The following is a 59,685-nucleotide window of genomic DNA, read 5'->3' as shown; positions in this document are numbered from 1 at the left end:
CCCTTTTGCCAACTTGTGTTTTCAAAACCGCCTTGTTGAGATAAATTATAGACTCCAATGAAATGTTTTTGTAAAAGAAAAGAACCACAGTCTTTCACCATGGGACTTCACTTCCTGTCGTGTCATTGCCGATCCTCCCTCCTCCCCCCCACCTCCCCTTGTCCCTGGCAGCCTTGGAATTGGCCACCAAGCAGACTGGAACCCTTTGAGTGCTGCAGGAGGGCGGGGGAACCGACAAAAGGCACCGTGTATGTCCATGTTTGTGAATTTTCTCCGTTTGATCAGCAGCCTGTAATTTAAATATATCCAAGTGTGCTGGGAACATTTGTGGCTTAATTACCAAATTTATTTAAAACACACACATACAAACAAAACTCTAAGCTGGAAAACATCATTTAGCTTGGCTGCAGAAGAGACATTTAATCAACTCCAGTTGCTTAAAGATGGTGTGAAAACCTCCCCTGTACTGAATCTTCCACTCACTGGAGGAACCTAAAGCTGGTCGCTTACCCATTTGGTGCCTTCATTCTCCATAAGCCATTACCACCTCAGCAAGGAGCTAGTGAGCCTGAAATGACCTTAAAAGAAGAGGAAGATAAAAACCAAAGTGTTTTGTTGAGTGGATGTTGCTGGCGGGGGGCAGGGTGGGTGGGTTGGAAGCACAATGTGGCTGATAGGAAGCCAGGCGGCCTGAAACACTTAGTGCCTCTCTGAGCCTTAATGTCCTCCTCCATGAAGTGGGTATGAGAACCTATCTCTCCTGTGGTGGTGAGGACTGATAGGGCAGCTACCCGTCTCCAGCCTCTATTCCCCAGTCTGTTCCAGGATCCCTATGTTCCAACGTATTAGGACTGGTCCCCTAGAATAGTGTGGAGCTTCTTGAAATCCAGGCTCTTGGCCGCCACCCGTGGAGTTTTCGGTATAACCGTTTTGGAGTCAAGCCCAGGATTCTGCATTTTCGCTAGCTTCCTGGACAACTCAGAGGCAGATGGTAACTACATTTTGAGAGTGGCAGCTCTGGGGCTCACGGGTGTCAGGAACAGTGGGAGGGGCAGGTGGTAGAGGGTTCTGGAACCTGCGTAAAGCCGACCTGAGGGAGAGACCCAGAGCCTCATGGCCAGGCTGGGTCCTCTCTTGCTGTTGTGCAAACCCTCCTCCACCATTATTTCTTTGGATTCTCACACAGACCACTGCCCAGGCCACAGCCAGCCCAAAGATCCTGGTCAGGATGGACTCTAGCATTGCTCCATTATAGACTAAACACTACTACCTTCCCTTCTTCCATGGGCCCCAGGAGATCTTTTTCCCAAGTCCTGGAAAGCCAAAGCATTTCGTTTGGTTGCTTTGGCTGGATAATAGGACCGGTCACCCTCTCCTCATCCATTCCACAGTACACGCCAAGCACTGTGCTCGGTTTTGGAGTGATCGTGACCAACAAGACAAACATTTTCTTCTTTTTCGTTCATTGATTCATTTGTGTTGCAAAGATTTATCGAGCACATATTGCATGCAGGCATTGGGCCAAGTGCCTGTATCAGTTATCCATTACTGCAAATAAAGCTGCATAACAAACAATCCCCAAACTGGATACCTACCTTAAAACAATAAGACTACAGAGCTTCTGGATGGTTTGATTGATAGTCTGAGTCTGACTCGGTCTTGGTAGGGCTTGCTCCTATGAAGATGGCCTTATCTCATGTCTGGTGGTCACCTGTGGTTGACCAGGGCAATGAGGATAATGGGACTAGTGGTCACTCACCACAAGCAGGCTAGCCTGGGCTTGTTCATATGACAGTGGTGGGATTCCATGAGCAGGAATGGGAACTGTGAGTCTCTTGAGACATAGACTCTTAAGTGGCATAAAGCACTTCTATTGCTAAATTAGGTCACATTCTATTGGCCAAAGTCAGTCATACGGCGAGTCAGATTCAAGATGGGTAAGGAAAGGGAGTCCACCACTTGGTGAGAGGAACTCTAAGTTGTTTTACAAGAGGCTTGTGTGTGCATGTGTGTCATTTATAAATAAAGCAGAGGAAGGAGAACCAGGTGAACTCTAGATGCCAGGTGTATTTAGGACGGGGTTGCTGTTTTTTGCAGCAAAGACTTCCCTGATAAGGTGACCCCTGAGCAGACACTTGAAGGAAGTGAGAGACCAAGTCCTGTGTTCATGTGCAGGAAGAGAGTTTCAAGGCAGAAGGAATAGCTCAGGGGCTGGGGTGGCTGGAGTCCCAGGAGCCATGGGGGCGTGGGAACCCATACAGTCAGAGACATAAATGGGGGCCAAACTGCAGGGCTGCTCTGGCTGTCATTAGGACTTAGGCTTTTACTGTGAGTGAAGTGGGAGCTTGTGGAGAATTCGGGGCCCGGGACAGACATGGTCTGAGTCAGGTTTTCGCTGCCCACAGGCTAGAGGAGTCACCAGACAGAGGTGTGATAAATAGCGGTCACTGTGAAGAGTGTCACGGCAGGTGTCATCATAGGTGACACAAGCGCGTGTCACAGGTTCAGATCAAGGGTATGGAAGAGTGTGGAAGTTTTAAAGAATGGCCACAGACCCTTGGCACTCCTCCCATGCAGAAGGGCAGCGTGTGCCTCTTCTGGTGAGTCTGTGGGCTTGTGCCCACTTTGGCTGATAGAACAGGGCAGGAGGGATGCTATGGAACTTTGAAGCTGGGTCACAGAAAATGAGACAGCTTCTGCTTGGTTCCCTGGAACTCTCAGAAGCCTGGGGCCATCCTGTGAGAAGTCTGACCACCCCCCGCCCCCAAGGCCTAGTGTTTGAATCATCCCAGTCCAGGCACCGAGCATTGAGGGAACAAGCCTCCAGAAGATTGTAACCTCAGCCATTGGAGTCTCTCCAGCTGAACCCTGGACATTACGAGGCAGAGACAAGCTGTCTCCACCAAGCCATTTACATCCCCACTAAATAATGGGAAGAAGAGTTAAATCAGATACCTTGCCATGGGGAAGGGTGTTCTAGGCAAAGAAAACAGCCCATCTGCTGGAGAGGGGAATGAAGGGGTCAGCAGGGCAGAAGAGGCCATGGTAGTGACTTACAGCAAAGTTCCCAAGTGTGGGTGCTCCCACCGGTGGTACTGGGATGCCTGGGGAGGCAAGTTCTTCCATCCTGGGTTTGCTGTCTCCAGGCCTCGCCCCCTGCTCTTCCATCTCCAGTATCCACCAGGCTCCTTCCGCCATCATCTGAATGGGTCTAGGACCTTGGAGCCTCTGCTTCTCTTCTTCCTGCAGGAATTTCGGTCCAGAATGAAAGTAGGAGAAGGAGGAAGCTTGACAGTCTGGGCTGTTTCCAGGGGGAACAGCCTGGGTTCTGATCCTTACAGATCACTGCAGACCCTGGACCACCCTGGACCCTGCTGCAGGGACATCTCAGCCTAGCCAGGAGCAGCCTAGCCTCTGCCCTGCTGGCCCCCAGCTGCGGGAGGTTCCTGGGAGCTGCTCCCAGCCTGGTGTGCTACTGCTTCTGGGGATGAGGCAGGAGGAAGAGTAGAACAGTCCATCCGTCCTCACGCTTATGCGATTATCCATGGGGACCTTGGGGTGGGGTTGGGGGTGGGGAGACGATTAGGATTAGGATTGCTTTTGGCAATCGAGATAGTTGCCATTTCTTGAGGGTTTACCTTGAGCTGGGTGATTTATGTCTGCATTGTCTCATCTTCACCTCTGGTCCTGAAGCATTGATACTAAAGCTTCTGTAACATGCAGAGAAAGATAGGGTCCCAATAAGTCTGATTTCAAAGCCCAAGCTTTTAAACTGCTGTGTTGATGTGCTATCATGCCCATGTTCCAGGCCTCTAGTCCTGGCCCATTGAAGAACCTGCAGGAAACCACTGTGATTACTCAGAGCCCCATGTGCCTTAGGAATCAGACCGAAGCTCAGGTACCTCAGACCTCCGGGGGGCTTCCATCTAGCGGAAGAGCCAGAGGAGCCTGGGGTGAAAGTAATCGGTGATGCCCATCAGTGCAACTCCACAAATACTTTCCTGAGCCCTCCTGTGTGCCAGGCACTGTTAGACAGTGGTAGGTGTGGGAGTGAAGCTACAAAGGTGAAAAAGGCATATTTTATGAACTTAACATCAATAAGGGGAATAAAAATACGGACACAAACCCTAGCACAAATCATTGTCACTGAATTGCATCTGACATCTTTCTGTTATCAATTGCAGAAATTCAACTCAAATGATCACATTTATTGACTCGTAGGATGGAAAATTCCAAGGATTGATCTGGCCAGCTTCAGGCAGGGCTGCACCTAGGTGCTCAGATGATAGTGCACCATCGCTTGGCCTCGCTTTTCCTCTGAACTGGTTTTATTTCCAGGAAGACTTTCTTCTTATGATAACCCCTGACAGCTCCAAGTTTACATCCTAGGTTTGGCAACTCCAGGGCGAGTGGATTTTCCTAAGAAATTCCTAAGAATTCCTTCTCCAGCGGAGGAGACTCTTATTGGCCTGGCGTGAGTCTCTTTGCTTTTGCCCGAGCCAATCGCTGTGAAGGTGGATGTGATACTGTGACTGGCTGAGACTGTGTGTTTCCCCTCTTGACTGGGAGTGGAGGTTAGGCAGTTCTCCTCTTAGAAGTTGAAAGGCTTTTCCTGGAAAAAGGGAACAGATGCTGGGCAGGCAACCCAAGCCTCAGAGCAGAATGATCCTTGGCATGCATCTTATTCAGTGGCTTCATTTTATAGATAGGAAAACCAAGGGGCGCCTGGGTGGCTCAGTCGGTTAAGCGTCTACCTTTGGCTCGGGTCATGATCCTGGAGTCCAGGGATTGAGCCCTGTGTTGGGCTCCCTGCTCAGCAGGGAGTCTGCTTCGCCCCCTCCCTCTGCCTCTCCCCCTGCTCCTACACACACAGTTTCCCTCTCAAATACATAATCTTTTTTTTTTTAAATGTATTATTTATTTATTCATGAGCGGGGGAGCAGAGACACAGGCAGAGGGAGAAGCAAGCTCCATGCAGGGAGCCCGACGTGGGACTCGATCCCAGAACTCCAGGATCATGCCCTGGGCTGAAGGCATCACTAAACTGCTAAGCCACCGGGGCTGCCCAATCTTTCTTTTCTCTTTTTAAGGAGAACTGAGAGAACCTTCACATCTATCTCAGCCGCTCAACAGGCCCTAAGCAATCCCCTCATGTCTTTGTGACTCCGTTTCCCTATCTCTCAAGTGGTTATAATGACATCCTGGTGTTGATCGGAAAGATTGGTTCATATAAATGTTTTAACCCGTTTAGAACAGTGAAATGTACCAGGTGCTCAAAAATGTTGTTCTTTCTCATCTTTTCTCGCATCCCCGGGATCCCTCAGACTCATTCATTCCCTTCTCTGTGTCTCTGAAACTCTGCATCCACCCCGTTGGCCTGGATCCAGCATTGTTATTTGTTTTTTGTCTCACGGGGCTCTGTTTCTTACACTCCAATGAGAGTTCTTCAAGAGCGGGGCCCAATTCTTGTGAATCTGCTTCCACTGCCCGGCACCGAGCAGAGGTAAGGACAGGTATGTAGAGGGAGGCAATCAACGACCAAAGTCAGTTTTGCAGACCAATTGTTCCATTTAGCTTAATGCCCCGTGACAAACCATCACAGCATTTAGCGACTTCATAAAACATTTGTTTTCTGCATGAATCTACAATTTGAGCAGAGCTTGGTGGGGACCGCTCTGTTGGGTGCTGTGCTGGAGCAGCTAGAAGGCCGGGAGCCGGGGACATCTGAAAGGCCCCCTTGCACACATCTGGCCCCTGGGTGCGGAAGACTGTAACAGTTGTGACAGACTGCAGGGCCTGGAGCAGCTGAGGCTCTTTGGGCATCTCTAGCTTTGCGTGGTCTCTCTGCATGGTCTCTTCAACAGGATGGTGCCAAGGAGGGGGGACTTGCACGTGTCAGCTCAGGGCCCCTTAGGGCTGTGCCCTGAGAGAGAGAGAGAGAGAGTACCAAGAGGAAGCTGTACCTCTTAAAAAAAAAAAAAACCCACACACAAAAACTTGATTTTAGAATAGTTTTAGATCTACAGAAAAATTGCTGAGACAATACAGTTCCCAGATACCCCACACCCACTTCCCCTATTAACTTATGTTCATGTGGTACATTTGTCGCAATTAATAAACCAATGTGGATACATTTATAACTTTATAACTAAAGCTCGCCTTTTATTCAGCTTTTCTTGGTTTTTACCTTATATCCTTTCTCCGTCCTAGGGTAGAACATGGCATCCAGGATACCATTATCACGTTAAATTGTCACGTGTCCTTCTTGTCCTTGGGCTGTGACAGCTTCTCCTACTTTCCTTGTTTCAATGACTTTGACTATTTCCAGGAGTGCCAGTGAGGGACTTTTGTAGAATGTCCCTCAGTTAGGATCTTTCTCGTGTTTTTCTCGTGATTGGGCTGGGGGGATGGGTTTTGAGGAGAAAGACTGCAGAGGTGAAGGGCCATTCTGAACATGTCATGTCAGGGCTACATACCATTAGCGTGACTGATCCCTGTTGATGTTGATCTTGGTCACTTGGCTGCAGTGGTGTTTGTTGGGTGTCCCCACCATAAAATTATTCTTCCTCCTCCTTTCCACACGATAGTTTTTGGAAGGAACTCTAGCTCTGTGCAGCCTGCCTCCTTGAGAGCACAGCATCTACATAAGTTTCTTGGAATTCTACATGACAAGTTTGTCTATTCTTCCCTATTTATTTATTTATGCAATCATTGATTTATATCAGTGTTGACTTGTGGTTATTTATTTTCTACTTTGGGTTATCATCCAATAGTATGTTATTTATTCTGTTATTTGTTTTTCCAGCTTTGGCCATTGGGGAGCTCTTCAGGATGGCTCCATGACCTTTTCATCCCCCAATTATTCAGTGTATGTGCGTGGGTGCGCGTGCACGTGTGCAAACACAAGCACTTCCTTACCTTCTGATGCTCTAAGATAATCCAGGTTTGTCACATTTATTTCATGCCCCAGTACCAGTAGCAGCCATTTCTCCAAGGAGCCCTGGTTCCTTTTATTGGAGAATGGTATTAGAGACCAGCATCTGGGTGCCAAGTGTGCTCATTGCTGCTGGGGTGTAATACCTTTCTGACATAGCCTTGGAAGTCATGGAGTCTAATTCTGTCATAATCATGGGGGATTATAATCTCAACATCGAGGGGGAGAGGATGTAGATTCCTCTACCTTCTTGGTAGAAGTTTGTCATTGTCACATTGTCAGAGCTTATAAGATGCAATCAACCGGTGTCATCGTCTTTGGAAAGTACCACCTGGCACATGAGTGATGCTCTTGCACACCCAAGGATTCTTATCTTACTTAAAACATCCTTCATCTCCATCTGGTTTCTATTTTGCTTCAAAGAACTTTTTCCATGGTTTGATTTTGCTTGAAGATGGTTTCAGATGATACAGGGACACACCCTACATAACACTGGGTTCCCTTGAGAGACGGCCATTGCCTTGTCATGTCTCTCCTAGTCCTTTCATTGGGGTCAAGGAGAAGGTCTCAGCTTGGTGCTGTAAACATCTTTAGTGCATTTATAATGCTTGCTCATTTCTTTTCTTTTATAACATTCTGGCTCTGAGCACTGTCATAGCACAGCCTTCTAGATGGAACTTAATCATATTGTTCTGTTTTTATTTTACTTGCTTGGGAGCTACTCTCTGCTGCAGAGACATTTACTGCTTAGTAGTATGCATGTGCCCCCGTATTTCCCAGTCCCCTTTCAGGTAGGCAGGGCTATGTGACTATTTGTGGTCAATGGGCTATGTGTGGAAGATTTGAAAGCCCACGAGGGACGCTCCAGCTCTGTCATTTCCTGTTGTAGGATGGCATGACTCCCTCTGCTGAGGCTCTCACTGGCTGAGTGGGGCCTTCTGTCAACCCACATCGTTTATACTGTGTTAAGCCCTTAAACTCTTGGGATCAACTATTATTGCTTCAGTGCCTAATCTTTCTTGACTAATATGACTTTTAAATAGGGTGAGTGAAACTGGATTTTTCATTTACATAAAGATGCAAAATTTACCCCCCCAAAAAATGAGTGCTTCAAAGAAAAATAGGTGAGTAATTTTCTAGGGGGTATTCAGACATGGTGAAAATCCTCAGTGGGAAGATGCAAATAAGTAGCATTTGGGCAAATACTGCCACTGTGTTTTTGTCTTGCTGTCAGCATGGGAACTCTGGTCTTTATTGGAATTGGCCAGAAAGTAAATTTCTGTTAATTCCCATTTGTTCCCTGTATGTCCTGTGGCTTAAATAACAGCCATCAAAACCTCTTCATTAAAGCCTATTAGTAAGAGATTACATGAAAAGATCTGAATTTTCGATTGAATTTTAGAGCCAAATAGCTTGCCTTTGCCTATAGTATTCTCTAGACATAACTCAAGCTTATAAACTTGGTGAGAGGGGGCTCTTCAAGGCTTTCTGCTCATGGGGTCCCATTTAAAGGCACCAGCAAATGACAACTGACTCTCAGTGAGAAAACACCCAAACACTGCAGCCAAGAGGGAAACGACGGAGTGTTATTCCAACTCAGTGCACCAAAAGCTGGGCATGTGTGTGCTGATTAGTGAGTAATTGGGCCTTGGCATGGTGATTTGCATGTTGGAAACTGCTAAAATATTCACGTACTTGATTGTGTCTCTTCCAATTAGATGTAATAAATGCAGATTTGGGTGACCATATGTTTTATTTTGATGTAATGGTTTTAACCTTTAAGGTGTGTGTGTGTGTGTGTGTGTGTGTGTGTGTGTGTGTGAGCGTAGCTCTCCAGTTCTCTATGGCTGGCCTAATTGGAGGTAAGCTGGTATTTCAAGATGCAAAGTGATTAACTTATTATTAGAAACTCCTTCTTGGTATTGAAAGAACAGGCAGTATTAGCTTTCTAGTGTGAATCATACTCTCTTTTCTTTTTAAAAGATTTTTATTTATTTATTCACGAGAGACACAGAGAGAGGGAGAGGCAGAGACACAGGCAGAAGGTGAAGCAGGCTCCTCACAGGGAGCCTGATGTGGGACTCAATTCCCGGACCCCAGGATCACACCCTGAGCCAAAGGCAGATGCTCAGCCGCTGAGCCACTCACGTGTCCCTAGTGTGAATTGTACTTCCTTCCTCCCTCCTTCCTTCCTCCCTCGTGCCCTCCTTCCTTCCCCTCCTCCTCTTTCCCTCCTTCCTTCTCTCTTTTTTCCTCCCTGTCTTGAGCAAATTGACTCATATCTCTAAGCCTTACTTCCCTCCTTTGTAAAATAGGGCTAATAAAAACATCTATGAGAATTTTTGAGGAATAAAGAAGATACCACATGTGAGGCATGTAGCACAGGGTTTGGCACATAGTGAGTGTTCAATAAGCGATCACTGTTACTCTTTTTATCAGCTGTTTGTCTTTTAGCAGGTTCTTTAGCCTTCTGAGCCTCAGTTTTGCCATCTGAAAAATGGTATTATTTTTATTAGCTGCTCAGTGAATGAATGAGTGAAAGAATGAATTCTGAGATGCATAGTGTATTAGCCAGGGTAGGATTTTTACAGTAAAAACTTCCCCCAAATATTGGCCTGAGACAGTAAATTTATTTCTCTCTCTCTCTCTCTCTCTCTCTCTCTCTCTCTCTCGTCTCACCTCAATGCAAACAGCTCTGCTCCACATACTCATTCAGGGACCCACAGTCCTTCCAGCTGAGGCTCCGCCCTCCCAAGTCTTCTTCCATCAGTCCATGGGTGGGAAAGATGCTGGCCGATCTCATGTGGGAGATCTTTATGGGTCAGACCTGGCAGTGGTCACTTCTGTTCTGGTTCCAGCAGCCTCTTGGTACAAACCTGGCTACCAGGAAAGCTAGGGGATGTCCTAGCTGTGCACCCAGCAACGACCATGACACCTCACTCTGGTTTGAGGTTCCCAGGAGCCACAATGTGAAGGTTGCCAACTGCTTCTAAGACCCACAAAATTATGCTGAGTGAGTCTGACTTGATGTCGTACCAGGAGGAAGAGGCAGGGGGAGGCTGGAAGAAGTCACAAAGGAAAGAAGTACACGTGGAACAACAGAGGAACACTGCATCCCTTTTATGGCTCTGGCTCCTGGACGTTGAAGCCACAGTGTCCCTCCCTCTGTCCTTGGCCATATCGCTCCTTTGGAATCCATTAGTGAGCTCCACCATTGTTTTTCTGATTTCATTAAAAATGCCACCAAGACACATGCTCTGCAGTATGCCACTTCAGTCCTAAGTGGGGCATTTTTGCTAGATGGATCGATTTTTTAAATGACAGCATCTGTCTGCTTGTACACATTTATTTATAATTCTTCCCTTGGCAATTAGAGCCAGGGAATTGGTGAGCGGTAACCAGCTGTTTGAATTAGCCGGGAAGGGAGGCAGTGATTTGATCTGTGAAGGAGTACCAAAGCCCTGGCCAGAAGCAACAAAAATGGAACAGATGCCCCCAAATACACAATCCCGGGGAGGGACTTGTAAATCACGTACGCTGCCCGCCCAGAGGCAGCAGCCTTGCTGGGTGAGTCGAAGAAGCCCGTGATGGTGGGTGGCGGTGTCGGGCCCTCTGGGGGACTCTGGGATGCGTGTGGGAGGATGGCAGGGTAGCTGAAGGGACGGCCCCTGGTGAGCTGGATCCCCTGATGAGTGTGCATTGCACTCAGGGTGAAACCCAAAATCTTTCCCGTGGTCCACAAGGCCCTACAGATGGGAGCCCTGTTAGTCCTCTGCCCTCCCTCCGTCCTGCTCTCCTGCCTCCAGTCACCTCAGCTCCTTGCGGCTCCTTGCTGCTCCTGGAACATGCTGGGGGCTCCTCTCCTCAGAGCCTCTGAGGCTCCAGCTTCCCCTGCCTGGAGCTCTCCCTCTCTGGGCTTCTCTCCACTGGCCTCTCTCACCTTCTCACAACCTGTGCTCTCATGTTGCTGCTCAGAACCTACCACAGATGCCCCCGATGTTCAATGGCCCAACTTGGGATTCTTCAGCTTTACGGGGTGTAAACGCAATATGTATTTGGTAGAAACCATACTTGGAATTTTCAGTGTGGATCTTTTCCCTGGGCTGGTGGATGCACGGTCCACATCCTCGTATAGGGCAGGGGCAACCAGCCACGCCATTGCCAGGGTCGACCCCCGGCACTCACAATCGTCCTGTCCCCATACCACCATTCTGTTTGCCGCTTTCAGGACAGTATTCGATTACATGAGCTGTTCGACGCTTATTTATTTATTTATTAAAATTTTATTTATTTATTCATGAGAGACAGAGAGAGAGGCAGAGACACAGGCAGAGGGAGAAGCAGGCTCCATGCAGGGAGCCCGATGGGAGACTTGATCCTGGTACTCCGGGATCACTCCCTGAGCCAAAGGCAGATGCTCAACTGCTGGGCCACCCAGGTGTCCCTCGACACTTATTTATAAACTAGGCTTCACGTTGGATGCTTCTGCACAACTGCAGGCTAATGTAAGTGTTCTGAGGACATTTAAGTTGGCTGGGCTAAGCTGTGATGTTTCGCAGGTCAGCTTAAGTTAGGTGCTCATGACAGCAAGGACCTTGCCTGTCTTGTTTACTGCTGAACTGTGCTTGGCACACAGTAGGTGCTCCGTAGAGATCTGCTGACTCCATGAAGGGGTATTTCATTTGGTGGGGAGGGCACATTGCCCCCTCTTAACCCTCCCTTCTCTGCAGTTTGGAGGGAGAGGGGCCACAGAAAGCGCAGGTCACTTAAGGTGGCTCCTTGAGGACAGCAGCCCTGTATTCTTGATCTCCGTAGCTTCCCAGGGTATTGCCAGAGCCTGGCACATAGTAGGTGTTCAATAAATCATTGCAGGGTAAAGAGATGACTGAATGGCCCAAGTGGACAGTCAGCAATGCTCGAGGCAAAAAAGAAGGCTTCATCCAGATGCCCTCTTTTCTTTCCTTGCCCAACACCAGTGAGTCTGACCAGCAGCACCTCCAAAATACGCCTCGCATGCAAGCTCCAGTCTCCAGTTCCTTCCCGAGTAAGGTGGCCTGAGCCGAGCACCTCTCCCACCGGGGCATCCGCGTCCGCTGCAACTCACCCCTCCTACAGTTTGTTCTCCCACAGCAGCCAGGGTGATCTACAACTGTCAATCATGTGGTTGTCTTGCTTACCACCCTTCAAGAGAGCTTCTCCCAACCCCGGACTCCCCCCTGCGGCCACCCTGGTCCTGAGAGCAGCTCTGGCTCCTCCCCCTCCTGCTTGGCCACACCGGCCTCCTTGCTGCCTTTGAACATCCCTTGGCGCCTTGCCCTTGCTATGTATTCCCTCTTCCTGGAATGCCTTCTCTCCAAACGGTTCCAAGCTGGCTCCTTTATCCTGTAGGTGTCAGCTCAAACGTCACCTCCTCCGGGAGGCCTCCCCTGACCACCCCATCTCATCCAGTAACCCGGGCCCTGCCCCTGTCCCAGAGAGAGGAGCCGCTGCAGGAGGAGAGGCCCCAATTCCAGGTGGGGCCGCCCGCTCCCCTCCCTGGCCCCTCCCATCTGCTTTTGTGCACGAAGCAGCATCCCATTTTGATACATGACTTTATCTTTTTTGTTGTTTCTCCTTTCTCCAGTTCCCCCCTTTCCCTTCTCATCAAAGCAAGCAGCTGCTGCCTCAGGGGAGAAATATAGCAGAAGGGGAGGAAGAAATAGCTCATAAGTCTTTTTTGGCTTTTCTTGTCTTTTAGGAGAACTTAGAAGCTGCAGGGGATTTGAGGCGCCATGAAACATCTTGGAGCAAGAGTGTGGGGAGAACGGGACCCCCTCCACAGACTGCAGAGAGACTGCACTTGGCTGGGGGTTGGGGTGCGGGAAGGGGAGTGCTGTTAGGCCTGAGCGTTATCAAGTGCTGGACTCTACTGCCCTGCATCTCCCTCTGTCCCTGGGGAGATGGTGAGGCGCTGGAGAAGAGGCTGCCTCTAAGACCAGAGACCCCAACTTGGGCCCCCTTGGTTTGATCCATGCTTTTTTTTTTTTTTTTTTTTTAAGTTGCCAAGGTTTGAGGTTGTATATTTCAAATTTCTCTTGAAAATTCAGATTCAGATTTGTAGTTTGTCTTGAAGACGACATGGGGCCAGCACTGGGTCTGTGCTCCCACGAGGCTGCCCCTGGGGGCCTGGCAAGAACTGGCTGCTTCCCCACAGCACCCCCTCCTTGCTGCTGGGTCACAGCCAGTTGGCTTGGGTCCTTCTCCTGACTAGCCCAGCCCCTGTGGGCATCTGAGATCTTGAGCTCCAAGCTCCGGATGAAGGTGCCAGAGGCAGCCTCGTGCAGTTCCTAGGGTCCCCAGCACGTTATGAGCGCTTCTGCTTCTGAAGGGGTCATGTGGACAGGAAGGCGGGCACCTCAGGGGTAACCCATGGGGACAGATCCCCCACACCCTGCCCAGACTGACTGACATCTTGGCCTGAGACCCAGGCCCGACCCCGGAAAGGAGCAGGCAATCCAGGGAGGCCTGAATTTGCTTTGGTGCTGACCAGGCACAGCAAAACAGAGTCAGAGAGAGTCAGTGGGTTAAGAAACATGTTTTAACAACTGATAAATTTCCTGAGCAACCCAATTTGTGGGTGAAAGGAAAGGCTGGTGCCACACATTACTCATTCTTCAAGGTCCAGTCGGTCCCCGCCAGAAACAAAAATACCATTCTTAGGACGGTTTTCACATAGGACAGGCACAGTTGGGGGGTCCTTTATATTCTCAAACTCCTGCAGACATCGGAATCATCTGGTGTTCAAAGCTCTTAGAACACAGATGGCCTGGCCCAGCCTCACAGTTTCTAACTCAGCAGGTCTCGAGTGGGGCCCTAGAATTTGTCTTTCTAGCAAGTTCCCAGGTAATGTTTATGCTGCTGGTCAGGGGAGCAGTCTTTGAGAAGCACCCATTTAGAGAATGGTATTAGTTCTCACAATCTTATTAGGTAGGATCTATCATTTCCTTATTTTTTTCTTTAAAGATTTTATTTATTTATTTATGAGAGACATAGAGAGAGAGGCAGAGACACAGGCAGAGGGAGAAGCAGGCTCCATGCAGGGAGCTCGACGTGGGACTCGATCCTGGGACCCCAAAATCACACCCTGAGCTGAAGGCAGACGCTCAACCACTGAGCCACCCAGGCGTCCCTATCATTTCCTTTTAAAGAAGAAGAAGAAAAGAAAGGTTCATTTTCTTTCCTATGAAGCCCAACCCCCTCCCCCCTACTTGCATCGCTGACCTTGGGGAGGTGACATGTCTGAGGGGAAAAGGGTGGGTGGGGCGGAGCGGGGATCGCCTACATCTGGCTCTTCTCCTGTCTTAGGTGGTGAGAATAACAGAACAGCAGTCCCTCCCCTTATCTGCGGTTTTGCCTTCTGTGGGTGTCACCTGCAGTCGAACCACTGTCCAGGAGCAGAAGATCCGCCTCCTGCCCTTTCGTCAGAGGATCACCAGTAGTAGTCTAATGCAGCCTCACAGACACCCACGTCCCTTTATCTCATCACGTGGGCATTTGAACATCTCACATCATCACAAGAAGACAAAGGGTAGAATGGGACACTGAGAGTTTGAGAGAGAGCGAGAGACCACAGTCACACAACTTACAGTACAGTGGATGGTTAGGATTGTTCTATTTTATTATTAGTGATCATCACTAATCGCTTACTGTGTCTACTTTATAAGTCAGACTTTATTACAGGTGTGTGTGTACAGGAAAAAAGGTAGTATATGCAGGGTTGGGTGTTACCTGGGGTTTCTGGCATCTGCAGGGGTCTGGGACGTAACACCCCCGGGGAAGTGGGGGACCTACTGTAATACTTCACAACTGTGCAGCGGTCACCATGCATTATCCGAAGCTCGGGGCATCTGTCACTGCTCCAGCCTCACAGTGGCTCCCTGCAGCCTCCTCGTCACCCTCACTTTACCGATGATGGAATTGGATCCACTCTGTCCAGTCAGCGGGCTGGGGATGAAAGGTGCAGCTCACCTGGGAGGCCTTACTGGGCGGGGTCTGGAAGCCATGACATCACTTCTGCTCACTTTCACTGGCTGGGCTCAGTTAAGTGATCACACCTAACTGCAAGGGAAGCTGGGAGATGTAGTTTCTCTGTGAGCTCAGGGGAAACCGGAGATGGGATTTGCTGATTTGGAGGCAAACCCTGCCGAGACCCTTTCCTGCATGAATACCACTGAAGCCCCAGAAGGGGATGTTATGAACAAAGTCAGGCAGCAGCTGGACTGGGGTTCAATCCCAGGCCTCCTGGCTCCTAAGCACAATGGTGCCTGGCTTCCTGTGGAAAGGCAAGGAAGGCAAAGAACAGTGAGGTGAATATTGCCAATCAGGAACAGGAAGCCACATTCGAGGGACTGTGGCCAGAGGTGAGACCTGGAGCCCAAAGATGGGGTTTTAAGGCCTTCACAGCCATTTTTCACTGCGTGGCATTGTGCAACTCTGAGCCTCAGTTTATTGTAATAGGATGATGCCTATCTTTTTTTTTTTTTTAAGATTTTATTTATTTTGAGAGAGAGAGAGTGGACGTGAGCAGGGGGAGGAGCAGAGGGGGAGGGAAAGGAGGAAAGAATCTCAAGCAGACTCCCTACTTCGCACAGAGCCCAACATGGGGCTCGATCCCATCACCCCAAGATCACGACCTGAGCTGAAACCAAGAGTCGCCCACTTAACCGACTGAACCACTCAGGCGCCCCAGGATGATACCTATCTTGCCAGGGTCTCTGCGAGATTAAAATGGGATTACACAGCCAGCCCGGGCAGCCCTCTACGTGTTCATTCAATTGGAATCAAAATCTGCATCGGGAGTTCTTGCCCAGGACTGCACATCGGTCACCTGGGGAGCTTTTAAAAAGGCCCATTTCTGGGTCCCTACCCTAGGAGGTTCTGATTCACGTGTATGGGGGTAAGGTCAGAGTGTACGTACTTTCTGAAAATCTCAGGTCGTTTTCATTTCGATAACTTTTATGGTTATCGATTGTCAGTGAGAATGGACCAGCTAAGATCTCTTCCTTACTTAAGGAGGGAAGGGATCCAGGGTCTAACTGGGAGGAGGCCTTTAGGGTTGGACTGGGGTTGACCTCGACACCCTTCTAGGGGGGCCTCGCACCAGCCGAGCAGGTAGGTGGGCCTGGAGCAGGAAAGGTCTGATGTATTTGGTTCGTATCTCGGCGGAGGAGCGGCACAGAAAGGTGCTGGTGGAACGAGGGCCTGCTCCCGACCTGGAGTTTTCTCTCCATCATCTGCTCTGCTGAGACCGGCAGGTGCCAGAACTTACCAGTGGCCCTGGTCCATCCTTCCGTGTAGAACAGTACAGTGTCATAATTTCTGGGCTATTATCAAGTAGAATAACTTTCGGCCAGCGAAGGTGACGTGCGGCAGTTGGCATTTAAACGAGTCGTTTTGCAGGACCGGTAAGTGCCACTTCGGGGCTATTACTCTCGGTGAGAGGGGAATGGCTGCAAGCTTGTGACTTTGGTTATTCATTGGGCGTTTCCCTCCAGATGAGGGGAGAGGTTGGGGCCTGCAGATTATTTCTTCAAAAGAAGATTTACTGTGTACCTGGTGCATTGTACCTTACCTATTGCTTCATGTGGTGCTTTACAAATGTTAACACGATTAAGTCCCCACTACAACCCTACAAGGTTGATACTATTACTGTCTCCATTTTACAAATGGGAAAACCGAGGCACAAAGCCCTAAGTAAATTGCTCAGGGTCCCTCAGCTAGTGATTGACAGAGCTGGGGTTCAGCGGATGCCGGGTGGCCTGGCTCCCGTGTCTGTGCTCCTAACTGCTGTCCTGCACTTGGGGTGACCAGCTGTTTTGGTTTTCCTGGGACTAAGGTCTGTCCCAGGATGGATGCAGGACTTTGATGACTGAGATGATCCTGGGCAAACTGGGACAGTTGGTCATCCTGGGTGGGATGCTCCTCGAAGTGTCACTGAAGATGGAAGATGGTTGATGATGAACCCGGAAGCCTCCCACTCACCAAAGTCCCTGTAATCAGTATGTGTAGGCTTTTCCCAACCCTGGCGATAAAATGTGCAAGGTCCATTTTGGAGGATAAAGAGGACAAATGTGACCCTTGCGTTCTTGGAGCTGACATGCCCCTGGGGGGAGACTGACAATAGGAAATTAGACAAAGAATATACTGGATCCCTTTAGATTGTGACCATGCTTTAAAGGGAATGAGATGACAGAAGTCTTCAGTTAGGGAGGGCATCCCTGGGCAAGCAGCATTTGAAGCCACAAGATATGGATATCAGGGGAAAAATGGTCCCAGAAGAGGGATAGCAAGTGCAAAGGCCCTGGGGTAGGAACAGGTTTAACTTAGTGAAAGAGTAGCAAGAGCTTGAGGAAAGGTAGAGGATGAGCAGGAGGTGAACAGGAGATGAACGTGGGATGTGGCTGTGACAAGGAATCTGGATGATCTATTAAGAACAAGGCAGCCACTGGAGGATGTCAAACAGAGGAGTAACCGGGTTGGAGTTGCACTCTGCGGTATTGGGTCTGGCTGCTGTGTGGACAAAGGGCAGTGAGGGGTTGCAGGAGAAACAGGGAGGCTCCTTGGGACACTCATTGTCCCAGTCCAGGCAGAGGTGAAGATGGTGTAGACTAGCACAGGACCAGTTGTTGGGATGAAGTGGGTAGATTTGGGAAATATTTTAGGCATAGAGTGATGGAACCTGCCAAGGCTAAGAAGTGGTGTTGGAGCAGGAAGGTGAGCACAGGCCCCCCCACCGTTGGCGGGGCAGGGCCAAGAGCACAGAGATCCACATACCATGTGTCTAATATTTCCAAGTCAAGCTAACACTACTATTAAATGAAATGTGTTCAGCCCTCCTGTCCTGGGAAATCTCTCTTTGTAGGGACTCAGAAGGCAAGGTTTGCATTAGGGCTTCTGTGACTCCCCAGGATTCTGTGGCAGAATGTGGTGGCCAGGAGAGACTGGGGCAGTGTCCCCTTAGGTGTGAAGCTTGGGGAAAGCTGTCCCAGCTTAGGGAAAGGACAAAATCAGGGCTGACATCTGGGTTTTGGTTTGAGCATATTTGAGCCCAAAGCCATTCTCCATTGTGAAGCTTATTTTTTTTTAAGATTTTATTATTTATTCCTGAGAAACATACAGAGAGAGGCAGATACATAGACAGAGGGAGAAACAGGCTCCCTGCAGGGAGCCCGATGCGGGACTCCATCCCAGGACCCCGGGATATGACCTGAGCCAAAGGCAGATGCTCAACCACTGAGCCACCCAGGCGTCCCAGTTCTGTTTTGTTTTTTTTTCCCAATGTTACCCTCCCCCAAGGCTGAGTTCCTGGTCTCTGTCTTTTCTCCCTCAAAACTCTGCTTTTGCAGGTTTAATGCAGACAGGTCTCTGCCACTGGCTCTGTGACCCCAGCCAGTCCCTTGCCCTCTTGGGGCCTCGGCATACACAGCTGTGTACTGGGACCACTGATACTTTCTCCCTCCCTCCCTGCCACTTAGTGAATGAAGGATACATGCGAAGTGTGTGTGGCAGAGGCGGCTGTACTTTCACCAAAATCCCTGTGCTTTTCCCCCTGGGCACATGGCCTGCATTTCTCGCTTGCTGTGGCTCGTGGAGTGTGACCGCTCGTGACGTCATCATTTCCAAACCAGCCAATTACAGCCTCTCCCGTGAGATCCTTGTGACTCTGCCCCTTGTCTGCTGGCTGCATGGAAAGCTCCAGTGGATGGCTCTGATACCTTAGAACAAAGACTGGCCAACTACAGCCCGTGAGCTACATCCTGCCTGCTGCCTGTTTTTTTTTTTTTTTTCTGCTGCCTGTTTTTATCAGTAAAGTTTTATTGGCACATGGCCATGGCAATTCATTTCTGTATCTTTTATAGCTGCGCATCCGTGCTGTAACGGCAGAGTTAAGCAATTGTGGCAGACTGTATGACGCATAAAGCCAAAAAAATGTACTCTTGTGCTTTTACAAGGAAATTTGCTGACCCTTGCTCTAGATGATGGCCAAGCCATGATGCACAAAGACCTGGCAGCCCTAAGTGACCGCATAGAAAGTGGCTGCATGGCTGCCAAGAACCTCCACGCGGGATGCTCCATGAGCAAGAATAAAAGCGGATTGCGTAAGCCTCTACTATGTTGTGGTTTCTTTGTTATAGCAGCTGGTGTTGCCTATCCTGACTCACGCCATGTCTGCTACATTGTAAGCAAACAAAGAATGATCACTTCCTCCCATTCTCCATATTCTTACACTCTCCATAAACAATTGCGTTTGGAACAATGCAGAAAAATGGACTGAGCTTGATCCAGGCTTTCTCTCACCCTCAAGTCTTTTTTTTTTTTCTTTCTTTTAAACCTACATAGATTGTATTTTAGCCCTCAAGTCTTTGTGCAAGCTGCTCCTAACTATTCTGCCAAGAACATTTGTTCTGTGTTTCTTCACCCTACTGTCTCCTACTAATCTTTCAGGCCTCTGAACTGCTTCCAGGCAAACTTCCCTCCTTCCTTTGCCCTCCAAGACGGGGTTGGGTGCCCCTGTAAAGGGCTCCTAAATAACCTTCAAAAGACAGTATAGTAGAGTGGCAAAGAGCTGAAATCGGGCTAGGCCACTTGATGTCAAGTCCTGGCCTGCCACCTACAAGTCGTAAGACTTTGGGCAAGTGGCTCCACCTGTAGTGTCTCAATGTTCTCATCTGTAAAATGGGAATATCGTCTGTCTATCTATCTGGTAAGGTGGTTGTGGGATATAAGAGAATTAAAGAGCTTAGAATAACATCTGCTGTCTAGGAAGGGCTGAAGGAATGTTAGATGATATTAGGACCACCATTTTCATTTCTGTTCCTACCCCAGCATGGGTCCCACATTCCCCACTGATAACATTTCCCAGGGGGCTGTGGGATACTTGATGCATGGTGGACTCTTGATAAATGTGGTTGGGTAAATGAGTGAAGTGGTGGCTGGTGCTCAGTCCTCGGGGGCTTGGGAGGGCAGGCTCTCCAGACTAAGCTGCCCAGGGCTGTGCCTTAGAGAGAATTAGGGGCATAGATAAAGTCGTGTCTTTTGAGCAAGGGCAGTGTCTGCTCAGAAGAGATAGCTGTAAGCCAAGGAGCCCAATTGTATCAGCCACTCCAGCTAGCTTAAGTAGGAGAGGAATAAAAATTGACTCAACAGATCACAACATTACCAGAGGACTGTCATAACATGTGGAAGCTATACATGCAAGGAAAAAAACTTAAATTATACCCCTAGGCTTCTCTGGGAAAGACCCTATCTCAGCCATCCCCGGCCAGGGGCATCTCAGTTAGGTGTGGTTTCCATCATGACCTCTGCAGCAGATGTTCCAAAAGCAGGATGCTCTCCTCTCCTGTTGAGACAGATGGCACTGGAGAACATGCAGAGTCTGGTAGAGGGAGCCTCTTTTTTTTTTTTTTTTCTAAGATTTTATATATTTTATTTTGAGAGAGATAGAGCTTGTGAGTGGGAGGAGGGGCAGAAGGAGAGGGTGAAAAAGAATCTCCAGCAGACTCCATGCTGAGTGGGGAGCCCGATGTAGGGCTTGATCCCAAGACCCTGACATCATGTTCTGAGCCGAAATCAAGAGTCAGGTGCTAAACTGAGCCACCCATGTGCCCCATGGAGAGGAAGCCTCTTAATTCCAGCCCCTATCCCATAGAACCCTGGGGACCAGACCCTTCTACTTGTCTAATAGCATTGTGAGTAATAGTTATGCCAACTAACGTTACTGAATCCCTCACAGGGCACTGAGTGCTGGGTGGGCCGTGTGTTTTACAGCATCATCTCCCATCATTTTCACAACAATCCTGGGAGGTATGTGCTGTTATGAATTTCATTGTACATACATTGTACATATGTTCATGTACATATGAAGGGATGAAGGCTCAGAGAGGTTAAGTAACTTATCTGAGGCCACACAGCACAATTGAGAATTCAAATTCAAGTCAACTCCAAAGCTCAGATTCTTTTTTTTTGCCAATGTAATATTTTTGATAATATGTTTTTTATCTTGCTATGTGACTTTTAAAAAACTGAAGCATAGTTGACGCACAATGTCATGTTAGTTTCAGGTGTATAGCACAGTGATTTGACAAATACATTATACAAGTGTAGCTACCACCTGTCACCATGTGACACTATTACAATACCATTGACTATATTCTCTGTGCTGTAACTTTCATCCTCATGACTTATTCATTCCATAAGGAGCAGCCTATATATCCCATTCTTAGTAATATTCCATTTTGTGTAAATATATATATATATATATATATATATATATATATATATAACATTTTCTTTACCCATTTGTCTATTGATAGACACTTGGGTCATTTCCATAATGTGTTGATAGCCCAACTATCAACATTCTTAACTACCACATCATGCTGCTGTCTCTACTCTCTTGGGAATCTACTTGGTGATTCAGACCATGGAGGCAGGGAGGGCATTTGTACATTTGTGAAAACCAATACTCCCCCTGAGAAGGGCATTTGACCGGGCAGATGTCAAGGTTGTGCATTCCAGCTGAAGTGGTGGTAGGCAGAGGGTTCCCTGGCATGGGGGACAATGAGCTCCAGGGACCAAAGAGTGGGAAATGGAACTAAATCTGTGTCAACAAGGCTGATGACATTAATGCTTTGGGGTTCTTCCTCCTTTCACTTCACCATACCCCTTATCTTCCTTCATTATCATTGTCACAACCACCACCACTACCTTATTATCACCATCCCTGTTCACCACACTCCACCATTATCAACATCAACCCACTGTCCTTGTTATATTATGACCATGATGATGATCATCACCCAAGGTCCTACCACCAGCATCATACACCGCTGTCACCAAACTACTGCCACCATCACCAAACCCTTAGTGTTACCATGTCTGCCATCGTTGCAAAATCATCATCACCACCACTACTGTCACTGTTATCAATCCTATCAGTACTGTCATCATCACCCCTATTCTGTGAGCTTGTTCACCATCATCTCTTACCGTAGTCCACCACTGCCATTACTACCCAACTGTCCTTGTCACTGCAAGCACCACCACCATCATCACCATCATCACCATCACCACCATCATCACCACCACCACCACCACCACTACCATCACCATCATCACCGCCACCACAGTGTCTTCACTGCCACCATCACCAATATTCTTGTCACCACCACCACTTGTAATTCAGTACAAGTCACAGATATCTTATGAGTCTTTCCTGTATTATAAGCTTGTGTTAAATGCCAGGATATGAACATGATTAAGAAGAGGACTGTGATTCATGTTCACCATCGTTACTAACATCATCAGTTATTAGTGGAAACTCACTAATGCCATATTAATTGCTACCCCTGCCTAAATAGTTGCTTTGAGCAGAATAGCATCTTGCAAACTTGTGAGCTCATCCAATACAAACTGTGTCCCAGAATCTGCTCCCGCTTTTCCTCCCATCATCCCCTAGCCTGATCTCTCCACAGATTTCCTGTTGGCTCTGCCTGGGGGAAACCAGAGGGCATCTTCTCCCCCTTTCATCTTATCTAGGCTTCTTCATGCCTGTCTGACCAACTTAGTGGACTTCAATGTTTCCCAGGCCCAATATAATTATTATTCCCATTATTATCACATATTAGGAGGGTTTTATAAATCTTAATTACATGTCACTTGGCTGAAAGCAGACGATAGAAGAAATCTGCTTCCCATTACCAAGCTTTACAAGGCCTCTGGAAGGCTGTTGTCTTTTGGGGACTGTATGGGGATTCTGAGGAAAACAATCTTAACCTCCGAATCAGGTCACAGAGAGTTAAGAGGTGCCAAAATGACCGGGTTTGCCCTACATGACCAGTCAGAAGGAAGCTGATTTCAATTTCTCTCAAGAGCCTGTGCTTGGTGGGTTGGATATGCTTGGTGGGCTCTTCCTGGCTCTCTGCACCCTGTCCCTTTCTGCTCTGACATGGCTTCAAGGAGCCCTACAGTGGCCAAGGGCTGAGAGAGGTCTCTACCCCTGGACCTGTACCCCTGTTGTACTTGGAGGCAGTCTACTTCCTCCTTGCTATGTGATCGTGGGCAACTTCCTTGAATTTTGGGAGCCTTGGTTTCCCTGACTATAAAATAGAGGTAGTAACTCCTCTTCTGCGTGTAGCTCTTCTTGTACTGAGGATACATGAGTTCCCCCCACCAAAGCCAGCACAGAGTTGTTCCTCCATAGTCATGGTCAGGACCAGCACTGATGGGGATGCTACTAATGATAAAAATAAGGACTGGAGGGACTTCTAGCTGGCTCAGTGGTTGAGCATCTGCCTTTGGCTCAGGTTGTGATCCTGGGTCCTGATACGGAGTCCCACATGGGGCTCCCCGCGGGGAGCTTGCATCTGCCTCTGCCTATGTGTCTGACTCTCTCTCTCTGTGTCTCTCATGAATAAATAAATAAAATCTCAAAAAAAAAAAAAAAAGACTGGACTCAGGGGCTGAGGGTTTGGTAGCCCACATCCATCCTGACACACCTTGAGTGAGTGACACATTGTCACTTCCCTGTTCCTGTGCTGTCAGGCAGCCATGCTCCCTGAAGGGGGCTTGACAGAGGCAGTGGAGAGATTTGGGTGCAGCCAATCGTGGCTCTGCTACGTTCTAGCTGTGTGACCTCTTGCAAGTCTCTTAGTCTCTCTGTGCCTCAGAGGTTGTCAAGTAGGGGGGTAACGCGGTGACCGCCTCACATAGCTGCGGGCTTGGCGCGAGGTCGGCGTGCAGCATATGTTTCCTGTTGCGCCATCCACAAATCAATCAATTGAACAAGTGTATTGGGGTTCCAGTAGATTCAGGCATGTTTGATGTGTACCAGTAACACCAGTAGGAGTGTCATCCATTCCACGAGCCTGAAGACAGAGAAACTTCTAGAGAGCAACCCCCCCAGGGGTGGCAGAGAAGCAGGCCTGGTTTCTGACAGAGGCAAAGGAGGCCCCCAGGACACAGGATATAAGGAAGCCCCTGCCCTCAGGTGCCGGCTCTGCACTTCCATGAGCCTGAGAGTGAGCACCTCCTTAAATCCTGCATCCTGAGCACTTTGCTTGTGTCCCCTCTGTCCCAACTCTGGGACTGAGCCAGACTTGTCCAGCTGCTCCATTGGGCAGAGCAGGGCCTGCAGGCCAAGCAGCTTATATGATAAGAGCAATAGAGAGCCAACAGGAGTAAAAAGAGACATTACTACAGGGATGTGGGGAACATTTGTCTTGTGGTTTCTTTTAGACACCTTTGGGAAGTCGTCTGTCTTCGTGGCAGAATGGAAGCCAGGAGTGCCATTAGGAGTGCACCACCCATCAGGTCAGAGGGAGGGAGTGGGCCTGGCGTGGGCCCGGCTCTGGTGGCGTGAGTGGTAGCCCTGGGGTCTTTGTAGTGCTATCCTGGCAGGGTCATTCCCAGCTTTGTGGCCTCCCGCTCTGATTCTCTGGCTCTTCTGAAGCTTTGGTGAAGATAAGCTGGAGGATGCCTCTATCACCTAAACGAGCCTGTTTGTCGGGAACAGAGAACCCCACCTGGCACAGGGGTTGCAGAAGCCCTTCACGGAAGACAGGGGCTGGATAGGCCAAAAGCCGGAGAATGGAAAAGCCTCAGCACGCTCTTTCTCTCTACCTCTCACCAATGCTTCTCTTTATCCCTGTGCACAGATAACGTTTTCTCAGATTTTTTGTTCATGTGGGTCAGGTTTATGAGAAGCTCTAGCTCTCATAGAAATAGACCCCATGTCTCTTGGCCCAGCACCCAAATTCTTGCAAGAAATACATCTGATTGGCACAGTCAGGTGTCCAGGGAGTAGAGTTACATTGAACAAACATTCCTGCCGAGTCCCCTCCCTTTGGCAGTTCCTGGGACGGGGAATTTGTTATGAGTTAGTTAGATATCCCCAGGGATCTACTGCATTCAAGAAGATTCTATGGCTGAAACCAGAAAGGCCACTCTGGTCTTTTTGAGGGGGCCCCACCCCGTGGGCGCCTGTCTTGGTCCAGGGCTGAAGACAGCTCTAAGTCAAAACAGAAAGAGCTGTTTTGTCCTGGCACACGCTGACCTCAAGTAGCTCTGATATAACAGTGAATTTTAAAAACCTAGTTTTCCTCCTCTACGTCTCTGTCCCCACCACAGAGCACACAGTAGTGACATCTGGAGGTGTGGGCTGCAGGGGGCTTTGGTGCCTGGTGAGTTGGTTGCCACTCCCGGCGGGCTCAGATGGATTTGTGAGTACATGTGGGTACCCTCTGGGGAATCTCATAAATACTGCTGGTGGATAAATGGGACTCTTGAGGCCGAAAGTTCTGGTAAGAGCAGGTAAATCTGAGTCACCACTAATCAGGCAAGTAGGCCCGAGGAGCTGCAGATTTGCAGGGTCCCATGCTCAGCACCTGCCACGTGCCAGTGGCACGCAAGGGACATGCCCCGCCTCCCAAGCACCAGCGCCCAGTGCAGGCCAGCCTTAGAGCATCCAGGGGTCTAAACATATGCAAAATTGAAAATGAGAAGAAAGCCTTTGGGTCGGTTTTACAGAAGCAAAGTGAAATGTAATGTTTCATAGAATCTAGACTTTTCTGAAACAGAAAATCCCATGCTTTTATGAATAAAAGGTTTAACTCACGGGAAGCGCAAAACACACCCACGTGGGGATGGCCCGTCCATATGCAAAGTCCATGCATGTGTGAAAAGACACGCAGGCCTCTCCCTTCCATCTGGGGTCCTGGCCGCCGGGAATGTGCAATGCTTCCTCACAGCAGCTGCCCACAGCCTTCTGTCCTGTTCTCCACTGCCAGCACCTTGTCTTCTGTCTCTGGGTCCCCAGAGACAACAGACGCCTTCTCCTGCCTCTGAATGTTTAACTATGTGGAGTCTTTGCCTTTTTCCAGCTCTTGTTCAACTGGAACATCTTGATCCTTCTTCCAGACCCCTCAAGCCTCCATTCGGCGGCAGGCACAGGATGTGGGTTGCCTGCCCAACATCCACTTTGCCTTCTGATATCAGAACTCAAATATATATCTATATCTGACGGAGAGAGTCACCAAATGCCTTCCCCAACGCCCTTGCAGGGATGTAAGCACGTGCTTAGCGAGTGTGACCACGGCCATGGTGACTTCCCCAGCAGAGTGGTTGAGATGGTGTGGTGGTGTCTGGCCAGGATCTGAATTCCCAAACATCTTCCTCCTCCTCAAGCAAATGGTTTTGGGATGGTTTGGAATCGACAACCTGCTTCCCAATGTGGCTTCTGCATAACTTCCTTGCTATGGGATCTCAAGCTGATCCTTAGTTCCTTCATCTTGACGCGGGAACATTAATAATGCTGTCTTCTGGGGCACCTGGGTGGCTCAGTCAGTTAAGCATCTGCCTTTGGCTCAGCTCGTGATCTCAGGGTCCTGGGATCGAGCTCTGCACTGGGGATCCCTGCTCAGCAGGGAGTCTGCTTCTCCCTCTCCCTCTGCCTCTCCCCACTACTTGTGCTCTGTCTCACATAAATCAGTAAAATCTTAAAAAAAAAAAAATGCTGCCTTCTCAGGCTCTTGGCAGGACTGGACCTGAGTGTAAACTCCATGAGGGTAGGATGAATATTCCATTCATCACCATGCACCCACACTACGCTGTGGGTACACAGTAGGTGTTTAACAGTTGTGCATTGAGTGGATGGGTGTGCAGGTCTCAGCAGAGTGACTGGTTCAAGAAATCTTCGCTGAAAAGCTAAATGAATACCCAAACAGCACCCAGGCCACAGGTTCCAGTGGGAGGCATGGGGAGGGAAGGGTTAAGTGATGGGTCTCTACAACCCCCGCACCGCTCCCCATCAGAGCAGATCAGCTTTTATCAGATTTATGCAAGGGATTCGTTCCTGAAGTTATGCATTATTCAAGACTAAATTTCCCAGAGGGATAAATGTAAAGCAAGATCTGCATTATTTCAAAATCTGAGCATACGGCGAGTCTTTATTAATATTTTTAAATCGCCTGATTTCCAAGTCACATAATACAAATTTGCATCAAGTGTGACATCCTGTTTCAGAGTGCTGGATGAAGTTTGGTGGGCAGAAAGTTTTCTGAGGGTTAAAAAGTTCAGACCCTCCTCCTGGCCTCCCACATTTGTGGCAAGAGGTCTGTAAGGCGAGAGGTGAGGTTTGGCCATAATCATTTGGTATTAAAAGTAGTTAAAATGCCAACGTGGAGGGATGATTCACTTTTACCAAAAATCACTGTTGATTCAAATTTAGCTGTATGGAGCCGTGTGAATTATTGAAAAATTAATCGCTGTCTTTTTTCTCACTGCTTTAGGCTCATCAGAAGGGAATAAAGGAACTTTTCTCCCATTCTCCCGGGACCTTGCTACAAGTGCAGGAGGGCAGCATGCAGGGTGCTGGCTGAAAATGCAGACTCCCGGGTTCTACACACCAGTTTTGAGGTGGGCCCAGGACTCTGCATTTTTAACAGGAGCTTCAGGACGCTCTGGGGCAGTGGTAAGTAAGGATGCTGGAGATTTGAGGCTCCTTTGAGAGGAATTTAGCTGGCTCATGGACGAGAGGGGTGAGGAGAGGTGAAGGGGGCTGGTGTTGGAGGAGAAGGGGCATTTTGGTCTCGGGGATTAGGTGGGGGGAGATGTTGAAGGTGGTGGAGGGGTGGCTATGAACCCCCTTGCAGTGGATCCCCCAAGTGGCAGGTCCTGGGTGGGAGTGGCTCCGTGAAGACTCTGAAGGCTGGACTCAACCCTGCAGCCTTAGGATGTTGTCTCCAGTGCCCCAAACAGGCTTGCATCAATGGAGGGGAACCTGAAAAGTGCCCGTCACCCATCCAAAACGGCAGATGGACACTGGACGGGGGCGCTGTGCATGATGCTGATGATGTTAATAAGAAATATTCATTAGTGCCAGGCACTGGTCTCACTGTGTTACATACACAAAGTCATAGGTCTTGTTACCCTTCCTTTTACAGATGAGGACACTGCGGCACAGAGAGGTTTAGCAACGCAAAGTCACACCGCCTGTGAAAGGCAGAGCCAGTATCTACATTTGAGCAATAAGCTATAGTCTATTCTTGGTCCCCTTGCTCTTCAGCCACAAGTAGTAAGTGTGAGGATGTGATCACACCAACTGGAGACTGCATCTTTCTTTCCAATCATTCAGGCCCAAACCCTGAGACGCTTGTAAGATCCACAGAAAGGAGATGTGTCCTGAAATTGAGCACCATCGAACTTACTCACCTACATTAATAATGGAGATAAGACTTGATTTAGAAATGTAAAGAAGTGGGACCTATCTTGCACGTTCAGGAGTTTACAGAGCAACTTACACCTATGGCCCCAATTAGAATGTCAAATTCCCTTGCTTGCTTTTTCGATATGCCTTCTTTCTTAATTTGGTTTTTTTGAGCAGATCCGACGCTGTATTTACGTAGTTCAGAAATAAAGATAATATAAGAAAGATGTATAAAAAAGCATCAATCCCTTTACTCACCCATTGTAGTCTCTGTCTTCCCTTAGGTGACATTTATCCCCTTTATTTTTTTCCATCCATTCTTTATGCAAATACAAGCATCGTGTATGTGTGTGTGTGTGTGTGTGTGTGTGTGTGTGTGTGTGTACTTGTAGGCCTCTTCCTTGATTACACAAAAGGTAGCAAACTGTACATGCTGTTTGATATCTTTGGTTTTCCCCTTACCGGTATATTCAGGAGCCCTTCCCATATCTGTACACAGAGAGTTTCCTCTTTATGATAGATATTATTTTACAGCTATACAGTGGAGAGCATACTAGAATCCACCATACTGGCTCTGAAGAATGGATTCTTTTTTTTTTTCTTTAATGACTTTATTTATTTATTTGTCAGGGAGTGTGCACACACGAACAGGAGGAGGGGCAGAGTCCGATGCGGGGCTCCATCCCAGGACCCTGGGATCATGACCTGAACTGAAGGCAGAGACTCAACTGACTGAGCCACCCAGGTGTCCTGGAGAATGGATTCTTTTTTTTTTTTTAAGCTTTTATTTATTTATTTATTCATGAGAGAAACAGAGAGAGAGAGAGAGAGAGAGAGAGAGAGAGAGGCAGAGACACAGGCAGAGGGAGAAGCAGGCTCCATGCAGGGAGCCTGACGCGGGACTCGATCCCGGGACTCCAGGATCACACGCTGGGCCAAAGGCAGGCGTTCAACCGCTGAGCCACCCAGGGATCCCTCTGGAGAATGGATTCTTAAACTGACAAAAATTTTGTGAGCCACTTGGCCACATGCAGGTAGCTTGACATTGGCCATGGTGGAAGTATTTGCACAACAGAAATGGGCAAGCTCTGCAAGCTAGGGCTTTCCTCCTCGGACAGCTGGCTGTTGAACATTTACGGCACCATACCCACTGTGTGGCTACTCCGGGGTTTAGCTGACTAGTCTTTTCTTTCTTTTTCTTTTTTAAAGATTTTTATTTTTATTCATCAGAGAGAGAGAGAGGCAGAGACACAGGCAGAGGGAGAAGCAGGCTCCATGCAGGGAGCCTGACATGGGACTTGATCCCGGGTCTCCAGGATTATGCCCTGGGCTGAAGGTGGCGCTGAACCACTGAGCTATCCGGGATGCCCCGACTAGTCTTTTCTACACAAAGCTTTGGGGTGTTTCAGATCTTCTGCATCTCATAAATGGTGCTTTGGTGAATGCCCGTCATCTGTCATGAGAGGGAGAGAAAGGGGACACCGTGGCAGCCACAAGGATGGCCGAGCTCCTGCCCTTACCGCTCAGTGTGGCCAAGAAGCAGGCCGCACCAGCATGTGCAGGGACTTCCTGGAAATGCCCATTCTCAGGCCCCCCACCAGAACTACCGAGGCAGGCAGGGTCTGCATTTTAACGTGCCTCTGCGACCCACATGCACCAAAACCCTCGAGAAGTTTCCCCCGGGTGTCTTTTCCGTCCTGCAGTCCAAGGTGGGGCCAAGAACCCCCAGAAGCATCACCCACTTCTTCTCCCATTGCAAACGTGGGATGCGTTTGTTGCTCTTTGTGTAAGGACATAGCTGTCGGGTCTGGAAAGACCCTCTTAGGGCACAGTAGTGGAAAAGAAGCATTTGCCCCACTGCTTCTGTAGGACTGGACTGTGTGACCCAGTCTGGACTCCCCCTGGAGAGGGGAGGGGTAGGGGGCGGTGGGGGATGGTCCTTAACGAGCAGGAAAGCCCAGGTTACCTCTCAACCATGCCAGTCCCAGGACCAGGGCTTTCAGGAGTGAGAACTGAGAGAGGATGGAGAGGGCCGGCTGTGAATGTGCATGTGTGGATGGGAGGAGGGAGGAGAAAGGGGGGACGTCGAGCGCCCCCTGCTGGCTGACCTGGGTGGTGACTGGCACGGGGTGCCCAGGCTGGGTGGGAGCAAGAGAGGACAGGATAGTGACCTTGCAGGTGGGCTGCAGATTGGCCGGGAAGAGACCGATCTCACGCACGCACATGCACGCACGCATGCACACACGTGTGCACAGCCTGCTATAAGTGAGCGATTCCTGAAGCTGAGGCCGCACCAGGTGGCTCCCCGGAGCAGGAGCACCCAGGGGGAGAAAGCAGAGCCAGAACCCAGGCTGTCCCGAACAGCGTGCCCACCTCCACCTGGCCAGGACGCAGGGGGTGCACTGTCTGCAGTAACAGTGGGGAACTGAACACTCACTGGGAACTTTCCTCCAGGAGCTGCCCTTGCTATGTCTGACTGAATCCTCACCGTAACCCTCCTGTCTGAGGTGTAGATTATATGCTCAGCAAATGTTAGCTGGATGAATCAACCAGCCCTTGGAATTGGATCTTATTGTTAGCTCTGACTTCATCTCCTGGCACTCTCCCCCTTTATTATGTTCCATGCTGCTCCCAACCACTTCAGGCACTCCTGCCTCAGGACCTTTGCATGTCTGTTTCCTCTGCCTGAATGCTCTTCACCCAACATCCAAGCGGCTGTTTCTCACCTCATCCTCAGGCCTGTATTCCAATGGTCCCTTCTTCATGGGGTCTTCCCCAAACACCCTAAAACTGTCATACCCTCTCCCTCCTTTCCCTATCTAATTTTTCCCAAATCTCTATTCACATTTTCTATATACTGCTTCCTGACCATGTTGGTTGTCTGCATTGTCCACTAGGATATATTTCCCTGGGTTCCTGTGAGCACCTGGCTCAGCCTAGGTGCTCAGTAAATAGTTATTCATTGTATGAAAGAACGAATGAGTTCTCTTTTTACAGAGGAGACGACAGAGGCTCTGAGGAGTGAGCTGATCACTGTCCGGGGTCATATGGCAAATAAGTGGCGGAGGTGGGATTCAAGTCCAGGCTGACTCTAAAGCCTGGGATGTACGTCCTAACCCCACACCCCCACCCGGGGAAGTGTTGAACCAGTCTTTTTAGGTCAGTTGCCTTCAAGGTGTAGGAAAGGAAAAAAAAAAAAATCCTTTTCCCTCTACCCATCTTAGTTTCCTGGATGGAGCCCCTGCATTAGACCCATAAAAGCCTGATTGAGAAGAAAAAGACAACCAGGAGTTCATGAATACTTGCCGCTCTGGGTAATTCGGAGGGTGGTTAGTTAGAGCTGGGGCGCGCCTCGCCTCCTAACATAGACAAGTAGCAGGACGAAGGAAGAGAGGACTTCGAGTTTCCAGGGCAGCAGATTGTGGGAAGGTCACTACAGGGAAGGTAGGGGCTAATTAGTGAGGTTTGCCGTTGATTCGCTGGACTGATAAGAGTCTAGAGTTGCCTCCAGTGATGAACTTGTGTCCTTTCTAGGGGTGGGGTAGGGGAGGCACCTTTATAAATTTATGTTCCCTTTCAGGTGCGTGGGGGGCAGGCAGAGAGCTTTTCGCCTCCTTCCTGGTTTTCTTCAATTGCATTTCGCTCGGAATCATCCTTAAGCCGGAGTGGAATATTTTGAGGTGGCCTATCTGGCTACTGTTCAGAGGCAGAGGGTTTCGGGGGGCTGAATCTTGCAGCCCACACACAAGGGAAAGCAAAGAAGCTCCTGCCATCCCGGCCGCAGCTCCCGGTAAGCCGCAAGTAATGGGAACAAACATGCACGGGGATGGAGGCCAGTCTGGGACATCATGGTTGTTGTTTTGCTTCAAGGGACATCATGGGTTCTTTTTCAGCCTGTTCGTGGGGACCTCTGCGTGGACAAGCGCCCTGTCTGATAGCCCCTCCCCACGGGGGACCCTGGGTGCTGTGCAGCCCAGCCCCAGGAGTGAGCTAGAGCCTTCGTCCACGCCAGGGCACCCAGGTAGTTCAGTGCTCCGGCGTGCCCAGGAGCTGACACAATCAGGGAGTGAATTAACTTCTGCTTTTCTGGCTGTATTTTAAAGGCATTTTTTAAAATGCCTTTTTTTTTTTCTCCTTTGGAGGCTATGCACTCTTCAGAAATTAAATTTAGACTGTGATTTTATTACCCTTTTTATTTAATTTATCCTAACGGTTGCATTCAAGCTGTGAGCCAGCTGTTGACTTTGAAAAAACATTGTTCAATTTGAAGGGAGCATTTTAAAACTTAATGTAATGGCTGTAAGTAATCACTACAGCAATTACGTTCCCCGGCGCGGTGCACCGCAAGAGGCACGGTCGGGGATTTGGAAGAGTGCTCAGGTGGGCAGAGGGCTGGCTTGGGCAGGAGGTGGGCATGCAGACTTGAGGGGGAAGGGGACGTGGGGGCGGGGACACAGAGGCCTGCTGCCGGCCACACAAGCCTGTCTCTCCTCCCGGGGCCAGCTTGGGGACCAGTTTGTCAGAATTCCAGGCTCCTGGGTCAGCTTGGCTTCTGGGCTCCTGCTGTGTCCCCGGCCAGCCATTTAATCCCATCTGAGAGGCTTGGCTCTGCCTCCAGCTCCTCGCTGCAACAGGTTCCCAGGTCGGACACCATTCAGGGTCTTAAGCTGGACATGCCTTTATGTTGGTCCCCCTCTGCCTTTGGATTTATCCATCTATTCACTTAATCGCTGTGGTACATTGCAAGAAAAGCAGCCACAAAATCTTCCTATCCCTTCATGTGGTCGCTTTGTACTGGGCTTCTCCCCGTAAGGAGTGAAGTCTAGTTCTCTGAGTCTTGGATCTGAGCTTGGTTCCACAATACCTGCAGAGCCGGCTGGCATGTTGACATTAGTCTTCTCTTGCAGCCCCGAGACCCCTCTGTGAAAAAGGCCAGACCAGCCTCCTGGGTGATGAGATACCCAGTAGAACACTGGCCCAGCTGGTGGGCCCAGAAGCAGCCTGCTGGCACGCAAGGGGCCACCTTAGACCCTCCTGCTCCAGTGAGCAGCCCAGCAAACCTACCCGGTCATGAGCTAAAGCAAGTGATGGTTGTTTTGGACCACTATATTTTGGGATGGTTTTCTGTGCCGTAAGAGTAAAGCTAAAACAACACCGCTCAGCAAGTATTTAATGGTGCCTAACCCATGCCAGGCATTGCACATGGCTGTGGGGATGCAGAGCCCCCTTGAGCATGGCTTTTTTTTTTTTAATGTATTTTTTTATTTGAGAGAGAGAGAGAAAGAGACAGGGAGACAGAGACAGGGAGAATGAGCGAGGAGGGGAGGGGCAGAGGGAGGAGAAGCAGACTCCCTACTGAGCAGGGAGCACAATGGTGGGGCTCGATTCCAGGGCTCTGGGATCATGACCTGAGCCAAAGGCAGACACTTAACCAACTGAGCCACCCAGGCGCCCTGATCATGGCTTCTGATTGGCAGGTCACCTCTTGCCTGGGGTGGGCCATTCTACTGTGTTGTCCTGCCCTGTTCTGCAGACTGCATGGTCCCAGAGTCCCAGACTCAGCTCTGAGCCCCTCCCAGCAACACCCTGAGATGGACAGTGGGCGCTGTTGGTAAAGCTTAGTGGTTGATGGCATCAGGCCAATGGAGGAGGGGGTCAAATCCTACCTCTCTATTTCTCACCATTCATCATCATAAACGTAGATGGTAGGTGAGACTGTCTGGATTCCGGTCCCCTCTCTGTCATCTTGAGCCAATGGACACAACCTCACTAAGCTCTGACTTTCCTATCTGTAAAATGGGGGTGAGACTAGCCCATTCACAGGGCTGTTGTGAGGGTCACCTGCCATGTAATAAATACTCAGAGAGATGAGTGTCATCACTTCCTGAGTGTCAGTTTCTCTGTCTATGAAATCGACTGATGTCACGCCACCTATGGCTTGCAACCAATTCAGGATGTTGTAAGGATGAGAAGTGATAAATGTGTTTGAGGGACTTACCGCTGGGCCTGGTGCTTGAAACATGCCCCGTACTCGGTAAATACTAGTTTTGCTATGAGAGTTGTCATTGACCAATCAGGGTGGGTTCTTGGAGAATGCTCTGGGCTGAAGCTAACTTTCTGCCCCCTAGCACTGAGCACTTGGGATGCTTCAGGCAGTCTGTCCCCCATTTCCTCCACACGTATGTCTTTGCTTCAGTGTCCATATGGCCATACCAACTTACTGCGTATGCAGTTCATGAATTTCTCTTCTCTAGCCTCATTTTCCTTGCAGTGAAAATGGATAGTTCCAGAATGGCAACTAGTTTCATTTTATATTTTTTAAAAAATATTTATTTATTTAAGGAGAGAGAGAGAGAGAGAATGGGTAGGGTGAGGCAGAGAGAGAGAGAGAGAATCTCAAGCAGACTCTGAGTTGAGTGTGGAGCCCAAGCAGGTCTCAACCTCATGACCCTGAGATCATGACCTGAGCCAAAACCAAGAGGCAGATGCTTAACCAACTGAACCACCCAAGCGCCTTTCAAAAAGGCAACTAGTTTTAAATTATGCACTGCCTCTGATCAATTGGTAATGTCTGTCCAAGGTCAGGAATGAAGATCTGGCCACACAGAGCTCAGGCTCAGTGGGAGGAAGTGTCATGATTCATTGGTGATGTCTGCAGTGGACGTGAGAGGGAAGGATGGAGTGCATTTGCTGCCCCAGACTGCTGGGCTCTCGGGGGTCTCCTGGGGATGCTAAGATTCTGTCTCCATGTAGATTTCTTTTCTTTTTTTTTTTAAGATTTTATTTATTTATTCACGAGAGACACAGAGAGGCAGAGACAAAGGCAGAGGGAGAAGCGGGCTCCCTCTGAGGAGCCCTCCCTCTGAGGTATGCAGAACTGGATACCAGGACCCCAGGATCATGCCCGGAGCCGAAGGCAGATGCTCAGTTGCTGAGCCACCCAGGCGCCCTGCATGTAGATTTCTGACCTGACAAGACTGTATATCAACTTTAGTGTTGTGGGTGCTTCAGAGTGGAGCTTACATTATTCATCTTCATATTCTCAGGACCTAGAAAGGAGTCTCAATCCTCAAATGGCTCAGAGGAAAGAGCACAGACTGTGATGAGATAGACCTGGATTTGTATCCTGGAGTGGCTGTTTCCCAGCTTTGGGACTATGCAGTGGCAACCACAAGTGCTGTTGGGCCAAACATTCTGGATCTCCCATTTTTGTGGAATGGGGTAGGATGGTCAAGTAGGATCATGGGACTAGCTCAGACTAATGGGTTGTGAGCAGAAGTGAGACCCTTGAGAGATCCCTCTTTCCTTGTGCTATGACAACCAATAAAAATGTTCCAGGTGAGGGACACCTGGGTGTCTCACTGGTTGAGTGTCTGCCTTCAGCTCAGGTCGCGATCCCGGGGTCCTGGGATCCAGTCCCGCATCAGGCTTCCTGCGTGGAGTCTGCATCTCCCTCTGCCTGTGTCTCTGCCTCTCTCTCTCTGTCTTTCATGAATAAATAAATAAAATCTTCCATCAACCATTGACCCCAGCATGAAGCTTGGGCCCCCTGGGAAACAGACTCTGAGATGGATATTTACATGCATGAAGTTTACCAGGATCTCAGGATCCACTCTCAAAGGGGAGTGGAAAGATGCAGGAGAGGGCAGAGGAGATGTCAGACTCCTGAGCTAAGAAGCTGGGTTAGTCCGTCAGAGAGGTCCCAAGCTGGGGCACAGGTCTGAGCCTTTATACGCCCACATTAGCCACTCTTGGGGTGGCAGTTAGCCCCAGAGAGGAGATGTGAGCCAGGGTGAGATGGAGCTCTGCAGCTCTGAGCCATTCCTGGAGCGGGATCCCAGCCGAGGGCTGAACGTAGTGCTCCCAGCTGCCGGGGACTAGCAGTGGCAAGCGCTGGTGATTGAGCGTTCAGGAATGTTATGAGCTAGTTTTTAAATATTAAGTTATAATTAAATGTGTTTTATTTAAAAAAAAAGGTAAGGAGCACCTGGGTGGCTTAGTGGTTGAGCGTCTGTCTGCCTTCGGCTCAGGGCATGATCCCGGGGTCCTGGGATCGAGTCTTGCATTGGGTTCCCTCCATGGAGCCTGCTTCTCCCTCTGCCTGTGTCTCTGCCTCTGTCTGTGTCTCTCATGAATAAATAAATAAAATCTTAAACAAAACAAAACCAAAGGTAATAAGGGCACCTGAATGGCTCAGTAGGTTAAGTGTCTGACTCTCCCTTGAAGCTCAGGTCAAGACCCTCGGGTCATGGGACCCAGCCCTGGGGCCAGCTCTGTGCTCACTCGGGAGTCTGCTTGAGGATTCTCTCCCCCTTTTGCTGTCCCTCCCCATACTCATGCTCTTGCGCTCTCTCTATCAAATAAATAAATAAATAAATAAAATCTTAAAAAAAAAAAACCGCGGTAATATGCTAGTCACATTGCTTCTGAATTGTTTTACTACATTTTACCTAAATCTTTTTCTAAAAAGATTTTTACTTTTATTTTAATATTTAATTAAATAATTTTTAATATTTTATTTAATTACAATTAATATAGATTATATAATTGCATATTTATATGTAAATATATTAAATTTATATATGCACATATTAAATATATTATTTATTTATATATTTAAATATATATTATATGTAAACATATTAAAATTATATAAAAATATAATTATATAATTATATATAAATATATACTATAATTTTAAATAAATTAAATATTTATTATTATTTATATATTTTATTTATTGAGAGAGAGCATGAGCAGGGGAAAGGGCAGAGGGAGAGGGAGAAGCAGACTTCCCACCAAGCAGGGAGCCTGATGTAGGGCTCAATCCCAGGACTCTTTGTATTACATATTTGTGCATATATGTATATGTATGTGTGTCCATAAATACATATATATATATATATATATATATATATGTACACACACACACACATTCATTTCTTCCCTCAGAGCACCAAGTTAAAAAATTTACTAGCCCATCATGGGGAATAGGTCCTCCTTCATCTTTTATGGGGCTATCCTGGTGATAGAGTACAGTGTCCATGAAAGAAGACATGGAGGAGTCACTGCCAACCCTTGATGAACATGTAGCTTGAGCAAGAGTTAATCTTCTGCTCTCTGTCATTTTATACCACTGAGATTTTTTGGGAGTGTTTGTTACTATAGCATAACCTAGCCTATACTGACTGAAACACGTGGACAAAGGCACTTAATTCTCTGGGCTATGGTTTCTTCATCATAAAACCTCCCTGTAGGTTTCAGAGAGAACCAGAGATGATGTCTCTATGTTTCCTTTTGGCACCCAGTAGGCACTCAAAAATAGAAACTCTTTTTATTGATAATAGTGTTTTAATAATAAGTGATTTATGCATTAATTTATCTGATTGAAAATGCTCTTGAGCCGATTCATACAAGTCAGCTTTGTATAGTTGGAGATGAGGACACAGCCCTCTGTCTCTGTTCTCTCCGCTCACCTACATGTCCAGCTCTAAATCCCAATCTAGGGGACTGAACCCAAAGTTTCCCATCCCAGCTGGGAAGGGCAGCCCTGTGGGGGTCCTGAAGTGTTAACTGCCAGTTATTGTTGCTGCAGCTGCTATGTCCCCAGGTCTCCTGAGTGGAGTCAGATGCCACCTCGAGAAGCAGTGGCATAGGAGGGCCATAAAAATTAATGTCCTGAGAAATAGCCCAGAGGCAGCAGCCTCCAGCAGAAATAGCAATTTTAATACAAAATAAAAACAAGGCCTGGCTAGGCCTTACATAGGCTCGAGGAGCTGAGCCCCAAAAGGGGGCCACTCCGACCAAAGCCTGCAAGGGGCAGCCTAGCTCCCCGGGTAATTCTACTGTGAGGCCAAGATTGAGGATTTACAATTCTGACACCAGTTCCATGGGGTGAGGTTTTTTTTTTTTTTTTTTTTTTTCTCACACCAAGCAATTCTCTGACGCACCAGCTGTTCATCCTACGATTCAGGTCAATCTTGATACCATCTACCCAGAGATGGCATCAGACCCCACAGGTTAAGGGCTCAGTCCCACCACTTCAAACACCAATTGCAAGTGCAGTCTGTCACCTGTGTTTCTGACTGGCTATACATCAGATGTTCCCATCAACCCATCCTTGGGTTTGGCTAATTTGCTAAAACAGCTCATGGAACTCAGAGAAACATTTTACTTACTAGATCACCAGGTTATTGTAAGAGGATGTAACTCAGGAACAGCCAGATGGAAGAAATGCATAGGGTATGGTATGGGGATAGGGCACAGAGCTTCCAAGCCCTATCTGGGCCTCCATCTCCTTGCATCTCCACATGTTCAGAAGCTCTCCTCTGGGTTCTTATGGAGGCTTCATCACATAGGGTGGTTGATTAAATTGTGACCATTGGTGATTAATTCAATCTCCAGCCCCTTTTCCCCTCCTTGGGGCACAAGGGTGGGTAGCATTGATAGTCCCTCTAATCACAGGGCTGGTTTCCCTGGCAAGCAGCCCCCATCCTTAGGTGCTTTCCAAAAGTCACCTCATGAACAAGGAGTCAGGTGTGGTGGAAGGGAGTTTGCTATGAATATCAAGACACCTTTATTGCTCCTACCACTTGGGGGACTCCACAGGTGTTAGGAGCTCTGTGCCAGAAACAGGGACAAAGACCAAAGACCTATTTCTTCTTTTAAATCACAAAATCATGGGACTCCTATTCAAAGCATTTTGGGTGGTACAAGCACTTGGCCTTTGAAATATGTTGACCTGTCTGACAGGAATAACACGTGTGTCTCATGAGGTGGTTGCGAGGAGGAAAAACAATGCACTTAGTAAGGCCAGTCAGAAGGAGACTGGTTAAATAAATTACGATTATCCATGGCTGTTTAAAATTATGAGACAGATTTACAGACATTGTTATGGCATCTCCTCCCATAAATATTAAGTGTAAAAAGCAGGATGATGAATGTCTTTATGGTGTGTGTCCATTTGAAGGGGGGAGGGGACGTTGGAAGGGTCTATTCATGTCAGCTTGCATATACATGACTCTTTCTAGAAGGGGCATCCCTAAAATTGTTACGGTGGTCACCTGTGGGGACTACAAATGGGGACAGCATGGCTGAGTTAGGTGGAAAAATTATATTTTAGCTATATGCCCTCTGATACTGCTTCAATTCATTATCACTAATATCTCTTTTGTGTACCTGTCTTGTTAATTGCAAGGAAAGAACATTCCTAGGCGGATCTGGATGCCCATCAGGTTTTGGAACCATTGCCACCATCCATGGCACCAGCCCAGCCAAGTGCAATGTCAGTATTGACTCTGTGAAGATCCCAGGTTCCCTAAAGGTTATTTATGAAGTCATGGGTCTGGGTTCCCTAAGAGGACTCTGAAACCCTGGGCAGGAATAATGTGGGGAAATAGCAGAGATCCAGTCCTTTTAAGAGATCAAAAGGAACCAGAGATTGTTCTAGGCTCGTTCTGCGTGGAATGATGTTGGGAGACACAAAAGAGATCTAAATTGTCCTGCTGCTGTTCTGCCTTGTTTCTGATTCTGTTAATTATCAGTCCTCTCCGTAGTTATTATTGGGCCCCTTTGAACTTGACCTTCCAGACCTTGGAGTTGCCTAGATGCCATCCCAGGTGGGTTACTGGGTGGCTGGTGTCTGCTATTTCTGGGTATTTGGGTGCCCTGATCTGCAGGCCTCCTGGGATGGGGCTGGGGGCTGAGTTGGAATTGCTGGAGTTCCCAGGACTTAGGGAGTTATGTCTCTGGGACACTTTCTGGGCCAGGCTCTCTTTTCCCGGATTCCTTTGTCCCAACCTCGAGCGTAGTCCTCCGTCTCTCCCTCCTGATCCTACCCGAGGCTGTTTATCCCCCTCTCCCCAGAAAGACCCTTTTGCATTCTTCAAAGGGGTTACATCTGAGAACTTCCAAATTGCCTCACTTGAAACAATGTCATGGTCATCCAGAAGAAATGGGGCAGAGAGGATTCATTGGATTGGCAACCAGGCCCCAGGACACTGGGCGAAAGGATGCCCTCAATGAGTAAGGAAGCATTCTGGGGGAAAGTGAGACTCTCTGAGTTTTGTCTCGTTATACTGGTAGCTGTCCATGGACTGTATGGTGGATTTGCCGGTCTTGTCGACGGTACCTGGTACAGTTGGTGTCCTCAAGGCACAGCTGACCCCATTCCCTCAAATGGAAAACCTGAGTAAAGGTCACTTATAGGGCTGTGAGTGCAAATGTACAACACAGCATCTGGCTGAGAGGAGGTGAGTGCTACCTACAACTGGATTTGGGTTTTAGTAGGAGAGGGCATGTCTTTGAACTGCACCTGTCATTGGGACTTCCATCCAGGCATGCACACTTCTTCCCTTCTCCCAGCAACCCACTGGGAGCAGGTGTCTGTGCTGAGGTGGGCACTACTGGGGTTGGAGAAATGAAGGCTGGGCTCATGGGGGAGGTTGTAGGGAGAACATCCCTTGTTGAAGATGGTCTGCACCAGGGTAGGCAATGGGGGCTTGGACACATTGTTGGGTAATTGAAACCCTCATGGGCCCATTGTGGCACCAATGTCTAGAGATTCAGCTGGTTGGATCACTGGAGGCTTGAAAGACAGAGACAGTGGACCAACCCTTTGGATCTGGAGGTCATTACAGCACAACTCAATCTGGTCCCCTCCACCTTCCCTTGTGTCTTCTTCTGGCTACTGATCCCGGCCAACTTCCTTTGGGTGTGTGATTCAAGGTCTGATTGATCTCATGGAAACTCTATAAGAATTTAGGGTGGCATATGGAAAGCCCTGGAAAGGAGTCAATGTAACCTTGAGCTAGTCTTGGTCCTTTCCTGGGCAGAGTGGGTAGAATGAACCAAAAGACAGTTGTTTTCTCCTTTCTGGTTCCTTCAAGCTCCATAATATTTGGGTACCTTCAGGACCCATGATGTGAATAAATTCCTACATGGGGACACCAGCATCCCAACTTATCCTCTTAACTGTGTAAGACCTGACCTAGAAGGATGAATGTGGAAGAGCTCAGGGATAAACCACCTTTCAGATGGACCCTATTGTTTCCCCCAAAGTTTCTGGAGCAGATGTGTTACATGCTTCCCCCCACTGTCTCCTTTAGCAGCCACCAGGAGAGTGAAGCCTCAGTACCACCCAGCAGGAACCAGCTCATTTACATGTCTCAGAAACAATGTTTGTGAATTTAATTAATCACAGTTTACATGCTAATAACCCTCAAAATATTTTTATGGGTAAATAATGGTTATTCCCTGCTGTGGGGGGAATCCATTGATTCCAGCATTCCTATTTCATTTCCCATTGTGTGATTAGAGAGTGAGGTGGGTGCCTACCGTCATGATAGGAGGAGAGAGAAGTGATTTCCATATCATGGATGAGGCCTGGAGAAGGTTGGCTCCTTGCCAGTAGATGCTTGATGTCAACATGGGGCAGCTGTGGAGCCAGTCCCCAGTGTTGCCACTTTTACTTCTAAGCCTCCTGGTATAGCATCATTATTATAATTCTACTACATTAATCTTTATTATCACTACCGCCACCACCACTACCATTATCACTTCTTAAAACCAGTTTTACCACCACCATCACCATCATCACCTCCATCACCAAAACCATCACCATCATCATCTCCACCACCAATGCTACCATCACCATCACCATCATCACCATCACCACCACTGTCACCAATACGACCACTAGTATCACTACCACCATCACTATCATCACCGTTATCACCACCATCACCAAAACCATCACTATCATCACCACCATCACCACCTCCATCAGCATTACCACCATCACCACCATCGCTACCATTACCACAACCACCACCACCAATCGCCACCACTGACACCATAACTATCATCACCACCACCACCACCATTATCACCATCACCATCATCTCCACCATCACTGCCACTATCACTTCCATCGCCATCACTTCTATCATCTCCATCATCCCTATTATCATCATCACCACCACTATCACCATCACAGCCTGCAACACCACTGTCCCTATCACCATCACCACTGCCTCAACTGTACCATCTCAATCTTAAGTATTGTTTTGTATCTTGGAGATGCTACTTCATCCCATCCAGAAACCCAGCATCCTCTTTGGGCCTTCCCAACCCTCTTTCTCTTTCCCTACATCCTCACCCTTCCACATCTAACCAATCACTAAATTCCATTGATTCTGCCTCTTGCACATCTCTTCAAGTTATGTCATCATCCTTCCATATATATATATGTATTTTTTCCATATATATAATCTCATAATTTCTCAGTTAATCTCCTGAAAAACCTATTTCTATCCAATGTGATGCTAGAATGTCTTCCTAATATGGAAATCTGACTTCTGTTGATTAAAACTTTTTCTTGGGACACCTGGGTGGCTCAGCAGTTGAGCCCCTGCCTTCGGCCCAGGGCGTGATCCTGCAGTCCTGGGATTGAGTCCCACATCAGGCTCCCTGCATGGAGCTTCTCCCTCTGCCTGTGTCTCTGCCTCTCTCTCTCTCTCTCTGTGTCTCTCATGAATAAATAAATAAAATCTTTAAAAAATTCCAGCTTCTTAAAAAAAACCTTTTTCTTATGGTTTCTTCCTCATCATCAGTATTCCAACTTGACTACTACATAAACTATTATATAGAGAATATTCTATGGACCTCATGTTGGCTTAAATATTCTTTATTTTAATGTTACTCTGTTGTTTACAAATAAAACCAGGTATCAACTTATTCTACGTGTGACTCTAATCCACCATATGTTGTAGGATGCATAGTTATTTTATGTAGCATTAGAGGGAAAAAGTGCTGTCAGTTGTGCTTGTAAGAGGCTATAGATTTTGAGATGGATCCCAATTTCAGTCAAAAAGTGACAAAAATTATGTTTTAGAATCAATGACAAAAGAAATTCATAAACAGCTTTAAGACTAATGTAAACTAGAAGCTATGTACAAATAAAAGTGATAAAATTCAAATTAGTGTTATTTCCTTAACATGATAGATGATGTTGTCTTGGTGAAGCTAATCTGTCACTTACTAAAAATGAATTGCTGTTCTAGCACAGGTTTTTTTGAGTTCTACTGCCTTTATTACTTTGGGTGGTGTGGAGACTCAATCCTCCTACCTCTTTTTTTCTAAGAACCTTCATTGTCATAGCAAGCCACCCACCCATTGGCCTTTATCATGTGTCTGTGGCACAGACACATCATTTGTGTATCAGCTCTACCTCTTTTCTTTCCCCCTTGTCTCCAATTAAAACATTCTTACTAGACCCCAAAGTGATCCCAGACAAAAACATCACATAGTCACTGACATTCCATGCTGGTTGTCAGGGAGATGATCTAGAACGTGCTGGTATTTTGTGAACACACCAAAGGTTTTATTTATTTATTTATTTATTTTTTATTTATGATAGTCACACACAGAGAGAGAGAGGCAGAGACACAGGCAGAGGGAGAAGCAGGCTCCATGCACCAGGAGCCCGACGTGGGATTCGATCCAGGGTCTCCCGGATCGCGCCCTGGGCCAAAGGCAGGCGCCAAACTGCTGCACCACCCAGGGATCCCACACCAAAGTTTTTAAAGTTCTTACTAAGCATTCATAAATCCCTATGTGTATATTGGCAAATTCTCGGGGATCCTTTAATGACAATTTTAGACACTCGTCATCAAGATAAAGCTTCCATTTCTAGGATCTAGCCCTGCCTTATTTCCAGCTCTGTCCTGTTCTCCTCTGCCTCCTTAACTTGCTCCTTGCTTGTCCTGAACGTCATGCACTCTTCTGTTCCTGGGTCTTCACGTATGCTGTTCCCTTTGTCTGAAGGCTTTCTTTCCCCTTGTCTGCAAGAAAGTTGTTCTACACTCTTGATGCCCTTCAGTGAAGGCTTATCAGACCTCTCAGTGGGGGAAATCTGGTTTCTCCACATTAGAACAGTAGTTATGCATCATTTTACAATTGCTTGAGAATGTGGACTTCATCCATATTTGCAATGCTTAGTACAGAGATGGGTACAGGACTACGGACTAAGTATATTGAATGAAGAACTTTCATTTTTCCTTTATTATGAAAATTATGTTTGTACCCAAACTCCTGCCCCTTCCCCTCTGCTACTTCTGCTGCCATGGCCACTCCTCCTCTTCGTCCCCCCGCCCCCCGCCCCCCCTCCTCTCTCTTCTCCCTGCCCCCTTTCTGTCCTCCCCTTGCCTCCCCTCCTTGTCCTTCTGTGTTTCCTCTGAGTTCCCCTGGGCTCTGTCTCTTTGTCTCTCTCTTTATCATGGAATCCTTGACATTGCTATTTTAGCTCAGACATCCGTCCCTTGGCTGGACCCAGGTAGCAGATCTGGGGGGCCCTGAGGGCTGTGGAGTGTGCAGAGGCATAGACTGGCTCTCCTGGGAAGAGAAGAGCACCCCAGTGATGTCTCAGAGAGCAGAGGTGAGGATGGCACTCTAGTGAGCAGAGAGCACCTTTCCTAGAGAATTTCTAGGTTCCTTCTTAGAGATGCTGAATCCCTTCAGAGCCCCCAAACAGGTCAAGTGATGCAGAGAAAAGTGCCTTACCCCTTTGAGCCTCCACTGTCTATTACTGAAAGGGGGGGGAGGCCGGAATGATAACACAGGGGCCTGGCAGGGGAAGACGGAATGAACAAATGTGTGATAACGCTGAACACCGTGCCTGGCCGTAGTAGGTGGTCAATAAATGCAAGTTTCTTATCTCCGTTTGTCCACGGCCTTTGAAAACAAAAAGCAATTTTTAAAAAGATTTTTATTTGAGAGAGAGAGAGAGAGAGAGAGAGAGAACCAGTAGAGGAAGAAGCAGACTCTCTGCTGAGCAGGGAGCCTAATTCAGGACTGGATCCCAGGACCCTGGATCATGACTTAAGCCGAAGGCAGGTGCTTAACCAACTGAGCCACCCAGGTGCCCATGGAAAGCCTTTTTGTTGATGAATGGGTTAGAGGAGAAAGTGAGAAATCTGTGTTCTAGGCCCTGTTCTGGCATGATGGACTTTGGGCATATCACCTCATCTCTCTGAAGCTCCATTTTCTCATCTATGATGGGAGGATGAGTAATAATAAGGCTAATGACCTCACAGAGTTTTGGGAAAGATTGAACGGAATGAGCTGGTGTTTGAGTAAGAGATGGTCACGGCGCACAGCAGGCAACAACAACAGCATTTACTGTGTACCAGGCAGGGCAGTGGAGATCTGCTCTCCCATTTGTTCCTATGTCATCTGCAAGAACTGTTCCACCAGCTTGGGGCATCGATGAGGCAGAGAGCTTAGGCACCGACCTGCCTTGTTAGGAGGACGTTTATAGCCTTTCTCTCAAGGTTTTTCCCCTGCCACCCTCCACCCCGACCCTGAATGACCTCTGAACCTGAGGGGATTTCTTAGTTCCAAACGCTGCCTGTCCACCTCCCTTGCAGACCCAGCAAGAGCAGGAGTCTGGTTGGTTCACTGCTACAGCTGCTTCCTGGTCCCGAGGGGGCCGCTGTTCAGGCTCAGTTCCACATGGACTCGTGGATGCTCTGTCCTGTGCCTGTGCCAAGTCCAGTTTCTGGATGTCTACTGGTAAAGGGTGATGTGATTTCTTTAGTGCTACATCTGGCCAAGGGTTCCACTTATTTGACCCCAGGGTCACATGTCTATGGCAAGTTCACATATACTGTCACTTTTAGGGTATAACCTGGCCCTGAGAGCACTTAATTTTAAAAATATTTTAAGATTTATTTATTTATTTATTTATTTATTTAAAAAAATTTTATTTATTTATCTGAGAAAGAGAGATAGAGAGAGTCAACAAGTGGTGGGAAGGGGCAGAGGGAAAGAGAGAGAGAAGCAGACTCCCTGATGAGCAGGAAGTCTGACACAGGGCTCCATCGCAGGACCTGTGTCATGACCTGAGCTGAAGGCAGGTGCTTAACTGACTGAGCCATCCAGGGGCCCCTAAGATTTAATGAGAGAGAGAGAGAGAGAGAGAGAGAGAATGAGAGAGAGATTGAGCGGACAATGGGGAGGGACAGAGGGAGAGAGAGAATCTCAGATTCCATGCTGAGCACGGGGCCTGAGGCAGAGCTCAGTCTCACGACCCTAAGATCACAACCTGAGCTAAAACCAAGAGTCAGATGCTCAACCGACTGCGCCACCCAGGTGCCCAATGAACCCCTTAAATATTATTATTACCTCCTGCTTCCCCTGTGATCTGATTACCAGATAAACTTTTGGACCTAATTATTAGCAATTATTTGACTCTTTCAAACCTCAAGGCTCTTGCTGTATCCATCTTGAAGGACACCCGCTTGAAGAGCCAATTGCTTCCTATCTGCCCTTCTGCTGCAGGCCATCCTTAGTGATTACAAAATGTCGCCTGTTCCTAGTCATGCTCCGCTGTAACTGGCTGCACAGGGCTTACTTACTTCTTTAAAGTCGAGGTGGGGAAGCCACAAGTTGATGTTCTACACGGCAGTCCTACCATGGAGCACAGAGTTCCCTGAATCACTCACAAGGTAAAAAGTGTGGTCTAGAGCCAATGTAGGAAGATGACATGTATTGGAAACAGACAGAAATTCTATCTGTGGTGGAAATCAATTATATTTGCCTGATTGTGCCTTCAACCCTCATAGAACCTCAATTTTCTTTTTGGGAGCCGCCCCTCCCTTGTTCTTAGTCCATGTGGTTTATGCCAAACTGGTCCTACTTCTGTCCTCAAGGGGTGGGAATCTGACCCAGGTCTGGTCAGAGGACTGAAACTCCTTGGCTGAAGTGATTGATTCAAGGATCAGCACATGACCCAGGGAGGGCTGATGAAAGCCCAACCTGAGATTCTGGCTAGAACTACGGAAAGAGAAGCATCCTCTTTCCGTTGGGAATGCTAAGCTGGCAAGATGGAAGCTTGAAGCTTCTGGAATTGAAGTCAACTCTGCAGAGAGCAATGCCAAGAGATAGGGAGATTCTTAAAGATTTTTTGAGCACCTTGATCCAACTACGCCTGCAGCCAAAGCTTCTGACGGTCTTTCATGAGCCTGAACATACCAATTTTCTCTTTAGGTCAGTTTGAGTTGCCTGTTGATTTTTGGTCACTTGTTAGAGTAGAGTACACTGTAGTACACTAATCTGTAGTATAAGAGCATTACATTAAACTGAGGACGTTGCAGGCAGACAAATGATTTCTGACAATTAGAAACCTCTTCCCACCTCTTTACAGGGTGGAGCCACCCCATCCCTCCCTGCTAGTGGCTCCGCTTGTGTCTCCTGCAACCAGGGCAGGGTGCCAGTACCAGGCAGGCTGCAAATATTACAAAACGTCTGGGGAAAACAGCATTGTTCCCAATTTATGTTTTTGCAGCCTTCCCCGTCTCTTGCATTTTCGCTTTTATTTAAGGCTGTGTTCAATGTTGTAATTACTTTTTTAATCGGTAACGTCTGTGTCTGGGGCGGGTGGCTTCCTGCCGTTGCGGGGCCCTGGCACTGTAAACAAACACCGGCACTTTAGCTGAGAGGCTCCTGCTGAAATATTGCCCTAAATAAATAAAAGGCAAATTAGATATCGGAAAATAGCTTTAAATTACATTTGAATTCTCGGGGAATTACATATTACATCTGCATTCTGGACAAATGAGTTCACCGTGAATAATATGTCTGGAGTGAGAGAGGAGAGCCGAGCTGGGAGCAGAGGGGAGGGAGGATCAAAGCGGATCTTTCCAAGGAGAGTGAGTGAGGCAGAAAACAGAGAGGGCTTTTTTCAGGGGCGCTTATGAAAATGGGGAGGGCGGGATGTGTCACTCCTCAGAAACTGTGGATATGCCTGCGGGATCTGCCAGAGGAGTGGGGGCTCCTTGGAAGGAAAGCCACTAGGTTCATTTAACTGGGTCATTCTCTTGTGGGTTGCGGGGGGCTGCTGACATCATCACGTCCCTACTGTGTACTGGGTGCCCCACAGACCTGCAGGGTTGTGGTTGCCACGGGGACCTGGGTACCGATGCTGGCTTTATCACTACCCCTGCTGACCAGTCGGTGGACACTCGGTGTCAGGGGACTTCAGTCTCCTGACTCGGTTATGGAAGGACTTTAGGACAGAGAGGGTTTCATGTCTTCATAGCAAAGGCTTGGCGTCGTCCGACTTGGGTTCGAATCTCTGTGCTGCCACTGCCTACCAGGTGCCTTTGGCCAAGCCACTTACCTCACCAAGCCTCAATTTCTTCATCTGTGAAATGGAGATCATACCAGTAGTCGCTCGTCTCTCAGAAATGCTGAAGGATTAAATGTGACAACGAAGGTTGCTTGCAAAGCATAACTGCGCTCACCGGATGGTAATGAATATAATTCGGTCTTGTTATCTGTACAACAGCCTTGTGTAACAGGATGTTAAAATAGAGAAAAATCGAGATTCCAATTAGGCACCCAGATAAAATAGATGTGCGATTTCAAAGTGAGGTGTCAATTCACTATATGCAGGCTCTTGGAAAGGTCTACCCCAACTCCCAGCCCCCCTTGGCTGCTTCACAAGGGGGCCAGACTTGAGCTCTGTGGGCTCAGGGATTGGTAAGCAGAGCCTGGGTGGATTTGGCCACTTGTGTCCCCCTCCTCACCCGAGGATGTGTTTGGTGGGGAACCTGCCGTCTCGCCTGCGCACAGTGGTCCCACTTTACCTCCACACACAACGTCGCTCGCCCCTTGGTGACATCCTGACCCACATTTGTTCACATAATGCATCGTTGGGCTCTGCTGGCCCCTCTCTGTTCACCTCTCTCCAATCTCAGGCTCCCATTTCTCTTGCTCAGTGGCTTTCAACCAGCTGCACGGTGGCATCCCCTGCTGCCTTCACATTCTGATGCCCAGGCCACCCTCCAGAACAATTGGAAGCAGACTCTCCTGGAGTAGGGCTTATGCATAAGATTTTCTCTTCTCACTTTTTTCTTCCTTTTCTCTCTCTCTCTGTTTGAAGAACTCAGTACCTTTGAATATCCCCAGAGTGGTGCATACATTACCACCATTTTTTTCCGTGTCATTGAGATATAACTGACATGCAGCACTGTGTACGTTTACAGTGTACAGCGAAATGACTTGGTTTACATATTCTGTGAAATGACCATCATGATAAATTTAGTTAATATCCATCATTTCTTAGAGATACAAAAGAGAAAAAAGAGGGAGGGATGTTTACCACTATCAATTTATTTTATTTTATTTTTTAAAGATTTATTTATTCATGAGAAACACACATACACACACACACACACACACAGAGATAGAGATAGATAGAGAGAGAGGCAGAGACACAGGCAGAGGGAGAAGCAGGCTCCATGCAGGGAACTCGTCATCCGGGGATCACGACCTGGGACCTAAGGCAGGAGCCTGACTGCTGAGCCACCCCTATCAATTTAAAAGCATTTTTGGGGTCCCTGGCTGGTTCAGTCGATGGAGCAGGCGACTCTTGATATTGGGGTTGTGAGTTCAAGCCCCGTTGGATGCCGAGATCACTTAAAGATAAAATCTTTAAAAAGTTAAATTAAAGCACTTTCATTACCACATTTTCATTACCCCTTAGCAGTCACTTTCTAATCCTCCCCATCTTCACTTGTCCCCCCTCCACCAACCAGCCACAGGTCACAAGTAATCTATCTTCGATCTCTGTAAATTTTCCTATTCTAGAAATTTCACATAAATGGGAACATATGATATGTGGTCCTTTAAGCCTGGATTCTTTTTTTTTTTTTTTTTTTTTTTATTTATTTTTTATTGGTGTTCAATTTACTAACATACAGAATAACACCCAGTGCCCGTCACCCATTCACTCCCACCCCCCGCCCTCCTCCCCTTTAAGCCTGGATTCTTTCACTAAGCATCATGTTTTCAAGATTCATCCTCATTGTAGGATGGATCAGTACTTCATTTTATTGTTGTTGTTGTTGTTGAGTAATATTTTATTATATGGGTATACCACATTTTATCTGTTCCTTCATCAGTTGATGGAAATTTGGGCTGTTTCTACTCTTTGGCTCTTATGAATAATGCTGCTCTAAACATTTCCCTATGGGAATTTTGTGGGGACGTATGTTTTCATTTCTCTTAGGTAGACATCTCAGAGTGGAATTGCCAGATCACATGGTGACTCTATGTTTAGCATTTTTTTAAGATTTATTTATTTGAGAGAGAGAGAGAGAGAGAGAGAGAGAGAGCATGTGCAGGAGGGACAAAGAGAGAGGGAGAGAGAGAATCTCAAGCGGGCTCTGTGCTGAACATGGAGCTTAATGTGGGGCTCTATCTCATGACCCTGAGATCATAACCTGAGCTGAAACCATTGGATGCTCAACCAACTGCGCAACCCAGGCACTCCTCTATGTTTAACATTTGAAGAATATTTCCCTAAGTGGCTGCACCGTCCTACATTCCTTCTGGCAGAGTGAGAGGGTCCCTACCTCTTCACATTCTCACCAACATGTGTTACTATCTTTTGGTTTCTAGCCTTCTTGGTGGGGGTGAGGCAGTCTCTCCTGGTGGTGTTGACCTGCCTTTCCCTCATGGATAATATTGAGACTCTTTTCATGGGCTTCTTGGCCCTTTGTCTATCTTCTTTGAAGAAGTGTCTATTCAGATTCCTAGCCCATTTTAAAGTTAGGTTATTTATGTTTTTATTATTGAGTTGTGAGCATTCTTTATAGATTGTAGGTATAAGTCAGCTATGTAATTAGCATCCTCTTCCTCCCCTTCTGTGAGTGGTCCTTCTCCTTTTTTAATTAAAAATTTTTTTAGATTTTTTTTATTTTTAAAATTATCTCTACACCCAACATGGGGCTTGAACTCATAACACTGAGATCAAGAGTCACCTGCTCCACTGACTGAGCCAGCCAGGTGCCCCTTTCCTTTTTTTTAATGGTGTCCTTAGAGGTACAATGTTTTTCATTTTGATGAAGTCTGATTCTTCTAGTTTTTCTTTTGTTGCTTGTGATGTTGCATCACATCTCAGATCCAAATAAAAGACCACCAAGATTTTCTGTTATGTTTCTTCAAAGTATTTAAATAGTTTTAGCTCTGACAGTTAGGTCTTTGATCCATTTTGAGTAAATTTTGCATGTGATGTAAGGAGGAGGAGGTTCAACTTTGTTGACTTTTTTGGATGTGGATATCCAGTTGTCCCAGGACCATTTGTTAGAAGGACTATTATTTCTCCATTTAATAGACTCTCAGCCCAAATCAACTGGCTGTAGACATAGGATCTTATTTCCGGATTCTCAGTTCTGTTCCATGGAGGTACAAGGTCAATCCTACACTGTCTTGATTACCATGGCTTCTGTAGTAAGTTTTGAAAGAGGGAAGTGTGACTCCTCCAACTTTGTCTTCTTTTTCAAGAATGTAAGATTGGAGATTGTATTCTGGATTCCTTGATTTACCATATGCACTGAGTCAGCTGGGATATTGATAGGGATTGAGTTGAAACTAGATCAGTTTGGGAAGTCTTGCCAAGGTGGCAGCTCTACTAAGTCTTCTGATCTATGAACATGGGAACATCTTCTTATTTCTTTAGGTCTTCTCTAATTTCCTTCAACAATGTTTTATAATTTTAAGAGTATAATAAGTTTTGTACTTTTGTTACATTACTGCTTTTGTTAAAGCTCCCTAGATGACTCCAATGTGCGGCCAAAATTTCATAATGATGTCAACAGTGAACATGCCTTCCACGCTTTTATATCAGGCCCTGTCTTATCTCAGTTATTCCTTATAATAATCTGAAGGGGGGATCCCCAGGTGGCTCAGGGGTTTAGCGCCTGCCTTCAGCCCAGGGTCTGATCCTGGAGTCCTGGGATCGAGTCCCACATCGGGCTCCCTGCATGGAGCCTGCTTCTCCCTCTGCCTGTGTCTCTGCCTCTCTCTCTGTGTCTCTCATGAATAAATAAATAAAAATCTTTAAAAAAATCTTTAAAAAATAATAATAATAATCGTGAAGAACCCTGGGGTTTTTTATAGGTGAGGAAGCTGGGGCTCACTTGTTACACATCCAGCAAGTGGTAGAGCTAAGATCTCCACTCTAGGTCACAACTCTGTAGCCTGGCTTCTTTTACTCCTCACCTTTTCATGCACATACCTTTCAAAGCACTCATAAATCATTGTACACACAATCCCCTTTGCCTGACCCTCCCTTTTTCCTCCCACTCCATTTTAGGCTTTGGTAACTTTGCTCTTACTTTTCAATCCTCAGTTTGTGTCACCTCCCTTCAATGGCTTTCCCTGAATCTCTTCTTATTGCTCTCAGAAGGAATGAAGCTGTCACTCCTGCACTGGGCTCCCTGTACTGCTGGACCTGCCTCTACTACGACGCGTATCCTGTATTAGGATCAGTAGTGGCTGCTTTAAAACCCTCATCTCCCTGCTTGTATTATGGCTGGCTTGCAGTGCAAATGATGATGTATGGCTTCCAAGGCTGAGTCAACCATGGCCATGCAGCTTCTGCTGTGATCACTAGAACAATTGTTCTAAGAGCCTGAGCCACCTTGTAGGAAGTCTGATGACCCCATGACTGCCCTGATTAAGAGGCCACATGTTAAAGGCTCTGGTTGACAGTCTCAGCTAAGCCTGTTCTTCTACTCTGCCAGCATGGGCATGAGAGCTTCGTTTGAAGAAGCCAATGCGGGAATGGATCTTTCTGTCCCCATCACTCAAATTACCCCAGATGAGGCCTCAGATATCAGGGAGCAGAGAAAAACCATCCTGGCTCTGCCCTTTCCAAATCCCTGACCCACAGAATTTGTCAACATACTCGTCGTTGCTCTGTACCTCTACGTTTTGGAGTGGTCAACCACACTGCAGTAGATAACTACAGCAATTGGCTTGTGCATCTGTCTTCTCCATTAGATCATGAACTCTTTGGGGTCAAGATTGAGTCAAATTCATCTTTCTATTATTTGTTCCCAGCACAGGGCCGACTCAGGGTAGGTGCTTATCAAGGTGTATTGAGCAAATGAGTGAAATTGTGTATGGTCCAAATTGCCCTGATTGGGGCTTTGCTGAAAACCTGTCCCACTAACATGGCAGCCATGCACCAAACTGAACCATGGGTACTGTGCATGCACACACCTGGAGCTCCAGAATTTTCTTTCTAGGGTTTTGCCCTTTAAGTACCCATTTACATGCCAAATGGAGTACACACAGCGAGATTCATCACAGTGTTGTTTGTAAGAGTGGAAGTATCCATGAAATCATTCATAAAAAGTATTGACAGGAAGGGGAATTGTGTGGCTGGGGATGGAGCTGAGTTTTCAGTTAGCTATACTGTAATACTTTTTGAATTTTGAAGTATGTATTACCTCTTCTAAAATAAATATTAATGTATGTGCTGCACATTTTGACTTAGAATAGAATATTCTTCTTTAAATAGAATCAATTTTTAAAAAATAAATAAATTTCTTGAAAAGGAAAGTTTACTTTGCCATCCCACATGGAAAATTGGCATCATTTACCATATATAGGGAATGATCATGAGAAGGAACACGTTGGGGCACCTGGGTGGCTCAGTGGTTGAGTATCTTCCTTCAGCCCAGGGCGTGATCCTGGGGTCCTGGGATCGAGCCCCACATTGGGCTCCCTGCATGGAGCCTACTTTTTCCTCTGCCTGTGTCTCTTCCCCTCTCTGTGTGTCTCTCATGAATAAATAAATAAAATCTTAAAGAAAAAAGAGAAGGAACGTTTTGGGAACAGACACTGTTTTGTAGGTTCAGTAAAATTTCTGTCTTCTCCTGTAGGCTCTGAATCGGAGGCCAGCAGATTTATTTATTGATAACGGAGATTAGCAGTGTCAGAGAGCTGTGAAAGGGATATTATCACCAGTCTGAGACCAGATGGTTGGGGTTGTGTGACTAGTTCTGGCTAATGCCCCATGAGTGGCAGTGTCGAGAGCCACTTTTGGTTGTGACAGTTAAATTCTGGTGTTCCTCTTCTATCTCTCTGTCTCTTGGAGGCCATGTATTTCCAGAAATCAGAGCTGCAGGGCCATCCAGATTTTGCATGAGTGAGAAAGAACCATATTGTGTTAGGGCACTGAGGTTAGGGGTTTATTTGTTCTGCAGCAGGCATACGCTGTCCTGACTGTTGTAGATGCGTGGCCCACCTTTGGGGAAATACTATATTTGAAGAACTCTTCATCAGTATCAGACTACCAGAATCATATCACCTTCCTAGATGGACTCCTGATTTTCTTCTTCCTCTCTATTCCACTTTCCCCTCATCTTCCTCTCTTCCCCATACATCCCACTAACATCCTGGCTCTGATTACTTCCTGTCACTCTGGGCTTTACTTACAGACTCGTAGTCTATTAAGCTTCAGAGAGACCTCTGCATTATTTTAGTCAGGCCAGCTCCCCAGCAGGAGTCACCTCTCCACACCTCTGAGAGGATCTACTTGCACACCTGCCAGGACAGGAAGCTCGCTTCCTCTCAAAGCGGATCCTTCCCACACTGGGCAACTGTGCCAGTGAGGAGCTTCTTGGGACTCATCAGACAACACTTCCACATATGGCCATTGCTACTTGTCCTCACCTAGAGTCCCACGGGATTGCTGTCCCTGACCTGGGACAGCCTTTCAGAATCCCAGGACCCCTCAAGATTTTTCCTTCCCAGACGATCTCTTTCAGGGAAAGACACATACCCTGTGGGGCAATGGTGAGAGTGAGTCTCAGTCCAAGACACAGGTGTCCAAGAAATGCTACTTTCTTGATTCATTTACTCTGTCATAACTTATCATTTGAGCTCCATTCTTCTGGGTGGTGGGAAACAAGCCTCACTCAATTTAGAGTTTCTTCTTTGCCCTGCGATTGCCTTTATATTCTGTTGGGGGGTGGTACAGGGGGGACCAAGGGGTTGATGAGGGAAACTCATCATCCTCTGAGCTTCTCCATAAGACCTTGAGGCAGGGGCACGTGTTCTGCTGTGGCATATACATGGCTTCCATCCAAATGTGAGGACTGCTTCTCACCACCCTCTTGTGTTAACTTCTGGGTGGTGGGAAGCAGGTGGGTGCCCCATTCTACACTTAGTGAGAAGCCACAGGGAAGCCAGTGAGCCTTTCTAAGGCTTTCTGAGGTCCTTTAGCAGTGCTCTTGTTGCTCTGGGTGCCTGGTATCTGTTCTGCTTCTCTCTGTGCTTGTATGTGGAGGGCTCCATAGACCTTTCTCAGCCTGGATGCGCCACCGACCCGGGCCCTCAGACTCTGCCCAGGAATGGTGGTGTCAGCTGGGATGCCCCAGGAGGTCCTTCCTCACAGGGCTGAAAGCTGTCAGCAGGAAGGAGCAGGGGAAAGGATAAAAGCAGGGAAAGAATGTATTTTGTTTAGCAGAACCAACAGTTCCAGCCCAGGAGATGTTCGCTATGTGTGTCACCTAATAGCCCCTGATGTGAGCCAGTTTGAGCCAGACTGGAGCTCAGGACCCGTGCAGAAGCCCCCCTGAATTACCCTGAAGTTACCTTTAGCTCATTGCAATATAATATCTCCTCCTAAAGGGGATTTTTCTTCCAACTTTTTTTAAAATTTTTATTTATTTATGATAGTCACACAGAGAGAGAGAGAGAGAGAGGCAGAGACACAGGCAGAGGGAGAAGCAGGCTCCATGCACCGGGAGCCCGATGTGGGATTCGATCCCGGGTCTCCAGGATCGCGCCCTGGGCCAAAGGCAGGCGCCAAACCGCTGCGCCACCCAGGGATCTCTCTGCCAACTTTTGAACATGCAGTGCATACTCTAGCAGGTTGACATGCTAGCCATGTACAGTTGAACCGAAGCACCTAAATCGCAGAATATGCGTAAGTTCCTTCATGTATATGAAAGCTTCCTGCCCCCACTCCCAAATGCACTGAATAAAAGCGTCCTGTACTAACCCCACAGGGAGATGGTGCTTTGAGATCCATCTCCCTGTCTCCTTACTTGTGACACGTAATAAAGAATTCTTTGCTTCCAACACATCCGTGGGGTGTGTTCAATCTATTGTACCCCAAGCGGTGAACCCACAGATCTGCCTACTTCCCCCAGCTGGGGCTCAGCCAGGCCCCCTTTCTTGGGGACACAGGGACATCACATTCTCTTTGCTTCCCATCCAATTCTTCCCCACTCGTGGTACATGGGCAGGGCAGTGCCAGAAGCCTTACACATACAGTAGTCTTGTCCGTCTTCACAATGACCCCTTTCTCAGTACATAGTGAAACAGAGGACCAGGGAAGTGAAGGGTAGAGCAGAGCCAGGATTCAACCCAGATTCTTGAGTTCAGACTCTTCTATCAGTACCCAGCTACTTCTACAGGAAGCACATCTGGGGCCGTGAGAGGATTCGTGGAGAGTTCTGGGGCCCTGAGAGGCTGGAGGCAATAAAACCACGATTCTGTCCTTTAAAAGACACTCAAGTGCTCCCTTTGCCTTTAAGGGCTTCAGAGTGAGTGTCCTCAGTCCCTCCTTCTAAGTGAACAGACAGCTCTTGTATTAATTCTATAAATATTTACCGAGTTTCTCCTCTGTTCCAGGTGTGGCAGGAGGTGCTGGTGCTACAGCTGTGAACAACAACAAAAAAAAACCCTGTCCTTTGCAGAACTAACAATTCTATAGGTGGAAATAGACAAAACTCCCAAGCCGATGAATAAATGAGGGGACTGTTAAAAAAGAAAAAATTCAACCGAGTAAATGTGAAGATCTGATTGGCTTTATTCAAGGATTAATTAATCGAGAGGTGTCCCATCTAGCAAGCGGGGGTGAGCAAGGAATGCACTGTTTAGGCAAGGTTGTTCCCCTAGGGGGAGCCTCTCAATAAATTCTTAATACTGATTTGGAAATTCCATGTTGGGTGGTTAAAGGTTATACTCCTGGTGGTTTGAACATGCAGTTAGGTTAGGTATTAAGTCTTGGTTTGCTCAGATGGCTTAAACGATGCCATGTTGGGGCTGTGGTTTTCTTTTTAACAGGACACATTTCGGATTGGTGCAAGTCCAGTGAAGGAGATCAATCAGGATGATATTACGTGTATATATATGGGGTTTCTGTACCCAGTCCCTAGCACAGAGCTCTTAAAACCCTTGTACTGAGTACTGGGGTAATAGGAGTATCATTGGTTGTAACATTCCATCTTATTTGTAGTTTCTGATGTAAGAACGTCTAAGACCCTTGGACTTTCTGGAGGGGGAAAGATGTCTTTTGTACACCGATGAGTGGCTGGAGGGGGGACCCTGGTAGCTTCAATGGGGGCTGGTTGACAGAAAAAGCAAGTCCTAACTACACGGTTGGAACTTTTCAGCCCTATCCCCTGACCTCCCAGGAGATGGACTTTAATCACCAATAGCTAATGATTTAATCAATCGTGCCTGTGTAATGGAACCTCCATAAAAGCCCTAAACAATGGGGTCTGGAGAGCTTCCAAGTTAGTGAGCACATCAAGGTGCTGGAGGGGGCGGAACACACCTAGAGAGGGCTTGGAAGCTCCATGCCTGCCCCCCCCCCCCCCGCAATACATCTCACAGTATACATCTCTTCCATCTGGCTGTTCCTGAGTTATAGCCTTTTATAAGAAACCAGTAGTCTAGTAAGGAAAATGTTTTCCTGGGTTCTGTGAGTCATTCTAGCAAATGATCAAACACAAGGAGGGGTTGTGGGAACCCCTGATTCATTGACTGTCTGTTGAAGTATGGGAGGCCCAGGACCTGTGACTGGTGCCTGGAGTGGGGGAGTCTCGTGGGACTGTGCCCCTAACCTGTGAGTGCACTAACTGTGGGTGGTTAGCACCAGAATTGGACTGAATTGTAGGACACCCAGATGGTGTCTAGGGAGTTGGAGAATTGGTCGTTGGTGTGGGAAAAACGTATACATCTTGAGTGTCCAAGTGTTTGGAGTGAACAACAGAGTGTGTGTGACAGGTGGTTGGGGAAAGCCTTCCACAACAGTGACATTTGGGCTGAGAGAACAGCTGTGCAAAAAATCTGGGCACTGTGTCATGAGCTGGATGGAACAGCAGGTATGGTGGCACTGAGGAAGCCATAAGCTGGATGTGCTGAAGGGACAGAAAGAAGCCAGATGAGGCCACAGGGTAGCACAGAGTAGGAAGAGGATGGAGGGCCGCAGTGGCTAGATCACAGGGGTCTTAGTATCAGTCGCTGTCCAGGCACGCTCTGGGGAATTTGGTAAAGGGACTGGTTACAGAGATCTGGGTAGGGCTGAAGGGTATTAACACAAAGTGACAAACACCCTGGGATCAGCAGCCGTAGCACCCTGGTGGTCACCCCCTAATCCTGATGGGGCCGGGGAAGAACAGTTAGGGGAACCCAGGCATTATTGTACCTACAGGAGGCCACCTGCAGCTTCCATCAGAGAGACCTGGCCCCTGCCAACCCCCGGGCCAATCAGAGAGGAAGCTGGGGGGTCATGCCCTCACCTCTCTCTCCTCCTGCCCCCTGATCTGCTGGCACCCGCTATTGGCCGAACCCTCCAGAAGCCAGAGAGCAAAGGCGATGTAGTGCCTTCAGGTCTGCCTCTGGGGCACCAATCAGGTAGACAGGGGTGGAGAGTGATCTGGAGGACGGACAGGGAATAATACCCAGCACAGCAGTGGAAGCAGTGGCAGCCGAGTGCATGTTTTTCTGAGTTCAGTGAGAAGCCACCAGGGGTGGAAGCTGGGGAGTGACCTGACTTGGAAGCCCACCGACTTCTCCGGCTATTCTCTGGAGAGTGGGTAGGTGGGGAGGGGCAGGGCAGGGCAGGGCAGGGAGAGCACTTTGAAGGCTGTTCTTGTTGTCAGGGTGGTGAGGACAGTAGCTGGGACCAGGGAGGGTGCAGGGAGGGTGGACAGGAGAGCTTGGGCTCAGGGTTATGCCCTGACCTGAAGTGGACAGGAGTTGCTGGTGGAGGACGGGTGGAGGGGTAAGGCCTCGTGAGGAAGGAGCTCGAGGAAGAGAATCATGGGCGACTTAAAGATCGGGAAGTGCACAGCTATGTGTGACACCCTCTGGATGCGTCCCCTTTGTCCACCCTCACCACTTCATGGGGAAAGGAGACTTGAATGACATCCTTGGATGATAGGGCAACTCTGTGTGGCAGGTGTTTTTATAGCAAGTGAAGCATTCACACATCAGAGAGGTTAAGACATCTGCCCAAGGTCACACAGCAGGTAGGTGCAGATGGAGATTTGGACCTGGGTCTGATTCATGAGTACCCTGAGCAGAAGGACTTTGATGGGGTCTCTTGCCTTACATGGTAGCCACAAGCTGGGGCTTGTGCTGCCCAGTGAGATCTGCCCTTGAGACAGGCTGCAAGCATATCACCAACGTGGCCATCCGTGGCATGCAGGAATTTGGGTAGAGCCCAGCAGAAGTTATTTGGGTTGTTTTAACTATTATTATTACAGAATTGGGGAACAAGGAAGGAAACTAACATTTATAAAGCTCCTTCATTCATTTATTCATCTTTTAATTAAAAAAAAATCCATTCCTGAATCTCAGGCTTTGTTACTTGGATTATCTCCTTTTATTTCCAAAATAAATATCCCAGCCAAGG

At 47.8% G+C, this 59,685-nt stretch overlaps 2 long non-coding RNA genes across 5 annotated transcripts; both read left to right on the top strand.

The window, feature by feature from the left end:
* Positions 1-20,671: 20,671 nt before the first annotated feature.
* Positions 20,672-28,392, top strand: LOC144319254 (uncharacterized). 3 transcript variants are annotated; one of them, XR_013385141.1, is made up of 4 exons: positions 20,672-20,776; positions 24,209-24,283; positions 27,259-27,440; positions 27,913-28,392. It is a non-coding gene; the product is annotated as an uncharacterized LOC144319254 (long non-coding RNA). The 3 variants fall into 3 exon arrangements; XR_013385142.1 differs by having other exon boundaries at positions 25,852-27,440; XR_013385143.1 differs by having other exon boundaries at positions 24,209-25,191.
* A 16,922-nt stretch (positions 28,393-45,314) lies between these two features.
* LOC144318144 (uncharacterized) lies at positions 45,315-56,816 on the top strand. 2 transcript variants are annotated; one of them, XR_013383983.1, is made up of 4 exons: positions 45,315-45,505; positions 45,602-45,746; positions 46,442-46,681; positions 56,673-56,816. It is a non-coding gene; the product is annotated as an uncharacterized LOC144318144 (long non-coding RNA). The 2 variants fall into 2 exon arrangements; XR_013383982.1 differs by having other exon boundaries at positions 45,315-45,746.
* Positions 56,817-59,685: the final 2,869 nt, after the last annotated feature.

Source organism: Canis aureus, chromosome 8 (genome assembly GCF_053574225.1).
Source record: "Canis aureus isolate CA01 chromosome 8, VMU_Caureus_v.1.0, whole genome shotgun sequence".
In the NCBI taxonomy this organism is placed as follows: domain Eukaryota; kingdom Metazoa; phylum Chordata; class Mammalia; order Carnivora; family Canidae; genus Canis; species Canis aureus.
This window is presented reverse-complemented; position numbering and strand designations above follow the sequence as displayed.